The 72,089-nt window shown below is 34.6% G+C and overlaps 1 protein-coding gene across 1 annotated transcript; it reads left to right on the top strand.

The window, feature by feature from the left end:
* The first annotated feature begins 18,076 nt into the window (after positions 1 to 18,076).
* Positions 18,077 to 68,690, top strand: LOC145695191 (INO80 complex subunit C). Its single transcript, XM_081772162.1, has 5 exons — positions 18,077 to 18,276; positions 32,391 to 32,525; positions 40,787 to 40,886; positions 51,926 to 51,993; positions 68,247 to 68,690. The coding sequence occupies exons 1-5, from the start codon at positions 18,250 to 18,252 to the stop codon at positions 68,376 to 68,378; spliced, it is 462 nt and encodes a 153-aa protein (XP_081628288.1). The 5' UTR covers positions 18,077 to 18,249; the 3' UTR covers positions 68,379 to 68,690.
* The last annotated feature ends 3,399 nt before the right edge of the window (positions 68,691 to 72,089 follow it).

Genomic DNA, 72,089 nt, shown 5'->3' with positions numbered 1-72,089 from the left:
TGAAGCTCAACTAATCGTGTAAGCTTTTTCCAGGCCAGGTTACTAGAGTAACTCAAAATGAAATGCAACTCTTGAAGATTACACAAGGTGTAATACGACACAAATTCGCTGGAAGCAGAGGCGAATCTAGAAGGTTAAAACTGGAAGAGGGGCAACTAAAGCCCAGATTATGATAGATATATTGTGAGTTTACTATAAACTTTCAAAAGTGTGTAAGTAATGGCTTCAATAATTTCTGTCACTCAAAAAACTGGGGGCTTAGACCTCTCCGGCCCCTGGTTAGATACGTCTCTGGCTGAAAAACCTGTTGCATTAAAATTATTATAAGTCCTATAAATGTAGGTAGCATCTTTTTACTGCGACGTGAAAAGATGTTGGTACCTTGCCTTGCTATGTAGTAACTAGTGCCGATAACCTAATGCATTCAGTCTGCTGCATACTAACTTACAAAACGTAAATTCGGGCAGTTCTGAACGTAACAATACATAAAATACTGTTAATATATACAAACGAACGACTCATATGCCTATAACGAATGGATGAAATCACTATGATTCGTGCTCCTATCCTTTCCTTTAGTCAGGAACGGATCCATTCTGAATGTTTGGGGAGGCAGTCTCTCGAAGTCAATAGGTTTTATTTTACGTTTATAATACAAAGGTGAAAATTCTTAGGATTGGTTTTATTTTTAAAATAAAAAAATATTCAATTCTGGGGGCGATCGCCCCCTGGATCCGCCCCTGCCTTTAGTGATCCATTATTGCACTCTATAGATCACTATATGAGCTCCTCCGTGGCTAAGCGGTTAGCGTACGCACCTTTGGAGTGGAAGACCCGGGTTCGATTCCTGGAGAGAGCTCATGTGGTTCGGATTCCACGTTAATCAGTAGGTTCCGTCTCATATAGCCTCGCTGCTAAAAGGGACATTAAATTCAAAATCAACTCAACTGTATAGATCACTTTGAAAATCAGTGCCAAGTTCTGAAAGTTATGAAAATACTTCTGCACACTACTTTTCATACTTGCGTACAGCGAAATATCTATAATTTCGCGATATAAAGATTATTGCCGCTTAGGGCTGTAATTCCAATATATTTTACTATTATTTCGCCAGCTTGTCGTTTCATGTCTTCTTCTTATGCATCCACTGTTACCAGACTCAATTTCTCGTCGAATTCCAAACAGTACGTGAAAGGGTAGTACTAGAGTTCTATCCGCATACAAGATACTGTATCACTTATGCTGTGAAGTCTTATTAAAATAGTTAAGTGTAATGGCTGTAAAACAGGGTCCCGATTACAAATGGGGCTCTGAAACAAGATCACAATTACAAGCGGAGTTAGGAAACGAGGGCTCCATTATAAGCGGGGCTGGGCAACAAAGATCCCATTGCAGGCGGTTTGGAAAACAGGGCCCTATTACTTGCTTCATGAGAGCTTAATACATAATAGTACAGAACACCGTTGTTGTATGTGCGTTTTATCTTGCTTGCTTTTTCATATTATTTGGAAATAACTACAGCCATTTTTCTTTAAATTTTTTTGGGGCCCCCAAGCTTATACGTAAATCTGGCACTGAAGGTGACATCCTATACATCAAAAGCAATAGGTATTACTTTCGATTGAAATGTAATAGGTTCTAGGACTCTGTTTAATTCTGCAATGAACAATGATTTTAAGATAGATACTTATAGTAATATAATGATGACAAAAGTTGTGACAATTGAATTAAAGTTTAACACACATATACACAATCGTGCTATTGAAACGCCAGTGTTTGTATGTGCTGCACTGAAAAAAAAAAAAAGTATATTTTAAAAAGCCGACTAAATAATGGACAGATGGCCAGTATTGTCTATTGTCTCATTTCAGAAAGAGAGGGAGGGGAATAGTGCTTTGTGTAGGCGCGATAGCTTCTTATAAAAGGGTTGCAACTTGCAATTGTTTACAGCAATGTACCAATTACCACATGTCTTATCCGTGTGGCATTAAACAGGTTTGAAAAAACCCTTATTACAGCATTGTTGAGTTGATCTCTGTTGCGTTCAGAAGTCTCGGTGGTCGGTGCTTGTTCAGCTAATATGTCGACAAAACTTATCAGCGATCTCTTCTCAGGCTCAGTGTCTTCCATGTGTTCAAAGAAACGCGATTTTCAATCCGTTGACGTTAGTGATAATTCTTCTTCAATAGAGAAAAAGACAAAAATACAAATACATGTGACAACCAGGATTCTCAATTTGAAGTGTTCGATTACGAAGAAAGTGAAAATGAACTAGATCAGCGTTTCCCAACCGGTGTGCCGCGGCACACTGGTGTGCCGCGAATGGACCGCCAGTGTGCCGCGAGGAAATCGAAACAAAATTATTAATTCTATAGCAACCAAATTGCAAGACATAGGGAAAAAAATGTATATTTTTGTAATTCACATTACTATTAATTTCTAGCATGGAAAAAATACTGTAATTGTAATATATTATTCTACATCAATTACTGTGTAGCAGACAGTATTTCGGCTCGTACACATTTCCACGGTTAGCTGCTATGTTACGCTTCAATTGAGAGTCATACTAACACCGCAAAATGGAAGCATTTGTACGGTACGCGTCAAATGAACGTTCGTAGAACACTCATTTGCACATGAATGGCAGAACAACACTTTGTTCAACAGCTGTATTTTGACTTCGACGCATCGCAAGCTGTGTGATTGCAATAATATGCACCGGTTTTGGTTAAAACAGCAACGTTAAAAGTACAAGACATTTGTTTGTTCGTTCGTTATTTAGTGATCTTCGTTCTTAGTGAAAGGTTGGAGACAGGTTTCGAAAAAAAAGCGTATTTTTAAAAATCTGAGTCCTATATTTTATTGCAATTGTTTCCTATTTTAAAATTAGAATAAAAAATAAGCATAATGAATTAGCATAGGGAAAAACCAGTGATAGAACTTTCATCTCTGTGAGAAGGAAATCAGTAATCACATAAAAAAATTACCAACGTATTTTATATTTGCAAATAATAATAATAATAATAATAATAATAATAATAATAATAATAATAATAATAATAATAATAATAATATCTATGAGTGCCGCGAAAATTCAAGTTACACCCGTAGTGTGCCGCAAGTTGAAAAAGGTTGGGAAACGCTGAACTAGATGCTGGAGAGAGCGAAGATGACAGTATTGCTTCTGAATATACTGATTTATACTTTTTGTCTCTTGCTTTCTTGTAATAAATCCCTCAAAGATAAAAATGTTTGCAGTAGCCTATTTTATCCTTGGTTTACTTTACCTACTTGTTGTGTATTTTATGTTATTAACGAAAAGTAGAGTATTATCTGTTAGTCTGTGTTGTTGGAACCTTCTTTCATTTCTATGCATTCATGTACATTCTTGGAGGGAGAGGAGTTAAAGCTATCTTGAACTTCATCGACTACACAGTACACACCCTTATTATTGCTTAAAAAAAAAAAAAAAAAAAAAAACTGGAAGTAAAGGTAGTGTGTCTGCCACGTGGAATTCTGTAGGTCGATCCTATAGCCCATCCTAAGTCCTGCATTTCTCCAGTCCCACCAGGCGAATGCTGGAATTGTACCTTCTATAAGGCCACGACAGCTGTTTTCCACATCCTTGTTTCTCCCCAATTTCGGTCTGAGCCTTAGCTAACTAAAGAAAATTGAAACTTAATTATTGTGAAAAAATATTTACATTGCCCAGTTCTCATTTTCATTGTCCGCCCACCCAGGAACTAGGTCCGCCTCTTTCCGCCCACCCCATGAAGCGTTCCTGGCGCCGTCCCTGAAACTGGAAGTGATTAAAATTAACCGTTTCTAATTTCGACATAGAACAAAAACGGCAACAGATAGCAGGAAGTAGTATTTTGCAATTGACTCAAAAGGTGACAAGTGACGACGACGAGCGACGAATGTAAATGACTCAATGTGTCGCAAGGCAACATCATCACAGTTACGATGTCTGTGTTGAAATGTTATGGCAGTTATATTTTCCAGGATTTCGCTAAAGATAATGTGGCGTATTGAGTAAGCTCTTGGGGCTGTGAACGTCACCAGCAATTCAGATTTTCAAGCAGCAAGCAGCAATTTAGAAGATTATTATTATTATTATTATTATTATTATTATTATTATTATTATTATTATTATTATTATTATTATTATTATTATTATTATTATTCGTGATTATAAAACAAGTATCTTCTCAGATCCAGATGACAAATACGATACATTCATCTCCCAGTTGTGCTGATTTTGTAACCAAAACTCTAAATAAGCCAAAGTGTATTACGCACCGATTTACGTTAGCATTCTCACTTGGCTCAGAAATAAATGTCCTATTCTAAATTTGAATCCTTCTTATTCCTACAAATACTGCTACTTTACAAGTAAAGGTTTTCTCCCAAGAATCGGGGATCCGGAAACTGAGCATATATTTAGATAGAGGAGGGCCACGAAAGAATACTGGTGAAATATGCCGGGCCGACAGCAAAGGGTAAATCCAATATGGCGGCTCGAAGGTCATGTCAATCGACTTTTGCAAGCAACCTCTCATCCACTTCCCATTGGCAGATTAACTTAATGTTTTGCAGATTGATATAGGTATGAACACTGCACATCTATTGGTTTGAAATATAGCGGTTGTTGACGCATTGAACCCAATACGGCCGATCAAAATGTCAATGTGTCAACGACTCGTGTCTGGAAAACGAATTGTACTATGGAAATACGTACAGTATCACTAGACGTGTACGAAAAGCATTAAACTAATCAAAATATCGCCATCTGAAAACCAATATGGCCGAACAAAATCCTGAACCAGCAGCCCGTACTACAAAAACGAAATTTGGTGTAAAGGTCCATTACCTCTAGTAGCTGAGGAAAATAATACAAATGGACACAATTTCTACACTGTGTATCCAATATAGCCGCAAAATAAACATATAAAATATACACTGTGAACAGTTCAGGTGGTTTCGCATGAAAATAACCTACAATTCACTGGAACAGATTTTGCAGATGAAATGCCAGTAAGTTAAAAATGTTGTCAGTGCCTGTGTTATCTGTTTGAAGTGTTACACACAAACATATACTGTTCATTTGGGAAGATCTAGAATGCACTAGCCACACACGTCCTAGAATATGCGTCTTAAAGTTTGCAAACCATATCATATATAACAAATATCGCCCTTGCCAACACTGGCACCGTGGCTACACAGGTAACATCGTGGTTTACGATGCAAGGGTCCTATGTTCATAATAGGACATATAATTATGTGAGTAATGAAAAATATATTTTTGATTTGCGCGGGTTCGAACATAGGACCCTTGGATCATAAACCGCGATGTTACCTGTGTAGCCACGGTGCCAGTTTTGGCAAGGGCGATAAGAGGCGGGCCTAAAACCACTTTAAGAAAAGAGACCATGGTTGACAAAATTTGGACACACTCGAAAACTTTTGAATACTTGACTAATAAAGCTTTATAATAGTTCGACAATAACCGAAGTGTACACTCGAAATTTCGATAACGCCAGAAGTTTTAAGAATACCAGAAATTTTGTTAATATTCGAAGTTTTGAGTATACCCGATATTTCTGTAATAATCAAATTTTCAAAATTACCCGAAATTTTGATAATATTCGAACTTTCGATAATAGTAAAAATTTCGATAATATTCGAATTTTCGACAATAGCCAAAACTTCGATAATATTAGAACTTTCGATACACCCGAAACCTCGATAATTTCAAATACTTGAACAGTTTCGAGTAACCAATGAGAACTGGGTAAATTTTCACTCCCGAAGTTCGCTAGGTTCTCATCCATATTAAACACCCACAGGCGTGCTCACCAAAAATTTTCTGGGGGAGGGACAATACCTTTCACTCAACATTGTGACCTGAATTTAAAGAAAGCTGATGGCACTGCACCCCTCCCGAAATTTTCAAAATGTCACATGACATGAATTAAAGTGTTGCAATTTGGGATAAATCCTATCAATAATGGGTAACAGGTTCTATCCCAGCTGCACGAAAAATCCTATTTATGGTACTGTTGACAAAATTTATTAAAATTAGTAGGGTTTCCAGAGCAATGATATTGACTTGTATGTTTCGAGACACCACAATGAATTTAAGTTCAGTGACTGAGCATACTATTCAAGTTCATACCTGAGCTCCCTCGTGGCTAAGCGGTTAGCGTTCTTCAAAAAGCGCAAAAGTCCAGCTGCTGATTCTGAAGATGTGTTGGCATTCTCTTCAGTCTTCATCTCTTCCAACGTATATATAACTTCTTTATAATGTTCAATAACTCCCATTATTTGACTGAGTCTACAAATCCATCTAGTGGGACACAAGGATTTAATGTTTACAACGTTTGAGACGGAACCACCGGCATTAGCCTCGTTCAGAGCAGAAAATCTTGACCTCACTGGAAGTGACTGCGGAAACTACTCCTAGTTCATACACTCACTGCAAAGAGTTTCTCAGTATTTCCTACCCACTATAAGCACCCTTAATCACAAGATTAGTACAGTGAGTTCCACAATGTGCGTGAAAGGAAAGAGACTGCTGTTAGCATATGGTGGATTGAACACCAATGTCTGCACCATTTATATTTCGAGCGCGATCGTAAGTTTGTCCTCTGAGTTGAACAATGGGATGCTGGAGTCTTACTATCACATATAGAATAACTGAAACTATAAACTCACCAGTAGTTTTTGATATATTGTAGAACTCAAGAAAACTTTCAGGAGGACAGAGATCTTCATCAATCTACCTGCTTCACAAATACTTAATTGTTCTTCACATTCACATCACGGGAACCATCACACATGATAGAGAACAGAGAAGGGTTTTGAGATTTGATTTTGTTACATACCTATGTGAAAAACAATTTCTTGGCCCATGATTCCCAAAATTTTGTTCCGGATTTTACCATCTACGAAAGTACATATCTTCATGTTTAAATATCCATCTATTCAATTGTGGAAAATCTTCAGAATGACGGCTCTTCAACTGAAAGAAATTCACGGACCTGGAATCATGACCTCTAAATGCGAGTCCCTGGCTCGCAAGATAGCGTATACTTGAAATTAATTTTGCCAGGCATTTCCTGGCTTTCAATTGATCATCTGAAATTTGTGTTTAGTTGGCTTTCTGTCGGATTTTTTCACTGCATGTAGCGAATTCTGAAGTTTCGTGTATACTGAATTTCTCTTTAGCCTTATTCCAGTTGCAAAATCCTACAGTAGTAGAAACAATGTCCGTGTTTTTAGTATGAACTTGTTCTTTATTGTTTTCCAAGAAGTCCATACAGTAAAAACAAAAAAATGCCATTACTTTTGTTTGGATCGACGTGCAGCTAGGGAAATGTTTGGACTCAGGTTGACACAAATTTCAGTATTCGACCTTTCGGAGACTGTTGTGAAAAATTTGTTTGTAACACTACAAGCTGATTGAATTTCGAAAAGTTCAAGAGATGGAGACAATCTGGACCACTTGCTAACATGGAGATTAAATGGTTTCTCCTATAAACACTGATGGCAATGGTGAAATGGTACGGAGATTCGAATTTCCATTGTTAGTTTCAGGTTGTAATCCATCAGCTGAACTATCATTTGAGTTAATTTTTGGTTCTTTCTTCAATAATGGCCTTGCTTTGGTCCACAGTGCTGTCTTCTTTTCGTTTTCTTATGACAAATTCATCCAGTTCAATCACAAAACACAAGCAATAGATAAAAAATTTCAGATCAACGTTATATTCTCGGTAACACATGGCCACCAGGCTCTATTTAGGTAAGTACTATTCTGTGCTCGAGTATAGGGCGGCAGAATTTTGGATTTCTTTTAAGATTCACAATAAAGTAATATTTAAAACTAGCAACCCGCAGAGTTCTGCGCAAGCGAGAGAAAATATGTTAATGTGTTTAATTCGCTTTAATTACAGTACTTACTAATTAGCTAGCTTACTTGATTACTTTTAAAAAGTCATCTTATGATTACTTTAAAATAATGATTACTTTTAAAAACACTAATATCTGTCGTTTTTGATTATTTTTAAAATCTCGTCCCCTCCCTCCCTGGAATATAACCTTGAAGTTGAACTAGATTAAAACTGTCACTATTCATCTCAGCCACTCCAAAACTATGAATTCAACTCTAATATTGCTCGTTTTCGATTAATTTAAAAATACCCCCCATGTTATTCTTACGGAAACATTTTTCCTTCCATATCTCAGCTCAGGTGTGACCTAGGGACGTGGAACAGACCATTTGGATAATTTATCTGAGAGCTTGAAAACATATTAAAATTTTATGTTTCTATCTATTATGGTTCTTGAGTTGAAAAGCGCTACAGACAGACAGACAGCTTAAGAATTAATAGAATGCATTTTCTCCGAACAGTAAACTAAAACCTACATGAATAAATTACATGCCAGTATTGAGAGAATGTGTCCCCAATGGATGAGTGGTTAAGCTCGTTGCCTTGTAATCAAGGGGTCCCGGGTTCGATTACTGATGGGGACACAAGTGTTTCGGATCCCAAGTTAAGCTGTATGTCATCATCATCCCATGGAAGGCAATGGAAAACTACCATGGGTTCATCTTGCCCAGGGACCTTCGGGTCAAACATCTACCTTCGGGCGGAACACCAAATCATAATCATTATTAAGAGAATTAGGAAATTTAAAATTACGTTGTAACTTTGTAACTTGTCATACCTAAACTGCTACTCAACAAGAGCTGGTATGTTCGCAAAATCACGGCTTGTTTCCTTGTTTGAAATATAAGCTTGTGCGGCAGGGGCCGGCAAATTATTTAAAGCACAGGGAGAGGGACATATAATACGGGCCTGATGGGGACAGCTATCTAATCAACGTTACTGTTGGAGGAAACACGCTGCAAAATAAGTCCTCCAAAGACACTGCTGTACGTGTGCACAGCCCAGTTGACGAGGTTGAACAGTACGTTAGAGAGAACATGCAAAGAGATCTGCACATCCCCACACGAAGAAAAAGGTCTCTTTAGACAGGAATTCGAAATATTTTTCCTTTAGAAACAATTTGTAAGTCTTTCACTAATCGGTAGCTGTACAAAATAAAAAGACACACTAAGAACTTCGTTTTCAATTAGAATCTACTATTTTCATAAAGGTACATTTCTAACCTTTTCGCTGCAATTGAACGTGTCCACGCTTTATGGTAATTTTTTATATACAGTCTCGCTACCTCGTATTATATTGTAATTGTTACAGAATTTTCTTTAAAGAAATTGTAGTTCTTTACCTTATCCAGGAATCATTAATTGACAATCGACGTTCCCATTTCAGTAATTCATCATTTTTGTTGAAATATTTGAGAAAGAATCTCATTTTACAATTTTCTGGGGGGGGGGACAATTCTCTCCTGGAAGATTTCTTGGGGACGCGTATCCCTCACCCCCGCCCCCGGCGGGCACACCCGTTCAACATCCAATTTCGCTCTTGAATCTGTGGCCCAAGATTTTTATTTCACAATGAAACGTTCGCGGCTCCTGTACCAGATGTCACAAGCAGTCTTTGGGTTTTCGTCCACCAAGTGGTGGAACGGGTAACTATGTGGTGAGCCGTTTCGCTCGGCCAAGAGGTTCAGGTTCAGGTTCAAGGTTCAGGTTCAAGGTATTTTCCTTCCTTCTCTTCGGAAGTTTGGATCCTGGAAAAAAAGAAAAAAAAAGTAAGTACTTTTTTTTTGTTTTTTTCATTTAACGTTTTCCATTTTCTTTTTCCACCAAAATTCAAGAAGTTCTTTGGTTTTTTCCATTTCTTTCTCACTTAGTTCCCTTCCATTTACATTAAAGCCTAGCCTCCAAACTAATTTAACCAAATTTCCTTCCTCTTTCATTTCATCAATCCATTTCCATTTTCCCTGATTTTTTGGGTTTCTTCACATTTTAACAATATGTGTTCTAATGTTTCATCTTCTTTAAAACATAATTGACATTTTTCATTCACTTCTTTAAATTTTTTCAGTCTTACCCCTGTTTCAAGGCTCACTGACCTGGCTTTGAAAAGTAAAATGCTTCCTAAATCATTGTTCATGTAATTTATTTTCTCATAACTCTTTTTATGTGTGTATATTCCTTTTAAACTGCTCTTCTTAACAACTTCTTCATACCACTTTTCCTGCGCTTTCTCTTTAAATGTTTTTTCTGTGATTTTTTCCCAATTTTTATAATTTTCTTCTCTATGCCAGCGGGTAGTTTGATCATACTTTCTTTCTAATTTCCTAACTCTCCTAAACCATTTCGTGTTCTCCCCTTTTCTCATATGTTTAGTGGCCTCATGCACCACTTTTACTAATCTTGTTTCTTCCATAAATTTTAATCTTCCAAGATATTTTACTTTACTCACACCTTCTCTTTTTTCAAAATCACTCCATCCCATTTCTCCTGTTATTGTTACATTTGCACTTAATTTATTTGCTCCTAGGGCAAACCTTCCTATTTGATTTTGTGCTTGTTGTAAAATATTCCTGGTTTTTTCCGTTAAAGTTATTACTTCATTTGCATATGTTAGCGCCGGTACTGCTACTTGTTTCCATAATATTCTTGATACCTCATATCTATTGTATGACCACATTGCTTTATTTTTTATAATTGCTGCATATTTTTGTACTTTATTTTTTAGTTTTTTTTCATGTTCAACTAAGTATTGTTCTCCTTCCTCAAGTGTGATTCCTAAAAATTCTATTTTTCCAGTCCTGCTTATTTCTATGTTTCCTGCTTGTATATTTTTATCCTCTATGTCTCCACTAAAAACCATGAACTTGCTTTTTTCTTCATTTATTTTTAGACCAATTTCTTCTCCTTTCCTAACTACTGTTTCTAACATTTCCTCAATGTCTTCAATATTATTACTCATCAATGCTACCTCGTCTGCAAATAGAATGCCAGGGATTTTTCTTACTTTTTGTTTTCCTTGCAATCTTAATTCTACCCCTCTGTTTTGATCAATGCTTCTTCCACTTCGTGTATGTATATCAGGAATAGAACTGGTGATAGAGGACATCCTTGTTTCAAACCTTTATTACTTTCTATCCATTTTGATTTTACGTTTCCCATTTCATATCTGTATTTGTTGTTCTTATATAATTCCTTAAGGAGCATAATAAATTTCTTTGATATTCCTATGTTTTCCATTACTTCCCATAATATCTTTCTCTTGACTGTATCATACGCCTTTTCAATATCTATAAATGCTACTATGAAATCTTCTTTTCTTTCTCTGCATATTTCTATCAGTTGTGTTATAATGTAGATGTTATCTGTTGTTCTTCTATCTGTTCTGAATCCATTTTGTAACTCACTTAAAATTTTGTTTTTCTCTAGCCAGTTCATTAATCTATCTCTTAGAATAATTGCAAAAAACTTATATACGCAGCTGGTAATCGCTATTGGTCTATAATTTTTTATATCATGTTTATCTCTACCTTTTCCTTTATATATTAACTTAATCTTCGTTTGCTTCCAACTTGGAGGAATGGTTCTTGACTCAAGTATATTATTCATAATATTCTTTAAACTTTCCAAATATTTATTATCTAAGTTTATTAACATCTCATTTGACACCTCATCTGTTCCTGTTGCTTTTCCTCTTCTTAGCTTTTTCCTAGCCTTCTCTATTTCCATATTTTCAATATCATTAGTTAAGTCCTGACTTTCTTCTTCTGCACTCTCATTACTCATTTTTGCTAATTTATTTGTTTCATTTTTCGGTTCTTCACAATTTTGCTTCATCGCCCAATCTGTTAAGTACGCCTCAATTTCCGTCCTGTCCTTCATTATTTGTCCCTTTTCATTTCTAAGAATAATTTCTTTTTCTGTTTCGTTTTGCTTTTGTCTAACATATCTCCAGAATCTTTTCCCTGCTTCTCTCCCTCCTGACTTAATTTCCTCTGCTATTTCTTCATTGAAATTTCTAATTTCTTTCATTTTAGCTATGTGTGCATCTTTCTTGCTGTTTATATATTCGTTCCATGCTTGAATTACTTCTTCTTTCCCGATTTCTCCTTTCTTGAATTTCTTTAGTATTAGTCTATGGGTTCGGCTTTTTTCTTTTCTTATATTAATTTTGTTTCTGTTTCTTTGGTCCAATTGAACTTTCTACTTTCTCTATAACCTTTCTTCCCTTCTTTCGCATTTGTGACTTCAGCTGCAGCACTTTTAATTTTTGTTACTAAAGATTCATAGCTTAGTTCATTTGTGTAATCTTTTTCTAATTTCTCTTTATATTTCTTTATATCTTCTTCTTTTTCCAGTCTTCTAATAGTAGGTTTGTTTTGATCTCTTTTATTTATTTTTTTTGGGTAATTTCTCTTGCCCTCTTGATCAAATAGCTCCATTTTTATTAATCTATGATAACTTCCTACACTGTAAATTCCCTCTTCATCAACATCAAATTCTTTAACCATTTTCCTGCTTTTTTCACTAACAAGAAAGTAATCAATAGTAGTAGCCATCTCTCTTTTGAAGTATGTCTTCTTAACTGGTGTTTGTCTTATGTTCACTATTTCTAAATTAAAATCCTCTACTAGTGAGTATAAAAGTTGCCCATTTTTGTTTACTTCTCCTTCCGTTTCTATCAAATGCGCATTTAAATCTCCTCCTATTATGTAATCTACATTTTCTTTTCTTATTTCATTTAAATCTTCATTTACACAATTATATATTTCCGTGTTCCACTCTAGATTTTTTTCAGGTCTCCAATATATTACACCTACATATAATTCCTTTTCCCCCAGCTTTACCTTTATCCATAAGTGATCCTTTACATCTTTGGTTTTGCATCTTAATTTGTTTTCTATGACACTTATATTTTTATTTATTAGAACTCCAACTCCTCCTCCTTTAATTTCTCCAGTTTTTCTATTTCTCCCTTCCCACATGTACTTAGTATCTTCCAAAGGTGGAGCAATTTCATCCCTCATGTTTGTTGCTGTAATTAGCATTATGTTTATATTCAGTTCCTCCATATTTTCGATAATTTCCTTCCATTTTTCTGTTTGATTTCCCCCTTCCTGAATATTTAAACAACCTATTTTTATATTTACAGAATTATTTTTATTTACTTTTTCATTTCTGGCAACCTTACTCCATCTTGCTTTCCCTTCCAGTCAATAATTCCGTTCCATAATTCTTATTTCAAGGATTTTTTCACATTCTTCCAAGATTTGTTGTCCTAAGAAACACCCTCCCCTCCAGTTAAGGTGTATTCCATCATTTGCTGCTTCATATTTGGTTAGTCTTCTATTTGCATCTACATAAACCGTTTCTAACTGTTTACAGACCCAATTTATGCCATCATTTAGCTTTTCTATAGTATCTTCATAAACATCATTTCTATATATTAATCCATTTACGACCCATTTACTTTCAGGATATAGTTCCTTACCTTTTTCTAGGAACTCCCACATTTCTTGGATCAGATGCTTTCCGTTTCTTTTCCCTATATTATTTGTTCCTACATGCACTACAATTATTTTTGGATTTTTATATTCTTTTTTATTTTTCTCCATCATTTTCTCTAATTCATTTATCCTAATTCCTGGGAAAACCTGGGTCTTTACTCCATATTTTTCGCAGAATTTCGCTGCACCTTTCAACATTGAATCTCCTATTACCAATACATCTTCTTCCTGTAAGATATTTTTAATATTTCGATTTTGTTGCTTACTTTCTATATTTGCATTTGATCTTTTTCCTCTTTTTACTATTTTCCAATACTTTTCTTCTTGTTCACTTATTGCCTGTTCTTTCTGATTTTGTGCAACTTGCTGTTTTTCTTCCCTGGTTTTTTCTTCTTTTCCCTGCTCTTTTACTTCATTTTCTCCTTTTTCCCCAATTGTCTCTATGTATGTTATTTCTTCAAGATTATTCTATCTGGTGTTGAATCTTTTACCTGTTTCTTTTCCAGATATGCTCTCTCTCTGTTGTCTCCTTTCACTTACATTTTCACATACTTCGGAGCTTCTTCCTTCTGTGGCTTCTTGGAAATTTTGTTCCTTGTTGCTTGGCTTGGGCACCTCCATTGCTGGATTCTTCATTTCTGTTTTGTCTTGTTTCTTATCCTCTACCGTCTCTGAATTCTTATCTTCTAAGTTCATACCTGTATTTGTTTGACTGGTTTCATCTCCGCACGTGCATCTCTTTTTTTGTATCACTTTCTTCAGTTGGTCTATTTCTGTTTGAAGTTGCTGTATTACAGTTAATAGGTTTTGTACGTCTTCCGCTTTACTATATTTCCCCTTTTTTAAGTCAATCCATTCCCGTTTGCAGTTTTCACAGCTCCAAAAGCCTTCTATTTCATTTTCGTCTATTTTTCGTTTTACTTTCTTCATTTTTATGTCTCTACTTTCTGTTTCCTCAGCTGTTATTCCTATACAAAGTAGGTGAAACCAATTACCACACAGATCACAAGCAACCATTTTCTCTCTACTGTCCTTTCCTTTGTATTTACATTTTTGAAAGCAAAAGGTGTTTTTACTTTTATCCATATTTATATTTAAATTTATACTTAAAGTATAATAACTCTTTTCCCAATTTCTGTTATTCAGAAACAAACATGCACTATTTATCTACTAAAGTACTAAGTATCTAAGATATATTATTAGTTATATCAGAAAGTATTCACCACACCCGATCCACATGCCCAGCAGTGATGCCAACCTGTAGGAAAAATCCCATTTGTGGGATTTTTTACAATGATTTCTTGAAATGGGATAAAGGGAATTTTCGTAAAAATTGGCAGAATTTATGGAATTTTTTCATATTGACATTAAAAAAATTGTTTATGGGCGAGTAGATAAATGGGTCTTCAATAAAGGTGAAAATAATACTAATACTCAAAATTTTGTTACTAATACTCAAAATGCATGTTAGTAACATTAATTGTACTTTCATATTTAAAAATAATAAAAGAAAAACAGAATTAATGGTAGAAGGTGAAACGAGATCAGTATCGGACTGAACAGGTTGGCGGGGCGGAGACCTCCGCCTGCGCCCATCCTCTTATGACTCCCCTTTGTCACAATAAAATAGGCTTAGTTGTATTGAGCTCAAGACAGTTTTAGCTAAAATTTCCATTATCGTCTTTGTAATAAATATCATATAACAGAGTTATTGCATGTTTGCGTAGATTATTTAAAGGCTATAAGCTGTTAAGTCGCCATGCTCTCTTCGTTGCGGGTGCTAGCACTGCCAGATATTCCAGGTGATATATAACAACTTGGTCTGATCCAGTATTATCACAAGTGGCCTTCCGCCTTATGCAGAGTCGTTTCGAAGTATGATTAGAGTCATACTAAACAACTGACTACTGCAGGAGAATTATGTTAGTTGAACTCTTTAGTATAGCACTAATCACGTTTCAAAACGACTCTGCATAAGGCCCCTTGGGTCTCCTGATGGCTCATCTCTCGTTGCGTTATTTGACTGTGATAATGTTATAGTGTTAGCGTCGAGACTTAAGAAACTTCTTTTTTGCTCGACTATAAATAAAATGATGGATGAAAGTTTGAACAGCAGCATAATAGTCAAGAAAACAAAGAAATGTTCGGGAGCGCAGAATAGGACGAGAAAGCAAAAGGAAAACAGCCATATTTGTCGTTGGTATTATACCAGGGAAATTCCATTTTTTCAAATGCAGAAGAACCAGTTAATAAAGAGAAGGAGAGTATCAAGATGAAGCGCAGGGTCCTGTGTCTGATAAAATAAATTTCGTAGACACAGTGAATTTTGATTCAGTTATAGTTCATCAAACGGAGATTCCAGTTTCTATTCTTGATTCAGCTACTAATCCTACCATTTTGCCAAAGAAATCGAACCCCTCTTCCAATGACAAAGATGTGAGCGGTTCGATTTCTTCTGCTTCTGCGACAGAAGGTTCTGAAATCGGAACAGAGGATCAACTTGATTGCTCCTCTGTGCGTTCAACAGATGATGACACTGAGAATGCTGTGCGCCAATTAGGACTACCTATTGCACCTGACAGAAACGAAAGTATTGCCTGTAAACCTGCGTTTCTTGAAAATCATCCTATACAGCCTGTCAGTGACAAGGATCAGTGGCGTGTCTAGAAGATAAAAACTGAAGGGGTAGCCCAGACTGACTAGACTAGCACAGCCAGAACCCAGACTGTGAGTATAAGTTTACTATAAACTTTCAAAAATATATAAATAGTAACTTAAATTACTTTTGTCACTCAAAAAGCTGGGGGGGCCTACTGACAAGAATACAAAATTTCCATTTGATCATATACTTCTACTATCGTCAGTGGCATATTTACGATTTTGTTTCGGGGGGCTTTGCTAACTTTATTCCTGGAAATGTGAAAATTCTGAAAGATATTTAATTTACTTTAAAATAGTAAATACAATTTCGAGAGAGAGCTTAAGCCTGGATGCCCTTTAAATACGCCACTGGCTATCGTGTTCTTCCAAATGGAGATTTAGTTCAACGTAGTTTGTTGTCCTATAGTACTGAAATCAAAAGTGCATATTGTAGTGTTTGTCCAATGGCATTAATAGTCCTTTGTGAAAAACATAACATTCAACCGCCATACAGAAACACTAAGTAACCACAAGTTATGAAAATTCCGTTTTCGTTCTCACATCCGATAACGCGGTGACGACATCAGTTCGCTTCTGAATTCCAACTTCTTAACTGAACCCTCTACAGAATTTGTGACACCGCTTTTACAGGTGTTGAGGAGAGGTTTATTTCAAGTGAACCTGTTTGGACCCAAAGAGATTTAAAGAAATAATAAAAAAGTTGATTATCAGATAGAGCCCTGAAAACATTAGCAGAAAATACTGAAGTACGTAAAGAAACCCTGTCACGCGAACTCAATCAATTTATGACTCATTACAAAGATTACTTCAAGAATCTACAGGATGCTTCTACTAATGACTTCGATGTGCTTCAGTGCCCAGCTGGCTCCGGAAATGAAAAAGAATGGGGTGAAAACAAAATGGAAGATCAGGATAAGCTAAATCCAGGCTTGTATACACTGTGCGTTTACACTCTCAAATGACCTGATTTTAAGTGACAGCACTTATAGGAATTTATATTGTGCGTACAAAGATGATATGGCTCTTCCAATTAAATCTGTAACGTGCGAATGCTTATTTTCTAAGTTGAAGATCATTAAATCAAAACTGAGGTCCCTTTTGGGGCAAAGTCGACTGGAAAATTTAATGCTCCTTAATACTGAATATGTCCAGAATTTTCCTGCAGATTATGATATTATTGAAAGCGAAATAGCAAAAATCTCAAGAAATTTAAACCATTACTCATGCTGTGAAATTAATATAGTCATACAATTGTACTTAATGGTATTTTTTCATTCTGTTTGTGCTGGAATAGGTAGGCTACTAATAATTTATCTATCATACACTCACATTTTTGTTGGTTGTAATTATAATATTATTTTGTGCTATGCAACATTTACGATATTTCGTTCTAGTCGTTTTGTGTGTAAATGTGTATGTTTAATGCTATGAACAAACTAAAAAATAATTTTAATACATAAATTTTTCCATGAGGCGCCCCTCTTAAGTTTTCATCTCCGCCTAACTCTGACAGATCCTTACCGACACTGCGTCTAACTTCCAAATTGTTCCATACGAAATGACTAAAGAATGAAAGACACAAAAGTAGGGATGACCAGATCCGGATATTTTTGGATCCGGATATCCGGATCCACTTGCGACAAAAGCGTGATGGAAATACTAAACTCATAACAAATTTATTTATTTTCATTAGCATTTTCAATCGTCTCTTTCAATTAAGGAAAATATGTGTTTATAAGCTGTTTGATAAACGTAGAGAACCGGAATGTTTGGATAATTGACTATTATATTGGATAAAATGACTTATACACATTAACTCCATTATTCATGTGTTCAAAGTTGTAAAAATGTTAATATTAGTATATCGGGAAATTCAAGAGCAAAATGGGAATTTTTATCTCTCGAGATCGGATTTTATAACTTTTCTGGTTGGCATCACTGATACATGTACAGCGCGTGTCGTCATTCTTTTGTTTCAGTTCAATGTTGTGTTTCTTGGGCTTTGAGGAAATATGTTTAGTGTTTCTAGAGATGTCGATGAAACTATCCTTCTCATTAAATGAAGAATACAATTGTTACAAGGAACTTGACGTAATTGTCCATCTAAATAATTAGGATAGATCAAATTAATTAAGAATGGTAAAAAAGAAGAGGCCAAATACAGTAAGTTAATATTGCAATTATGCCTTTTATTTCTCTGGAAAAAGGTATATGAGCTTTATTTATTAACAATGGAAATTGCAAAGGCATTACTCGAGCAGACGGTTCTAACAAATTTTCACACATTTATTGTATTTTCCGTTTTCTTTTTGGAGAACATACACTAAATGAGGAGCTAGTGGATAAACCACGAACCAACTTATGCTAGGTGGCCACTAAAAAGCACGAATGCTATCTAACCGAGTCAGAGCAGCGGCGCAGTAGGCTGGCGCGAGGGAGTACCCCGTAGTGCGCAGGCGCGTGAGCGACGTGGGGCATACGCATAAACGAGGATAGTGGGAAACTACATAATATATCCGCAATAATTCTTACCTTCAAAATTGCTCCACTGCTTTCCCGGGTACAAATGGCCCGCTACGAAAAGAAATTCGTCTGTTCTGAATTTTTACTTCTTTTCCACGCTTCGCACGGTTACGTTTCAACATACTATGGCCCTGCAAAAACTGTATGATATGTCACTCTTTAGCACACAATTCTGGGGAAGGTTCTAGAATACAGGTCCCCTTATATAGATTATTACTGTAGCTAGGTTGGTTCCTAAAGTTTAATATTTAATTTACATAGTATTGCCGAACGAGCGTTAGCGACTGAAGGCTTGTTAGAGCCCCGCAGGACACGTTGTTTCCTGTCTTTACTATAGCTAAATGTAAAGGGGGACCTGTGTTCTAGAACCTTGCCCAATTCTGTGTAATAAAATCGTATGTTTGTATTAGATCCATCGCAAACTTCTATTGCTAACATGAACAGAACGTTCCCGCCGTTTATTTCCACCTTCGCATTCATATATTCTTTCGCTTCAGTGAATAGTTCACTTAGAATACGTTCACTACCATTGAAAATGTAGTTCAATATGATATCCAATGGCAGATATTACTTATATTCACACTCTTCTTCTTTTACGGAAAGTGTTTCACATCGTATTTTACCTATAAATTTTGTTTTCGGTGGAACCGTCTGCTCGAGTGAACCCATTGCAAAAAGCACATTCGCTAGAAAGAGGATGGTATAGAGTTAGTGTTCATTAGTTGTAGGTCAGTTTAAGTTAGGCTAGGTTAGGTATCGGTTCATATGAATGTTCTGCTTGAAGTGCACTTTTGCCGGTTAGTGTCATAGGGTAGGTTAGAGTACGTTTCTAAAGTAGTGTAGGGTAAGTTCGATAATGCATCTCACACACCACAAAAAACGACCATTACACAATGCTATTAATTACACGGAAAATCATCAACACATCCTTCCTTGTCATTTTTTCGATTTCTTCGTGCGGCATAATTTTGGATTTGGGGGTGGGGCAGAATTTTTTGGTTAAAATTCGTAATTTCTCGCTTTATTTTATGTATTTATTTATTTATGTTGAGATCAGATTAGGTTAGGCTAGCTTAGTACCGTACTTACCTTCACTTAGTAATTATTTTTCCGGAACATCAACTCATTTCTCCTATAAGAGTTTTTTTTTTTTTTTTTTTTTTTTTTCCTGATTTTGGCCTCCCAAATGCGAAGATATCCTTTTCGTATTTTTGACTCCTCTCTCCGGTACCTAACCAGGATTTGCCAACGTGGGCCCAGCCCGAAAAAAACCCGCCTGGGTTTTTGAGGTATTTGTTAATATATTATTGGTACAGAATCACTAAGGTGATCACATTGAAAGTGATTTTTATCAGATCTTGGATTTTCCTTGAGCGAATTAGATTCTTTCATGTTAAAGTATATAGCAACATTCAGCATTACACCTATATGAAGTTCTGAATGCACTGAATGAATAACTGGGTCCCTGGTTCGATCCCATCTCGCGCCGTGTTGACTTTGTGGTGGACAAACACCGTGCTGGTGGATTTTCTCGGGTTCTCCCGTTTACTTTCACTTTCTTCATTCCACCATTTCACTCATCTCTCATCATCACCGTATCCTGTAGCCTGACCGGCATAACTGTCGGACGTAAAACTTAAAGATTTCATTTTCATCTTACTGAATGAATAAAAAGCCTATCTTAGCTTGAGATAATTATAGAACAAATTAATGTATGGATTGTGTTTATAGCCTATTTGAAGTAAAATATGCAATTTTATATTTTAGAAAATATTTTCTGTGAATAGTGTGGTGGCTGACTCGTCGACGCCGGAGGACGTTATTCCTCATACATTTTACGATTTTAAGGTCATAGGTGCCTGTACCACCAGTAAATATGTAAATACATTAGTATTATTTCATACATTTGATGGTAACACAAGTATTTTTCAGTAAAATATTGTTTTCCAACAACAGTAGAGTAGTTTCGTCATTAGTTGCCACTCTTCGAATAAACATTCTGTAGAATCAACACCAGCAATAGCCTAAAAATTCTTCTCAAACTTAAGAAGCTTAATGCTCGGAGGTCCGAAGACTATGAGACGCTACTATTTCAAGTGCTGAATTGTCGATGTACAGTGAAGAAAGCTGCATTTTCGGGAAGAAACTTGTCATGAAAGAAGTGTTCGGGAAATTCCCGCAATTGAACGCACAAAATATCGGAAATGAATACTTAAAAAAAAAAGACTATTTTAAGCTGGAAAATATTAAATTTCATTTAAAACATCTTCACACTTTTACTTTATAAAATATTAATTATCTCTTTGTTAATTGTTTTAAATTCATTTTCGGGAAAGAACCGTCTTGCTAGTGCTAGGGAAATTCCCGTAATTGAACGCGCAAAGTATCGGAAGTGAACTTCAACAACAAAACCATTTATTTTACTCTGTAAAATATTTGCTATATAAGACATTTTTAAACATTTGTTTTATGATACATGAATGATATCTTTGTTTTAAATTAATATATTTGGTATACGGCGAACGTTACTAAGGCTCTTGGGATGACTCGATCTACATTTGTTCGTATGTCTGCCAGTACCACACACACATTACGGGGTAAAAGTTTCGTTCTTTTAAGTTGAAATTTTCAGGGTACAAGCACGAGACACACTAAATTTCCTGTATAGATTTTGGCGGCAAACCAACGTGAAATTTCAAAATGGCGTCATTTTTTTTTTTTTTTTTTCAAATTAGCGGGTATCCACGCTACGAGGCGCAATTTTGTATCTTTTAAATAGAAATATTCAGAGTAGAAGCATAAGATACTCTAAATCAGTGTTATTCAACCTTTCTTTCTCGCGTACCCCTAGACACAGTTCGTCATCCAACTGTGTACCCCTGAAGGTGTTTAAAAGAAATTAAATCAAAATGAACTTATTAAACTTAATACACATGTTCTGTTGATTCTGTTGATCATTCAATACATTTTCCAACTATGAGCATTCAATATATATTGGAAATATGCTTATTTTAAGATTATGTACCCCCAGAAACATCTTCGCGTACCCCACGTTGAATAGCACTGCTCTAAATTAGCTATATATATATATATATATATATATATTGGCGGCGATCCAACGTAAAATTTAAAAATGGCAGCCATTTTTCAACTACAGGGTATCCACGCTATTAGGTGCAATTTTTGGAATTTTAAGTTTAAATTTTGAAGGTAGAAGGAAGAGACATTCTAAATTTGCTGTGTAGATTTTCTTGGCGATCCAATGTAAAATTTCAAAATGGCGGCCATTTTTTCAAAACAGTAGTGAACAGAATATTGTTGCAAGTTGCAACAATGACAATCTTAAAATATAAATCACATTTTAACACTTTTGCCCCAAAGACATTGAAATATTTCGGAAAAGACCAATTAAACCCGACAATACCAATTAAACTCGAAAATATCCATATGGGCCCAGGTGGGTTGGATTTCTTTTTAAAAATCCCCGGGTTTTTTGAAACCCTGCACTTAACCTAATCGGGACAACCAAAAGTAGTGAACAATGAATTATTTATTGATACAAATGTGGAAGATGCAAATTTACAACATGAAAAAGAAAATGAATTTTTCTGTAAATTTTAAAACTATATGGATCCATATTGTAAATTGGCACCTCACAGAATATATATCCTCCGAAAAGTAGATTAATTTTCAAAACAATTTAAATGAAAAACAAACTAATAACTTAACAACCGTAAGTGAGTGTAACATTGAAAGAAAATATTTCACAAATCACATTTATGTCTACAGGATATGCCTATGTTGTAATCGAGTGGCCTGGCCAGTATGTTGCACAGTCCCGTAGGTTGTGTTGCGAATTTTAGGATTCAAAAGCATTGAAGCCTTTAATAATTAGCTAAAAATAAATTTTGAGACAAACTGTACCAGTCAGCGGCTCCAATGGCAGCAATAATGCTCAAAAATATGTAGTCACTACTTCATAGAAACTTCATAGTCTTACGCTGCTATAATTTATATTATAATCAGGGGATATCATGTAACTATGTCACGAGGTCGTGAATGTTCAATAAAGTGTGTTGTCAATAAGAAAAAAGGTTGGGAATCACTGTTGTAATCTACCCTAGTGACCATTACCTGAAAGGAAACAAACTTAGTTCAATAAGGATTGAAATACAATCTTATTTGCTAAGTGAATACATAACTGAAATACCACATGCATACGGCGACCAAACAATAATTTATTGTATTACGCATTTAATTACACAGTTACTCAAAACAATAATAATTTATTTTATATCTCTAGTTAAAAGTTGTGGACTGTATATATTTGTATAATTGCTGGAATTAATAAGTATTAGAATTAAGAAAATACAACACACAAACACTGAAGTTCCCGCACACGAGGCTTTTGGAGGAAAGCACAACACAACACTGACAAAAACATGCGGGAGGCGGCCTAACGGTAATTTTGAAAAGAAAGACAAGAGACCGCCAGATTAAGAGGCTACAAATAGAAACAATATTGACCTGCAGATACATCTCTACGGCAAAACTAACACTACATAAAACGTATATTTTGTTCCAAGTTTTGGAAATGCTGACAATAGGCTCAAACACTGAAAGAAAAACATAAGTCTCCTTTTTATGAAACAGAGGGCAGAATGGCCCGAACACCACGTATTAACGGAAAACTGCAGATTCACCGATTTCCATAATTGGTTGGATGGATCAGAAGCAGTGAGGCTACATGCATGGATCGGCAACTTCAGTGGAATCCAAACAGCATGAGCTCCTACTGGGAATTTAACTCTAGTCTCCCGCGCCGGACTTCATTGTCCATATTTCTAATAATATGAAAAAGAAATTCACACATTTTCTTCCTTGCATTCTTTGGTAAACATATGATATGCGAAGTAATTAACAAAATATCTTCTTTTGCAAAGCTTAAATGTATTTAAATTCTAGGAATTATCATTTTTTTTAAAAATCAATTAAGAATAGCAATATCATATCTGGAATCTAACTCCAAATCTGTATTTGTTGACAACATTAAAAAATCTGTATGATGATGGCCTCCTAAGTTCGGCAATAAATGTATTCCTATCTATGTTAGTCATTTCCATCGAATGTAAAATAACTTGTTTGGTATTTAGATGTGATGTGTTCTATATATATATAAATACTTATTAAGCAAAATTAGTTCATAACGTAGTGCACAATTATTTATTTTAATGTTGTCACAGAAATAATAATAAGAACTTATCATTAAATATATCTGTAACATAAGTAGACCAATCAGTTTACAAAGATTAGGAACAAATGAACTGGTTAAGGAATTATAAAGGAAAATGAAAGATAGCTAGAAGAGGAACCGTTGGAATACAAAAGAACTGCAAAATTAGTGAAAAGAATGCCATCATGTGTGCCGTCTTTTATAACCTAGTTTTTTTTTTTTTTTTCTCAAAATAATTATTGTTGTCTTAAAAACGCGTATTCACAAATGTTCGGATTTATATGATGTTCTCCAATTCTTCTTCATGCGGATTGTAAAGTAGTCTTGGTTTAGAAGTATTTTGCGGTAGGTGGCGTTATTGCATCTTTACTGATAAGACATTCTCGCTGTAATTGTGTCGACATGTGGAAAACACGTACCAACCTGTGGTAGGTTATCACTAGAAGCTAGTATTGCATTTAGTGCGCTTGATTGGTAGGCTCTTTTACAGTTTAGCTTCCCATTCAGCAGCGAGACTATGTAAGACTTAGACCTGCAGCTTAATCCTAACCTAATGAGGTCTTACTGGGGATCGAACTCAGGCCTCCCGCACCGTGCCATTTATCGTACCTAGCCTTGTAAGTAAGGATACCAGCTGGAGTGTTCGTTATAAAGTTGATCCAGATTGTTGTACAAGGAGAAAATTTTTCATTATTAGTTCAATAGCCCCATGGTTAAAGTGAACGAGTAAAGGCTATCACAATTAATTTGCTGACTTCCGAAGTCGTATAGACGGATTTTATTTCAGTGTTGGTTGATTGGAGTTTAACCTCCATTTCAGCTACGGGTCTGTATGACATGGACGCATAGCTTGACATGAGATCCAAACTGTATGAGCTCGTGCCGAGAATCGATCGCAAATATCCATGTTAATGGTGCGCATATGGACGAGAGCGCCTCGAGGAAGCTCAAGGATATGTGATGTTTTGGTGAAGTGCGTATAAAACTTAGAGTGTGCAGTACTTCATTTATGGAGGATTACATGGTAGTAATGAGTAAGTTATCTGTTACTTCGGGTCAGCTTTTCAACGCCTGTTAATGAGACACGAAAAATAACACAACTTTCAGCCTAAGAAGAAACCATCATCATTAAGAAATAATTAAAAAAAAAAAATCTTCCTTTATTAGCATATCCATCTTCGCTAACGCGCTTGCTCCCAATAGATGAGGATTAGATGCAATACTACCGTGTATAGATTTTTGCATTTGTATGTTTCATTTTCTACAATGAAAGTTTGTTCTTATAGTTGAAAGTAGTGCTATTAATCGTGTCTATGTTAAGATACCAACTAGGATGTGCGTTGTAAAGTTGATCCCCGTTGTTTGCCTTGCTTGCACAAGGAGATAATTTTTCATTACTGTTTATTTAGACTCCTGGTTAGAGAATGAGTGAAGGCAGGTGTGTAAGACAGCTAGTTAGATTAATGACGAAGTCGCAGAAACGGGTTTTATTTGAAGGCGTTTGATTCTTGAGCTGTTGACCATCAAATTTGAGTTCTGGATTCTTAACAGGGTGGAAAAAAATCATGATTTTTTTCAAAAAAATCATTTTTGTTGATTTTTTTGATTTAAATCGATTTTTTTGATTTAAATCAAATCTTTTTCTTCGTATGATACAAGTCGCGAACTGAAGAGAAAACATTAGGAATTAGTATTAAATGTTAATTATGTCATTTAAGTGAAAGTATTGGGTTTTAATTTTGAATTAAATCCCAATCCTTAACCTATTTCAATCCCAAACAATGTTTCTTAAGCATTAAGGAAAAAGTACAGCAATGTATATCAACATGACACTTTTCTTTTCACGAAAGTTACTGATATTTGGCAGGGGCATATTTTTAAACAATTGGAACTAGCTAGCGGCACGAAATACATATAAAGTACATAAATTTCGCCTAAAATTAACTAACTCACTCTATGACCTATGGAACCCGGAGGTTCAATGCCATGTTCACAAAAGCTCTCCTGACTTCTATCCTTAGTCAACTGAATCCAGTTTCTATTTTGTATTCTTATTTCTCCGAGATCCATCTTAATATTGCCCTCCCATGTGCGACTAGGTCTTCCTAATGGTCGTTTTCCGATTGGACTTCCAGTTAAAACTTTGAAAGCGTTCCTACTTTCTTCCATTCTCGCTACAGTCCTGCCCACCTGAACCTCCAAGATTTAATGACCCTAACAATGTTTGGTGAATGGTATAAATTATGCAGTTTCTCATCATGAAGTTTTCGTCATTTCTCATTTCCGTTCCTTTTAGTTCCGAATATTCGCTTCAGGATTTTATTCTCAAATACTTTCAGTCTGCGTTCTTCCCTCAGCGTAAGCGACCATGTTTCACAACCATACAGCACAACAGGCATAATTATCGTTTTATATATTTTAAAGCTTCAAATTCCTCGACACAATTCGCGATGATAAAAGATTTTGAACTGAATAATAACACGAATTCCCTGCAGGAATTCCAAAATAAAAAATCAAGATGCTCAGTTCCAGAAGAAGAAACACTTGTGATTGTTAAAAATATGCTTTATGTGACGTCAAGAACAGTTCAAATGCGAGTTGTCCGTGCATTTAAGACATCTATACATAGCAAGCACGTTTTTATACTTTTCTGTTGGCTATTTTATTTCCTCTTACAATTTTTCCTGCACAGGCGCGGCAAATTTTCTGCGATCACATCGCAGATCGCGGCATGTTCTGCAATGGGGTCAAGCATTCACTTTATCAAAAGTATTATTCGATATTTTAACGCATCCAAAATTTGTCGTATTACGATCCCGAGGAACTTCCAGTGTGCGAATTAGATAATCTATATTGGGGGGGATTAAAATTAGGCCAAAGGACATAGTCTGAAGGTTATATATATATATATATATATATATATATATATATATATATATATATATGTGTGTGTGTGTGTGTGTGTGTGTGTGACATCTGATTAATTTAATAAATCTACCGACAATAACTATGCACATATATATTGTCTGACATACACATATCCCACTAAACCTTTCTGAACGTGTTTTAATGTAGTACTCACTCTTGTCCCCGTAGCTCTCTAAGGTTTATTTAGTTAATAATTCGGCTCGAGCGATAGCCATGATCACAAGCATATGTTAATTTTTCCACTCATATTGAAAGCTTCCACTTTGCATTAATACATACAGGTTGCGAAAAGAAATCTACTTCAGTCTTGTGAAAACCACTAAAATTATCAGTTAAACCGGACATTTTATTATTATTATTATTATTATTATTATTATTTTAAGAAAATCTAGATATTAGCCTATCAAATAAGAAATGGATTGTTGCTGGTCCCGATTTCTCACATCAAGGTCAAAGCGAAGGCCAAATATTTAAAATATCTCAATTCAAATTTCGAGCTTGTGCTTCTACTTCCCGCTAAAGCTGTGCTCATCACGACTTTTTTTCTCCAAATATCGATTCCGTGATGGGCACAGAAAGTCAACACTTAAAAATTACTTTACTGTTAGGTTGAAGATGAGTTGATTCACTATGGGCTACGTTATTCAAATAAAGTAAAACATTACACTGAAGTTTTTCAGACAACATTAATTGCGTGGACAGCAAACTGTACAGCGAAAAGATGGAAAAATGAAGAGTTAACTTTAAAAAACCCGCTCCAGTTGAAATGCTTATACAGACACGAACAATGACACGGAGAACCAGTCGTATTAACAAATGCTGAAGCAAATCTTGAATTATTCGCTTATTCACCTAAAAATAATCTTCATTAACATGTCTGCTCACTAGGAGCGTATCCCCCAGCGTGTACGTTAACACATACTTACGAGAGAATACCTATATCTCATATTTTGAGTACATGTTCAAAAGTTCATTTCTGTAAACTGTAAAAGTCAGTGATTACTATGCTAATTATCACAAATTAAATGCAACTTTTGAGTTGCATACACACAAACTACTAGGGAATGAAGACCATGTGCTAACAAAGAGTACACTGGAAAATGAAATAACATGTTATAACAAAAATTAAAATAAGATGATAATCGATACAAATATAGAGGATGAATATGACATATCCGAACTTCGCCAAGTATGGTAGAAGAAGCTATTTGTTTACTTCTTCTTGGCCAACCGCTAAGAACATTTATAAATCTATATGTGGCTTTGTTATACGCAATTAGTACCGGTACATTCAAATTCACAAACGATGACGAACTGAAGGATACGAAGGTACAGTTGCAAGTAACAACCGTAGTCATAATAATATAGTTCTACTAAACAACGTTGAAAATAGTGGGTAATTAGGTGGTAAGTAGAAATGACCAAAACTGAACAGTTTACATCGATCATTTCGAAATACAGCTAGAAGATTAAATTTACAAGAAATAACAAAAATCAGTGAAATTTGGAGTTATACTAAGCATAGTTTGAGGGGGAAAGCGATCATCCCCGGTGGGGATACTTCAGCTGACTTCTTTGGGGGGGAACAAAATGTGATTGAGGGGGAAAATCCCCCTCATCCCCCCCCGGTAATTCGCACCCTGGGAACTTCTATGTATTTAGTACATAAATTTCGCCCAAAATTTTAAAATCTAATTTTTTTTTTTTTGTTTCGGAGAGGGGATCGAACCCTCTAAATACGCCCCTATTATCTGGAAACAAACAAATAGACATGAACACAAAAGAGCTTTCATCTTAAATGTCCATGGTGATTTCCCCGTTGGAACAGAAATTTTACAACCCTGTGTTACAAAGAGAAGAAAGCAGGGTTCACCCGTAACCCGTTCAAACGGGATTTTCCCTGATAGTTCCCACATGATACTCGTTTCATGCTGGGCTTACATACATTTGAGTCTCACTGTATTATGATTATTATCTTCCATAATCGTAATAACAGAAGAGAAACGGGATTTTACTTACTTTCACTTTAAATTAATTCATTTCGGAATTTGATTTTAATCAACGATTTTTATTTAAAAAATCAAGTGATTTAAATCTTGATTAAAATCGTGATTTAAATCAGACTGATTTAAATCAATCCACCCTGATTCTTAATAACTCCAAATTGAATCGCCATGAAAGATTTACACATCATGAACAATTTTTATAAAGGAAGTTTGGCTACGTGCATATAATACGAAGTACTCACCAACTACTTCTATAAAAAAATAGTTGCGTAAGTATCGCAGGATTCTGAAACTTGGATAGGGCACACACTAGTTCCTAAATAAAGTCTTGACCCGATTGTGGTAGGTCCCATAGTTTTGGAGCTATGGACCTTTAAAGTTCGTTTTTTCATGTTTTCGGCAACCTATAACTTCGAAAGGAAGTATTTGTGCACCCAGGTTGGTCTAGATACTCTTGTCTTATCTTGGTGTCAGGAATCACCTCCCAAACGTTGTCGGTGTTGTTTTGAAACATCCTGTATATTAAACTGGTGAGAGTATATCACCACCGATCGAAACTATATCTGAAATAGCGGTAGACCTTGTTGAACTTAGTGAACATGTGAAATATTTTGTTGTTTAGTGTTTTTTTTCCTGAGTTTTTAGGCATCCGGGGTGAGGTTTAGACATAGTCAAACAGAAAAATCCACAACTTGGATGACAAATAACTCGGGAGCCAAAGGTTAGCACATCCTAATATTTTAGGTGCCGACTTACCTCGTCAGACTTTATCACTATCCCAATTTCGAGCAGCGTATAATGAGTTTCGTTGATCGCGTACGATAGAAATAAATTATCCTTGTGATCGACTTTTTTTTTTTTTTAGAAAAATGAAATGAAAAACGAAAATTGAAAGAATGAAGTGTTAGTTTGTGGACACTTACGACAAAACAAATGCAGTAGAATATTTATTGAATGAGTCGCGTTATTCATAAGAAGATGAGCCATGTTTATAGTATATGTGCACTATTCAGGAAAGTTTTCAGTAATATCAAGGGTTATTCAAGACTTCCTCAGCGGGTCTTTGATTGTGGTTTTGTGAAAGTTAAGAAAATAAAAGTGCAACTTTTATTACAGGTAATATAAAAATATTTGTACATATTTTTATTACCAGAATAATCGTTTTTGCTTTGATGCTGCTATACAGCAACGATGACATATAGTGTGGTGGGTTTGGTGAAGATGTTTTATGAAAAGCCGATGAGGAAGATGGCAGTTCCTATTGAAAATTCGGCAAATACGAAATGACAGACGCATACCAAGATTAGTCTCGGTGAATATGCTATAGTTATGGTTAGAGATTAGCGTCCCTTTTGAGCACCGGACCATCTATATGAGATGTGGACTTACAGTTTAAAGTGAAATCCAAACCAAGTAAGTGTTCAATTGTCAATACTCTCCAGTTGGGAATCAAACACTTCTACATTTGAGGTCGGTGCTTTGCGTTTCATATCATATTGACTGTACCACTACTGATTTGTGCTTCGATAACCTGGTAAAAATAACAGTTCATGTGGGTATGAAAGAGTGGATCGCTCCTGACCTATGCTGCTAGTCAGGAAACAGACTGGATAGTGTAGTAGCCAACAGCGATACATAAACCGGAGTTGTGGTTTCGATTCGCGGTCCAGTCGTACAGTTTCCACTCTGATATTTTATTGAATGCTAAAAGTAACAAGTAACAGTGTCATATGAAAGAGTTTGGTTTGTATGCCGTGATATATTCTCAATATTGATACCAGAAGTGGTAGTAGAGTTCTATTACCTCCTGTTTTAGTAGAGATATTAGACTATATTCATGGGACGCTTAATTCAGTGGTTCCCAGTTTTTTTTTACCTACGACACATTTTACTGAACAACCACGACGCCGCGATGTACTTCTCTTATTTTTTATTAACAGTAATATAAATGATAGTAATTGAAGCCTATAAGTTTCTATAAACTAGTGACTCTATGTAATACTGGTATTGTTGATGCTGCTGGAGACGTTGATTGGTACTATCTGTTAAAATTAATTTTAACTAATTGTTAAATACATCATGATTTTTAAAACAAACCCTCTAAATCTAAAAATCGGTTCTTTCTTCTATTATATAATAGATTAATTTACCCAATAATTACTTATTTCACGTAGGAGAAGAAATATCTGAAGATACCAATGTAGATCACTGGTAGCTATACTATGTTCTCATCTAGACCAATTTTACAGCGCTTATAGGAACTAGAAACAAAATGTGATCAAGAGAGTCAACAGCATAGTAACACAAACCAGTTATCCACGCATTAGGAAACTAACGAATTATAAATGTATATAAGAACTGTGAAATGTGTGAGTGGAGCCATCGGTCGCCTGGTATATTCAAGCGCTCTAATGCATTAGGCTGGCAATTACATCATCAGTCTGTCGCCCTTCTAATATAATAATTTACGTCAAACACTGTTTTCACGTTAACGTAAGTTTAAGATTAGCTACAATAGCATCTTCACAAACTTCATGTTAGAAATTTAGCACAGTTTCTAGATTTTCGTATCAGAATATTTTTCCAAAGTAAAGGGTCAAGTACAAGAGATTTACTTTATCATGTTACTAGATTCTTGTTCTCATCGTTTTTAGTGCACACGAAATAGTGGAGAGGTGAAATTTTAAAACGCAACGGTGAGTTGGTCAGATTTGCTGAAGAAAGTGTTAGGAAACACTGAAACGTACAGTTAATAGTATAGTACATTAAATATCAGACGCAGTAAATAAAAGAGTGCATTTACAAATTACTTCAATAAGTTTTAGCACATGTACACTAATCGAATCTAAACTAAAACAGTTGTACTAGTTTTTACATTTGTGTTCACGATTCTTCATAAATCTTACGTATGTTGAGCTAAAGTACGCGTTCCCTAATTGTAGTGGAAGTACCACAGCTACATTTTGCATTGGACGCTTTATTTAACGAAACACCTTATTTATTCACATCTAGTTAGCCGTCATAATAGAACAGTATAGGCATTTAGGTAGCGACTTAAGATCTGTTTCTCGGTTTAAATCCTTCTCAGGATACAGATGTTATGTATTGCTTCGTAGTCTCGTATTGATTCCTCGTAGTCTTCCTTAGCCTAAAGGGCTAGACACCTGGTATACAAAGAGTGAAAAATGCACAACTGGTCTGAAATTCTAACCCACCCTCCAGCCTACTATGCCGATGTGTTAAGTACTACTTTACTCAGACCAGTCTCTGTATAGCTCAGCCACTTAGACGACATGGGCTGTGCCACAATTTCTACTATCCTTGGACATCACAGTGTGTATATTACAAAACACACAGTGGTGATTAAATTTTTGTTATATTTAAAATTTGATACATTGAGGAAATGATCAGTTTTATATCACACCATTTCTTCTAGGTCCAAATTCATCTATTTTGCGTTTAGTAGGGCAAACGAAGTTAAATTGTACCTCGTACACTTGTGTTTCGATGATAAATTTATTAACCGTATGAATTACTACAGAACGAAACAGCAGTTAGAATTTAACTTTTACATGTTGTCATTACAGCCTTTAGGAGAAGGTGACAGCGCTCCTAGTAGCGTTGGAGGGTCGGGAGTTCCCAGTCCTGCGTCCACAGCTGCTCCCGAAGGAGAGGAAAGTCGCGAAGAAAAAAGGCCAGTTTTCAAAGATCCAGCTTTTCAGGTAATTTTGCATATACACGCTGTATACTTTGTCTTCGTTTTTCTGTTTGTTATTTAATGAGCTTTCCAGTGTTTGTTATGCCTATGTATAAGAATGTCATGAGCCGTATTCTCCAGATGAATACATTCTTGGCACCATAACTACAGTATAAATTTAAAATCAATGACTCGTATATATTTTGTAAAAACTACACAATTCTGATCTCTTGATTAGCAGGAGCGAGCAGTAGTGTACGTCAAGGAAATGTTTTATTTATTGATTGATTGATTTGTATATTGGCTGATAATGTGTATGAAGTGGAGTACATGTTATAAAATAAAAATAGTACTCACCTAATTGTATTCCTAGCAAAACAAGAGCTTTTCGATATTTCGAATACATAAAAGCGAGTTTTTATTTATTTATATATTTTTCGAAGATTATAAAGGACACTTACGTATCCGAAATACCAGAAAGCTTTTCAGCTTCTGGGAATACAATTAGGAAAGTACTGTTTCTATCTTGATCGATTTGTATTTACTTCCTTCGTCAGCAGTACTAAAGTGGGTCCTGAACCACTGTAGCGCGTTCGATAATCTCCCACCAGTAGTCAAATCCTGAACCTCGTATATCAAAAGGAACCTGCACAAGACCCTGGACTAGTGGTGAGAGCTAAAAATATTTTCAGCCTTTCCCAACCTTTTCTATACTGCGGCCTCCTTTGGAGTTTACAAATACATGTAAAGGACCCCTTGAGTCCTATTCTATTTCAAATCAACCAATAATGAAAAATTCATGATCTCAGATTTTGGTATTTTTTTTTGTATATTGAGAGACATGTTTGAGAATAGTTATTTCCCAAAATAAAACTTTTCCAGCCCTTATAGTTAATTAGTAATTAATTACGCAAGTAGCTTCAAGGTCACGACTCACATGGCTGTTTTTGCATTTTATTGTTTATTTCAATAACCATAAGTGCTATGAAGCTATTAAAAAATTACATCCGCACGTTATTTTGCCTGTAGATTTCAAATCTGCAATCAAAACTAATGAATATTGCATAGATGTAGGGTTATAGCCGCATTTAGGTCCCAAGTTCAGGCCCCGGAATGAGCAAGTGGTGAAAGTTGTACATGTGTGAAATTTTAGCACAAGGTGAAGAAATATCTATATTTTGTGTGAACCAAATTTGGTTTTGGGTATTTGAACCTAAGGGCCAAAATAAAACTTCTAGTATGTAGTAAAATTTTCAGTAGTAATGAATCTGCAAGGGATTAATCCATTCTTCAAATGGCCATTTCAGGTTAATGAACCACGGAAATCACCCAGAAGAGCCTTGGAAGGTGATCGCGTAATCAGTGACCATTTGAAATATGACAGTGTGGCTGTACATGAATTCTTAGCAGTGTTCTTGGCAAACTTAAAAACGGAGCTACCATTTCTTAAACATGTCATGTATTTCAGTGATGGCTCTGGGGCTGAATATAAAAATTGTAAAAATTTCAAGAACATTCGTATGCACAAATCAGATTTTGGTCTTACATGTTAGTGGCATTTCTTTGCCACTTCACATGGTAAAAATGTTTGCGATGGCATAGGTGGAACGACAAAGCGATTAGTTACTCGTGCGAGTTTACAGAGTACAACTGCAAACTAAATATTAAATGTACAGCAATTTCATAAAGGGGCTTCATATATATTTGTATCAAATGAAGATGTTCCGCAGCATCGCACGACTCAAGAAAATAGGTTTATCCCTGTGAAAACAATACCTGGAACAAGGAATAACCATGCTTTCATTCCTGATAGTGAAATAAGTTTAAAAACTCGACTAATTTCCTCTACATCAATGGGAAAGCTACATAGAGTTTGAGTAGATACAAAAGCACAAACACAAGACATCAGAAGTAAAAGTCTTGGATCCAGGAAAATTTATAGCGTGTGTCTATCACTGCAAATGGTGGATTGGGATGGTACTGGAATATTCTGAGGGATATCAGGACTACAACACAAAGTTCTTACACCCTGCAGGGCCCGAATCTACTTTTTACTGGTCTCGAACCGACGATATCGTATGGATGCCAGCTGGTCACATTCTTATTGATGCAATAGATCACATTTCTATCACGGCTAGTGGAAGACCACATAGTGTGTCACATGAGACTGTTAATAAAATTAACGATTTATTCAAGAATTTCAGTAAACATTGATACATTGCACAATACTGATTTTAGTAGATAAGGCAACTGTTATTTTTTGCTATAATTGCAGGCAGGAGTACCCAAAGAAAATTTTCTAGGGAAGACCATTCCATGGTTGCTATATTGCGTCTGGTATTTAATATATGTGGTTTGCAATATTACATACACATTTTCGTGAGCCAGGGGGGACCCTGCCCCCCTTCGGGTGCCCATGATTGTAGGCTACTCTGTGGAATAGTTGTAATAAGTATCAAATAGCCTATATCATTATTTCAGAAACTCGTTAAGAGGCAAAAGATACATTCAGATTTTTGGGGCCTTAGGGTCAAATACCCAAAACCAAATTTGGTTCACACAAAATACAGGTATTTCTTCACCTTGTGCTAAAATTTCACACATGTACAACTTTCACCACTTGCTCATTCTGGGGCCTGAACTTGGGACTTAAATGCTGCTATAACTCTACCCTATACAATATTCATTAGTTTTGATTGCAGATTTGAAATCTACAGGCAAAATTACATGGGGATGAAAACATTTAGTTTCGTAGCTCTTATGGTTATTGAAATAAACAATAAAATGCTAAAACAGCTGTGTTTGAGTCGTGACCTTGAAGCTAATTGCGTAATTAATTACTATAATCCGCGTCACCCGAATTGGTGTGTGGCATCAGCCAAAAAGCTTGCAGTGCGTTGTTACTAAACCTTCAGGGAGGAATCTAATCATTCATAATTGTCTACAAACACGAACGAAATCACTTATGAATGATTAGATTCCTCCGTGAGGAGTTAGTAACATCGCACTGCGAGCTTATTGGCTGATGCCACACGCCAATTCAAGTGACAAGGACTATAGTTATCTATGAGGGCTGGAAAAGTTTTATTTTGGGAAATAACTATTCTCAAATATGTCTTTCAATGTACAAAAAATTATCAAACTCTGAGACCATGAAATTTTAAAATGCTTATACTTTGGTCGATTTGAGATAGAATGGCCCCTTTGCAATATATACGGTTAGTGTTTATATTTTTCCCTTTCTCTTTGCAGTGGGAGCCGCGGTGGCTCAGTGGTAGAGCGTTCACCTCTGGTGCTTGGGGTTTTGGGTTCGATCCCAGCCCCCGCCAAGTGACCGTGTGCGTGGGTTTTCTCGGAGTTTTCCCGTTTCCTCTCACTTTCTTCATTCAACCAGTTCATTCATCACTCATCATCACCGTCTCCTTTAGCCTAACTGGCATAAACGTGGGACGTAAAACGCTAAGATTTCATTTTATTTTTTCTCTTCGCAGTGGTATAATCATGTTGCCAGTAGTATAATGTCTATTCCGTAATCGGGTGGTCCTGGGTTACAAACTTCGGGCCGGACATCTTGACTAAGATGTTGCAAATATATAGCGTGAGGCAGCTAAAAGTATCACCTAAAATAGCGAAGAAACACTAGCAATGTAAGGTTTGGGAGAAACAATAATAGCAGTAGGGGCTCGTAAAATGGAGGTCTGGATGGTTCGAAAGAGAGCGACAAATGGGGCATCTGGAGCAAAGTTATATTTTGTTAAATGGAACGATATACATTAACATGCATAATATAAAAGAGCACACGCAGAGAAACAACGCCGTTGGTCCCATGTGTGTACTGCACATAGGAATGAAGATATGGCCATGTGAATAGGTGTAAATAAAATAACAAGTGGCCTACTTGACCGTCAGTACCACGTCATGTAAGACGTCTCAGGTGCCTGACAGAACTGTCTTGATGCAGAGCAAGTTTTGATTGCAGAGCCACATGATCGTGTTAGTTTGCAGGCAGTGGTTCTGGTAAGAGCGAAGAGTATGGTGTTTACGAACATAGGAAAAGCGGACATGATCCTGCTTTATGAGAAATGCTGAAAGAATGCCTCAGAAGCTTACCGTGTGTACGCAGAGAGATATCCCGGTCATTCCCCAGATTTGACACCGCTAGACTTTTTCCTGTGGGGAACGCTGAAGGACATTGTCTACCGGGATGTGTCAACAACACCAGAGGATATGCAACACCGCATTACTGCCGCCTGTAGGGACATTCCATCTGCGATGCTACATTCTGTGCAACAATCTTTGCGTGGGCGCCTCGATGCCTGTATCGCAGGTGACGGCCATTATTTTGAACGTACACTTCGACAGATTTTCGTTTATTACACAGTGGTTCTGCCACATACTGTAATGGCCATTGTAATAATGCTGTAACACTGTCACATAAATGGTGTTGACGATGTTTCCTTTATTTTTTCTTCCCTGTTATCACGCCCTTTCTTCATCTTGTCCGATTTGTTCTGACAGCTCATACATACATGACGTGGTACTGACGGTCAAGTACGCCACTTGTTTTGTTTACACCTATTTACATGGCCATATCTTCGTTCCTATGTGCAGCACACACATGGGACCAACGGCGTTGTGTTTCTCTGCGTGTGCTCTTTTATATTAGGCATGTTAATATTTATCGTACCATTTAACAAAATTTAACTTTCCTCCAGATGCCCCATTTGTCGCTCTCTTTCGAACCACCCCATACCTCCATTTCACGAGCCCCTACTGCTATTATTGTTTCTCCCAAACCTTCGATTCTTCTTTTGATGGTATTGTTAGATAATAAAGTTGAAGATAACTCGTTTAATAATTTTTCCTCAAACATTAGGCGTGTCATCGCTTTGGCATCTGGAAGAACCAACTCTTCACCAATTGTGTGATATAGTCCTTTTCTCGCAGTTAATAAAGCTACTTCATAAGAAGCCAACACTGCCTTTTCGTTATTTTGTCCAGAGGAAATGTCCTTAAGTATCATTTTCGAAGCACCAAGTCCTGTCAGCTTATTTCTAAAATACACAACCGGTTTTTTAAACAGCTCAGAATGTTTACTTTCGACATGTCTTTCGCCACAAACAACACACTGCGGTTTTTGAACACCGTTTGCCCCAACTATAGTAAATCCCATCTCTAAATATTTATCACAATATTTGCGTAATTTCTTTTGAATTCGCGCAGTTTCCTTGTTTCCTTCTATAGTGTCGCTAGTTTCGCTTCTTCCGCAAATCTGATTTTAGCTACCGATCTATTATGTGGAATTCACACACACATACGCATAAACTCCCGATAAACACGATGCTTTAGCATCAGGAGTACACTACTGTTCACTAACGTCTACTATCAAGTGTAGTTGTATTCTGGAATATGACCCTTGAAGACCTGCATTAGGAACTAGATAAAGAAATAGTCAGGTTCAGGCCTCTCTGCCCAGATGCTAAGGAACCACAGGATAAGTTCAATGCACCTAATTTGTTAAAAATATTGGCGGGGTTGTACAAGCCGCATCTCACTCGCCAGATTTTCTTTCACCACCTACCTCATGCAGCAATTCAGTAAAAGCATTTGTAAATAATCTGGAGGAAACAGCACTTTTCGTACTTGTAACAACAAAAGCTATGGAAAGGATTCAGGGGGAAGGGGGGGAAATGTATGTATCACAGAAAATAGCTTAGGTCAAGCGTGTTTAACAAATAAAAGAATGTCGAGGAAGGAATGAGAAATTCCCTTTTTCCTTTTCGAGTCACCTATATGTCAAAGAAGATTTTCGTTTGAAGATATTTTACAAACACGTACATCAGTCTCTATACGCTATTTGGCTGTCAAAAAAAAAAAAAAAAAAAAAAAGTATAGGCAATTTCTTCTAGAATCAATCACAGGAATCCATTTTTTATCTGCACAGACTCTATCGTGACAACTTCCAGCAAATTAATAAAGCATTTTCTGCTTAATAGTTGAGTTTCTTTCATTCTACAGAAATAATTAATATGGAAATTTCTAATAAAAAGTCCTATGAAAATTCTGTTACCAACTTGAGTATGCCAATATTTAGAAAGTTTGCCGAAATATAGTCATGCATATTTAATAGTAAATGAAATTATAATTAACAATAAGTGTCCATTAGATAATCTTATTTTTTTGACTTTCTCTCATATGTACTCTCGTTTCAGTATTGTCCAAAAGTTATCTATAAAAGTATTTCCGGTACATTAACTGGGATGTTATCTTGTATACTGTTTGATAGTTCTGAATGCTAGTGTTGAATGTCAATGTTGGTAAAGTATAAATTTCCAGATCAGTCCAGAAGACGTATCGTCCAGAACAATAGCTGGCCGTGATAAGAGGAATCCATTGCCAACCTAGTTGTTCGAATAATGTCTGTTAATAGTATAGGTAGATATGTAATGAAAAGTTCATTTACACGTTTTGGACTGATGGCTAATTATGTACCGACTGTAAGCTTTAAGTTCTTTTTACTTACATATTTCAAGTTACACGGTGCTGCTGGCACGCCACGTGTATAAGAACCATTTGGGAAAGTAAGGTAGTTTTCATCGTTCAGTATGAAATCACAACCAGCGATTTTTTTGATCAGGCGCTCTGATCATTTCACTCTTATTAATGTTATTGGCTTGATTATACGATGAAATCGCTTTCTTCTTACGATACTGAATGGTTGTTTTAATGGTTAGCATCGTATCCATAGAGTTTCAGACACATCAATTTTTTTTTTTTTTTTTTATTGCCGTACTGATACATACTGTCTCACTGTTTTCCATCAGTGACTTCGATTGGTTAAGTGTTTTCTTGATGTTAATACAGCCTTCGTGTTTGAGCCATGTTGTATGCTTTCTCAGAACTTTCTCATTCTGATAACGTTGGAAAATATTGTAAATGATGCATTTTAAAACTCTTTCGCTGCAAAATATTTGTGCAGTGAAATATTTGTCCCAGTCGATGTGCTCTGCATAGGACTTGTACATCAAGATCATAATCGGTAGCTCTTGCAAACCATTTTATTCTGAACTACACTGTAAATCTACGTTGACAGTACCAACTGTGAAACAACCTATATACATATATTCTTTCCTCTTGGACGAGCAGCCTTTTCCAAAAAGTACAGCTGCTCTGTTTTTCAGCCATTTTTTTTTCAGTCCATTTTCGTTCGTTTGAAGGGCATTTATTTTGGCGCTGACCTTTTATAAAAGTTGTATTTTGTCTTTGTTTTATTTTTCTAATTAGTTTTATACTCGTATTTTTCCCATCAAAACTGCTGTTATTTATATTTTTTCCTTTAGTCTTATTAGTGTTTTCATTATATATATAAAATGTATATTAATGCTATTTATGTATAAAATATATATATTTTAAAAAAATAATACATTATTGAGATATAGATACAAAGTAAGATTTTCTTTTCATTGTTTAATGCCAATAATGGTTTCTAATAGACTATTTATAAATTTTATTGTTAAGTAACGTTGGAAAACTAAATATTACCTGTCTCATTTCCACACCAACACCAAGTAGTATCTCTCATTAACTTTTATATTGCTGTGCCGGTCATAATTTTGTGTGTATTCTCAATCCAAGCCGTTGTATAATATAAATTTGTTTTCATTCTGGAAAGTTCTATTAGCTTCTGGCAGTATAACAAAGATAGTCAAGGTAACTCACAAAAAAATCCAACCAAGGCTTTCACAGACTTATTGATTGCACTCTTTTTTTGTGTAATTGTCGAGAAGTTTTCTGTAAAAACCGAAACCACAAGGAAACAGTCTAGTGTTACGAGAAATATATATGGGTGAAAAGTGTCCCCATCTTAGTGTTTCGTGCGATGCAAATGACTTTGACGTTTCCAAGGTTAAGAAACAATAATTTCCTGCAATTTGAGCTTAATGTAACTTTCATTACAGGATCATATTCTAATCCTGAAAGGTGAGGTCATAGATAAAACACAAAAAATAGTCAATAAGGACAGATAAGAACATATATTTGTAATTTTTAAATTTAAACCAACAAATTTCAGATGTCTTGAAACATGGTGAGAGAGAGAGAGGAGATTTTGTTCCCGCTAAGGATTTTTTCCCCGTTGCCCTTATGATGTCGTTGCTTACCTCAAGGAATACAATTACAAAGTCGGTGTTAGTGCTTATTGTCGATATTATTTAGAACCAAAATTGATATTCTTGTAAAATTCACTGGCATAATTGAAAGTTATTTTCATATTTTGTTTTCTTGTAGCACACTAGTAGGACTAGCAATAAAAAGAGAGCATGGAAATCCTTGAAGCAAATTCTTTCTCAAGAAAAATCGTTACCATGGAGCGAAGACTTCGTTCATTGTAAGTAGTGCTTCACTTTATATTTTTCTATGCTTGTTAAAATATAGCGTCTCTTTTCAACACCAAAATTATATGGAATATGCGGGTAGGGCTTGAGAAAGTACCAGCTCGCCGTGCTGACTACAAATACGAGTCTGGTACCTAGATTTTTTAAACGTAAAACCTAATTATAAGAAATCCGTTAAAAACTTCAAAGTTTCAAATTTATCTTCAACCTTAGCATGAATGTCCCATGATTAGAGGAATTCGATGCATTCAGAAAAATGGACAGTTGGTATGTCAGTGCTCAAACTATAAGACATGGATATAAAACACACACTGTTGATTTGTAAAACTTCACTCGTATTACCTTCAATAGCTGATATTTTTGAGGGATAGCCTTATAATATTATTATAACTATATAATATATAACTGTAATTTAAGCCTAAAACATGTAGGCCTACATATCAAATTTGATTTTTTTTTCTGTGGCACCTGGTTTTCAGAACTGGCGCCTTGGTCAGAAGAAAATATTTCGAGTCCTGCATATTGAACGTGGATCTATATCTTTATATGTTGGATTCCAACTACATGAGTGCCAATTAGATTGGGATTGACTTAGAGTTTAGTGTCCCACTCAGCACTGAGGCTTATCGTGGGGTCCGAACCACATGAGCTTCCTTAATCGAACCCCCGAGCCTCCCGCACCGAAGGCTCATACGCTAACCGTACAGCCACCGGAGAATTCTGCCCCACTGGAGTTTCTCAGACAGTTTAGCCATGAAGGAACCCTAGTTAATTCATTATTTCAGTTTGGTCCTAGACTTTGCAAATTTTGTTATAATGAACTGTCATGTCAAGAAGAGAATTAACTCGTTAACTCGTATTAAATGTTCAAAACAATTTTCAGTCGTACGAATTTCAGAAAACCTAGTTTTATAAGGAGGATGAAGATATAATAGTGTAGGTTTAAGAAGAAAATGGAAATCTGACTTCAGAAAAAAATGTCAGTGTTGCCAGGTCAAAAAGTCAGTTTGCTTAAGTTCAATGCAGAAGAAACTAAACATAATAAAATATCATTGCTGATTGTTGTAAACTTATATAATATTAAACCTTTTGTATGACACTTTTAAGTTTTACGTCCAAGCTTATACCCTGTAGGTCAAAGGTGACGGATAACTAATGAAAGTAATTAACTATGGAAGAATTGTTGGAGTGATAATGTGGGAGGAAACAAGAGAACCCTGACAACACCCATCGAGATGATTATGTCCATCAGACAAACTCACATGGTCTGGGATCGAGTCAGGGACTCCTCGCACTAGAGGTTAACGCTCTACCACTGAGCTACAATCACTTCCATATCCAAATTCAGTGTTGAGTTTTGATTTAATAAAATAATAAAATGATTCGTAAGAACTTTGTTTCTATCTGTAAATTTGAACTGTACAGAATTTTAGTTATGCTGAACGTATGTATACTTTCAAATGAATAGCTCAATGGATCATATACTTTTTAAAATCAAAGCCCCTGGCATTTTGTTCTACTTTTGCTAGCCACCTTGTATAAAGTTTAAATTTGAATCTAAGACTTGTTTTCAGATACTATATACGTGTATAAGGTAGTTTCTCAACTTCTTATTTTTTAAACCCTAAGCTACTCTTTCTTTTTGTATTATTTTAATGTGGTACCTTCTCCTTGAAAGTTACAAACTCTGTCATGCTGTCATTAGTCTAATTCCGTATGTGCCTTTGATGCACTTAATCTTTAATACGTCTTCGACGTGAGGGATCCAGGTTCGATTTGTCGTGGAACTCATGTAGTTCGGATTCTATATTAAACTGTAGATCCATGTCTCATATACTCTTGGTGCTGAAAATGGAGCTTAAACTCTAAAACAATAACTACAATTGAAATATATTGTACAAAATTATCTTCAGGATAAGTATAAAATAGATCTCATTCTCTGTAAGCCTATGCAAATTTTCCAAAGTCCTGAGTAGATGCATATTTCAAACAAGCAATGCTTAATTTATATACGTATATTTGTGGAGTACCTAATAATCCATAAAATGCGCTTGTATAATTGTTAATGCTTTTTCTGTTGTGTATTTGCATGTATTTATTTCAAAAGACATAAATAAAACTTCAGCCTCGTATGTTTCACGTAATTATCTTTGAACTAGTCGCCTAAATTGGAATCAGGGTTCAAAACAAATCACAATTTTTTAAAAGAAAACTCTATTTATTTGATAATTTATTTAAATCTATTATTTTTATTTAAATCACTTGTATTTAATTTTTTTAAAAATGAAATACAATTTATAAATATTTATTTTAGTAAGTGAAGTTAGAATGAAAATAAAATCGAGAGTTTCTTGATATTTATGTTACATTTTGTCCAAGCTGTTTCTCACACTTATAGGAGTGAATTATTATTCTCCCAACATATAAGAGTGGACGGCCACAATGATCCACAAAGTTCACTTCACAATAATTGGACGAAAGAAGGATAATTATGATAATCGTAGTACGTATTTGTTTCTAAGTTTCATAGTCAATAAGAAACCAAAGTAAAATATGCACGTGTAGAATATACTACAATATTTCAAACTGCAAACATTTTGCATTGCGTTGCACAGCCAATATTATCCGTTTTGATTTTTTTTTTTTTTTTTAATTGAACACAACTTTTCTTTTCTCCTTTCATCGTAACTCTCATAATGAATATCAGTATCTTTTCCTTTAAAGTTGTAAAAGTATTCAAAACTTGGGTATCAGCACTCAGTATGACAACAATAATATCTTTCAGTAGTAAGAAGTTTCTAATCAAGAATACATTTTTCTTTTCGAATGTATTTTTCGTTTTTCTTCCTATTTACAGTATTAACAACCAGCTGAAATGCTCGTTCTTATCACGGGAAGAAAAAGTTTATGGGAAATGTATGAAAGGTATATTTCTACCATGTTTTCCGCTCTTTTAGGATGCATATTTAAATCGAAATGAAAAGACAGAAACCCAATTCGACCCAAGTGTTATCTATCTTCAGAAAATCTTTTTCAAACGGTGTGGACATTAGTTTGCGAAACAAAACACACGTCCCTTCTTAGAATACGTATTTGAATGCAAGTGCAGAGCTAATGATAAACATTAAGGTCAACCCAAATTATGTTCAAAAGTTTATTTTAAACGGTTCAATCGTGTCCTTACTTTCGCTGTTTTGTGAATGAAAAATAAGGAATTAAAATATTACAGAAGTGTTTCACCTTTAGAGGCAGAATTTGCGAAAACCTTGGGACACGTCTCAACTTATTTTCTATAAGGATTGTATATACCTAGTTCCATCTGCCTAACTTAAAGGGCCCGTGAGATACATATTTTTGTTATAAATTTTGAACCCTTCCCCTTAGGATATGCATTTTTGTCCAAAGATAAAAACCCAGAGCGAGTCAATTGCTATGTTCAATAATTCATTCCAAAGGGTTTACATGTTTTTCCTGTGATGATGAATCAGACAATATCGATGTTGTTTTATATATTGAAAATAACATAGGGAGAAATTTCTCCCCCCCCCCCTTATAAGCGGAATTTTCTAAAATACTGATACATGTGGCCATTAATTTATATAAGGAGGATATGTGCGAAGTTTTTCGAACATGAGAGGCTGTGGAGATACTCTATTCTTTGGAATACAGTTTATAACCCTTTTCCATCCTCTTTAGGATACACATTTTAATGAAAATGACACGATTAAAAAAAAAAATGGATCTGAGGGCTATGTTCAAAAATTCATTTCAAACGGTTTAGCTGTTTATTTGTGATGAAACAAACATCGTAGACTGGATATAGAGGAAAACTATAGAAATTTCTCCTCTCCACCTTAAAAGCGGAAGTTTCGGAAACACTGATAGAGTATTCAGTTATTTCTAAGGAGGAATTTATATACCAAGTTTTATTTTCCTAATTTGCGCATTCTCTTAGACACTAATTTTACTCTAAATGTTGATCCTCCTCCTCCCCCGTTAGGATACGTATTTTAATCAAAGTAACAACATAAAATCCTAGTTTGAGGTAGGTACTAATTATGTTCAAAAATTCATTTCAAACAAATCAGCTTATTATATACATATATAAACTAAACGTTTCAATTGCTGTAAAAAGGCTATGGTATGTATTATCACGATATAGGAAGCTATTAAATCAGTACATTGTCAAAAATGTTGGCCGGTGATTGCAATCTATGATAGAAAAACCATATACATTGTTTAAACTTGCATTATTAAGATCCTTCCATCATACGGATTGAGATGCTAGTTTTATGCTTACATTTTATTCGTGTCGTAGAATAGTCTGAAATGTACCATTTCATTTCTGTTTTAAACAGAGTAAATTTGATTTAAATCATAGATTTTTTAAAAAAATTAGATTTAAATCACAATCCTAATTAGATCGCAAAAATTCTTAGCGTTTTGTAAATCAGCGTATGTTAACTATACTACAATAATTACACACAGTTTTAAACAGTTAAATAAAATATTGTACTCTTAAACAACACAACATTCATTCAGTCACTTAGTAACATGTCCATGTCCGTCTGCCAACACCAACGTCATACATTGTTCCCTAGGGGAGTTTTGATGCCGCGCCTGAAGAACTGCTGTGGTTTTGAGATGAAGACACCAGTGATCCAAGTTTCGACAACAGCTTCAGCTGGAAATACTTCTCCCTAAATGTAATTAGAAAACAAACAAACAAACAAACAAAAAAAAAAGTAGGCACAAGTTCAGTGTGATAGCAAGGGTGCGACACATTTCCTTAGCTGAGTTCCACAATAACTTTTTCAATCTGTTTAGCTGAATGTGAACGTGCATTATCATATGGTACATGTGCACCCAATTTTTGCACCTTAAACATGGAATGTAAATAATGGTTGAGTGGTCACAACTCATAATTTGTACCAATACTCACATTCTTTGACGAACATTGTCGTGAAGAAGCTCACTAAGCGACCTTCTTTAAAGTTTAACGGTCGTAATTCCCTTGTAGTGTTATTAATGACAATAGCTCCATATAGAGCACAAATTGTTTTTGCCGCTCGGTTAAACTGGAAAAGCAGAATGTGGCAGAAGTGTTGAACTCTGTTCACTTTGTACTTGGGTTTGTTACATCTTGTTTCGACTGCAAGCAAAATGAACAAAATGTATGCAGAATTAGAATAGAGTGTATTTTCACCAACACGGAACAACGAACTAAAGCAAGAATAAACGAATAGGAAGAATCCTTAGCACTGCATTGTTGTCAATCCATCATTCCGAACTTATTTACCGATCCAATATAATTTTGAACTTGTGTCATCAGGATAAGAGCTTATTTGCATTTCACAAAATAAAGTTCAATGGCATCGGGATAAGTAACTCAGTGGTAGGGTATTCCTTTTAGTGTTAAGGTTCCTGCATGGACCTCTGATATGTAAGTTTGTGGTGGACATGATTGCAACTGGATTCTTTTCACCTTATCATTTGTCACCTGTTTTATCAACATTCGCAAGCATTTAGGAATTTCCTTCAGCTTTTAGGGATTTACTGCAACTCTACCCAGTATTTGTCGAATGTGAAATAATTAACACAAATTGTAGCACCACACTGTCACAAGGATGAATTTCGGGCTGAGAATATATGAATTATCGCGATACTACAACAATATATTGATAACATTGATAGGAGAGAGATATAGAGTATGGTAATAGTAAAGCGAAGAGTAATACTAAATAGTGTATTTAAAACAGGATTTATTGGCCAATTCTATAGCTAAAATATTAGAAAGTGAAGGGCTAAGTAAGTTTGACGTTTTACAGTTGTGTTCTATACACTAATGGAAATGAATGATGATAAAATTATTGATAAAACGGAGGAAACTAAAGTATTTCAATGATACTCAACCACAAAGGTCAATGAAATCGAATTCGCTCAGAGATAAATTCTTTAGCACTGGACTATACTCAACATTATTAACACTGCAGTGATCGAGTGATTTAGTCCGACAATAGTCCTCCATTTAAAATATATTAAATTTTTATATAGTTAACGTTTATTGTGTATGAATTCCATATCAATGGATTATTTAACTACTTTTAAATGAAATAGGTTCTATTAAGGTAACAAAAAATAATAAATTGTAATAACAACAGAATTTATTGAAAGGGTAAAAAATCCGTCTGAAGGACTATTGTCCTCCACACGATCACCCCAGTGTTAAAAAGAAGTTAGTTTGTAAATAAAATATCAAGAGCTTGATACGTTAACAAAAAATTGGTTATTTACAAATATATCCTCCCGTGGGAAAACTAAAGATTCTCTAGACGTATCGGAACAAAAAGCTAGTTCCTTTTTCAGTGGTAAGATAACAAGGATAAATATGGATGAGAGAAATATGATATAGAAAAAGGAGTACATACCACCAAATAAATATAAGTTTGAGATGAATACTAAAGAGCACGAACAGAGCACAGTCAGCGAAAGAAAGAAAGGCCTTAGTTTAAAAGAATCGCGGTGTTTATGTTACGTTACTCCTGCCAGATCCAAAATACATATTTATCTGGTGACATGTATTCCTTTTTCCATACCATATATCTCTCATCTATTTTTATCCTTATTACCTTACCATTGAAGACGGAATTAGCTTGTTTCCATTCGTCTGGAGAATATTTAGTTTTCCCACGTGAGGATGTATTGGTAAATAACCAATTTTTTGTTAATTTGAATCATTCTCTTATGTGCCCACATAATTTTAAAACCTAATGCAGTGAGAAAAAGTTAGCTATTAAATAAAACTGATATGAATTTTCCTGTATATTTATCTAGTGATATTTCCCTTCATCTGTTACGATGTACCTTGAAAAAACTTATGCCAAAAAGTTACATATCTAATAAGTCAATGTTAAATGCACAGCAATTATAACATCTTCATAAGAAAACAAAATATAGTCACAGTCGCGGAAATTCACGTAAATAATTTGTCCGCAACAAGAACACAAAAGTACTGTAAATAAATTAACTAATTAATTAAGAGATGAACAACCATAAGCAGTTGCTGTCCAGTAAGTACTCACAGAGTTATATTTTGTTCCCTTGTTATGATTTTATAAATTTTGTGCGTTTATCGTTGCTCTTGATATAAATTTTCCATCATACATTGTGACAGATTAAGGAAAGAGTAGAGTTTCTTGAAATCACATCACAGAATAAATATACAGACAGAGCTCCTTCGTGGCTAAGCTGTTAGCATACGTGCCTTTGGCGTGGGAGATCCGGGTTCGATTACCGGCACGAGTTCATGTGGTTCGGATTCCACATTAATTAGTAGGTCCCGTCTCATATAGCCTCGCTGCTGAAAGGGACATTAAAATCAACTCAACTCAAATATATAGACATAATCATATCAGTTTTATTACTAAGTTATTAATAATCTGTCTGACATTTTCTTTACTACATTTTAGTGTAGTTTATATCAAAAGCAAATCTTAAGTTTGAGAGAGAAATAAAATATCCATAGTGTTCCTTCGCTTTTTCTCTCCATTTAAAATCCAGAACAAAAAACAAGTTCTTTGGAAGGGATAACATTATACAATCATCTTCCTAACATGAATGTAGCTACCTTTAGGCGAATGTGTAGGATGAGAACATTCATGCTTTGGAATTAAGCGTGTTTGAGTGGCTACCACTGGAAAGTCCTTATACTGTCTGTTATGGGTTTATTATTTACTATCATTGCAAGTGGTATGCTTCGCGTAAAGAGTGTGTCATCGTTAGGAAAAATATGCCAGTCAACACTGTATTTCTTTCTTTTTTTTTTCAGATTAGATTAGATTTATTAATCATTGTGCGGATCATACTACATATACGTTCGTACAAAATGTATAGAGCTTAATATATAAAATAAATACAATACTTTGAACAATTACAATGCTCTTCTTTAATAACTTGTCAGGACGTGGACAAATAACCTCGCTGCTTACGTCCCCATTAAACCTTAACCAATCAATCAATTTAACAACTTGTGAACGTATATATATATATATATATATATATATATATATATATATATATATATATATATACAGAGTGTAACGGGAGGTAATGCAAATACTGCGGTACGTGATTGTACGTAACTAGTACATGAAAAAAAGTTCATATAAACATAAATCGCTAAACGCTTAGTTTTCGAGTAAATTGGGGGGAAACGAATAACAACGAAAAACACCACGTACGTATTCACCGATTCATTACTAGTAGTACCATTAATGAAAGTACATGTTTTGGCGAATGTCCAGTGGTATGTCCTCAAACGCAAGTGGTAATGTCCCCAGAAACTGAAGGAAAATTTGTCCATTCTGGTTATTGTCTTGGACGATTGGGCCAAAGAGTATGTCACTCACCACGTCATACAACACATTAACCGAGAATCTGTGCTGGAAATATATGGACATTTTGCCATGCGGGTTGGAAATGAAATGAAATGAAATCTTTGTTTTACGTCCCACGGTTATGCCGGTTAGGCTAAAGGAGACGGTGATGATGAGTAATGAATGAAATGGTGGAATGAAGAAAGTGGGAGGAAACGGGAGAACCCCGAGAAAACCCACGCACACGGTGTTTGTCTACCACAAAGTTCACTTGGCGGGGTCTGGGATCGAACCAGGGACCCCAAGCACCAGAGGTGAACGCTCTACCACTGAGCCACCGCGGCCCCCCCATGCGGGTTGGCATCACACCAATAATGCCAATTGTGACTATTACAACGTCGTATTTATGCCATCTCACGTAAAAGAAGCATCGTCTGTGAACATGATGAACGGGATTAAGTGCTCATGTTGCTTTACACATGTACAAAAGGCCACACGTTTCTCTTCCGTCACCATTATGAAGGCTTTGTTCAATCCGGAAATAGATGCAAGCCTTCCTCCGGTAATGTTCTCGACACTGCCATATGAGACCCGACCTCGAGCCGACGTGCTATACGCTTGGTACTTTTGTAGGGCCAGTCGTCCTAGACAATATTTTGAATGGGCAGATTTTCCTTCAGTTTTTGGAGACACTACCACCTGCGTTTGAGAACATACCACTGGACATTCGTCAAAACATGTACTTTTATTAATGGTACTACTAGTAATAAATCGGTGAATACGTACGTGGTGTTTTTTGTTGTTACTCCTTTTCCCCAATTTACTCGAAGACTATGCATTTCGTGATATATGTTCATATGAACTTTTTTCATGTACAAGTCACATACAGTCACCTACCGCAGTATTTGCATTACCTTCCGTTACACCCTGTATATATATATATATTTGTGTTTACCATCTGATATACATACAATAGGGATTTGATCATTTTTCGAAGTTTCACAATGAGGTGTTAAGGCATTCATCTACTGTATAAAATGTGCTATTTAATAGCATTTTGTGCTCTGAGTTGACAAAGAAGCTTTTTCATAAGTACTTTTTATGTACCCTTTTTTATAAAGTATCTTATTATACAGTTTTACACTCACATGTGATTTTCCGTATGTAGAAATTTAATGATACACAGTAGATAAGTTATCTTTTCTACGCGTAAGATAGTTTTGAGTATCACTATCTCTGCTAATATTATCCAAATGATCCTAAATAGTTTTGAGAAGTTCAAACATGTACTATGAAGTAACTGTCATTATATTCAATGATTCAAATAGTTTTCTGCAGCTGGTGCTACATATACAGTACGTAAATAATTTATTTTTTTTTTCAGCAAAATAAAAGCTGTAAAATATTATTGGCAACAAGCGACATACTTTTTTTTTCTTTCTTCAAAGCTACTTATGAGAATTTACCCTCAAACATTTTATTTTGTTCAGCCCGATGTAATCTGTTGACTTATATGTGTCAATGTGTTCTTTTGGACAACAATATTTTTAGTAAATCAGAGATTAGACTGAGTTGATGATAATTTTAGACGTTATCTCATTAAGCACATTATGTATTGTCGTCTTACTAGTGTTATAATGAAGATCTTAATGAAAGTGTATTTCATCATCAGTTTCACCTCAATAAGTGGAGTGGTTCTCTCGTACAGCTTTTTTTTTTTTTTTTTTTTTTTTTTTTAAGATTTACGAATTAATTGGCGTTTCTCCCTTTTCTTAAACTACGCATGATTTATCATTTTATTCATTTCAGTAAGTTCTATTGGTTGGTATATGTCTCATCTTTCCACAATTTTACTGGTGTTAAACGCAAATAATAATAATAATAATAATAATAATAATAATAATAATAATAATAATAATAATTAGAATAATTAGAATTTAAAAAAAAAATACGTGAAACAAATTTGAAATGAAGAGGGTAAAATGAAGCATTTTACATCCATTATTATCTTCAGTGAAGGTTTTGTTATTGGCCACATGTGACTGGTTTACGCATACGTGGTTGAAGAAGAAACTTCTGAGTAGTCATAAGGAAAGAACGATCTCAATTACAACTATATAGTTGAAAATACACAAAGAAACAAAACTGATAAGCTCTTTCGCGTTCATCAAACTGCGAGAGGAAAAGTATTTAAAAAAAATAAATAGAATATAGTAAGACAAACAAATAATAATAATAATAAAAGAAAAACAAAAAATAAGCATGATAAGATAAAGAAGATAAACGAAAAATATGTCTTAGATGAAGAATGTTTTACTCAAACCTAGCAGATTTTCTTTTGTTTGAGTTTTAGAGTTACATATCAGTAGCTAATTTGGTTCTAGTTTAGAAAAAATTAAATCTTTTTGGTAAAATTTAGTAGTTTATTGCATTACCAAGTTCGTTAGTACTATATGCTTCCATTATTACAGAAGAATTTTGCAAACATGTAAAAATATACATAAATTGCATCTGCTTAATATTCTTCGAATGCATTATTATTATTATTATTATTATTATTATTATTATTATTATTATTATTATTATTATTATTATTTAATTCAGATATCTTAGTTATAAAAAAAATCTTATCTCCAATTTTTGCGTATTTCTTTCAGATAGCATTATAGATGCACCACCTTCGTTCAAACCTGCTAAAAAGTATTCAGATATATCTGGCTTACCGGTAAGTTCGTAGTTTCATTTTCAAAAGAACAAAGGACGTTATCAGAATTTCGTCCTTATTTGTTTAAAGACACGAAACGAAATTTTATAAAATACATTGATTAGTATTATATTGATTTTATTTAAATGCAAAATAATAGTTGGTTTGTCTTTATTACCGTATACATTTTTTTAAACTCATACTTTAGGCTCAAAATGCTTACATAAATTTTTAGTAATGTATAGTTGTTTGTCCTACAGTGTTCTCAATTTAAAAAAAAATTGTTTTTTTGTTTTTTATTTTTTTATTTATTTTTTTGTAATAGAGATTTTGGCAATTCACGATGATACTAAGAAGCGCGCTATAGTTGAGGAATATTGATTGACATGTACAATGAATATTTTTATAATGAAATCTTAAGTACTTATCTCTTCTATACGTGATATTCCAATGCTAATCCTTAATCTGTTTGCTCACGCATGTTTCATAATTCACAATTGTTTATACATTCTTTTGAAAGAATTACATATATTTTTTGAACCACAGAAAAAGTAACTGGCACCCTGTCTCCGATCTACTAGCTTAGCGGGATAGAACGTGTCGTTTGGTAGATAAGTCAAACGATACAAGACTCTTATTCAGATTATTAAAAGCATGTTGAGATGGAGAAGTTCCGTATTTCCATTAAACTTCCGTCTTAAATGTACAATTTGTATCCATTTTGTAATATCACTTACTTTCTCTTACGATTAATTCCCTAATACGTTAATACTGGCAGTTCAACCATGATGTACTAGGGACACACTAATTGTTTAGTAAGTAATAATACTCTGACTAAATTGTATCATCAACTGTGTCGTCTTCCCCCGAGTGTTACTTCGAGTATTCCATAAACCATTTTCGCCAGACCATGTCACCTCTTTCGTAGCATAGTTACATCGGTTATATCTCCTCGTTGACAGCTTTTGGTTCTTTATGTTTCAAGACTGAATATCAATCTTTCTTTTTTTTCTTTTTTCTTTTTCTTTTTTTTTTCTCTTGTACATCATTTGAAAAGTCATCCTCAGCAAAGTACGCTAACTGAATATGAGGCTGCGTTTTGCTAATAACACTTATAAAATTAAGTACAATCCTTAACAGCGTCGGTAGGATTTTGAAGTTGCCTTTAGTTGCATAGAGCTTGAGCAGGTCCCGTAAACCACAATATGAATCTTTCCATGACCACTGGCAGTAAAAATTTATGTATAATAATCATTCTTTGTAGTTCATATAATTGGTATCGATTTTTGAAATGTTGTGAAGCTCCATCTGAAATATACATGTATCAAATGAGTACATATAATATTAGTATGAGAATTAATGTAAACTACAGTTTTTCAATGACTAGTAATGCATGAACGGAGTCAATAACAGAAGCCCTTGCATATAACAGCAAAACTCTGGACAATACCTTAGATGTAGGGCATACGTGCAAACACTGGAAATTTGGTAGTTATGCTAATGATGTGATTGGATTTTATTTTGAATCTCAGGTGGCGAATTACATTGTCAGTTGTTGCACATAAACAGCTGAAGTTTAGAGTCCACCATTAATGGTTTCATGGGCTGCATAACAAAAATAAGAGGAATGTCAAAACTTCCTAAAATTTTGAGTCACATCAATAAAGGAAGTTATCGTACAAAGGAATTATACAAAGGAAGTTATCGTACGGACAGGGTGGAAGATGGAAACAGTTTTCTTATGTCTGCAAAATGTTCACGCTGTCTTAGACCAAAATTCAAATTAATAGAATATTGCAATTGTTATCGTAATAGAATAACCAAAATATTACCAATTTTTGTAATTTGCTTTGAAAGAAAATCTCTTGAAATACATATCCTCAAAATTTGGATATGAATAAAACTGGAGTTTTGCTGTAATGTTTAAAATGGCGGTTGTTTTTATTTTAAAAAATTAGATAGACCCGTTTCTTTTTAATATAGATAAGCAGAGAGTTCTCTAAAACATGTATGATTATAATGCCTTTCTACCAGAACTTGTTCCACTTTTCTCTCTTCAATTGTTGTTTATATTAATAAAAACAGTTTCTGTGTGGGGGGTGCACACCCGTTAGGGGCTGACTCTTTCCCTCTTGTACTTCCCCTTTCCTGCTTTTCGCAAATATTTCGGGGTTACTTTTGTATGACTGAGAGGATTTACATATTGCGGGCCAGAATTTCTGAAGTTCAAGGGACATCCGTTTGCATAACTTTATAAACTTTCATACCAGTTCAACATAAGAGTACACAAACCCTTTTTTTTTTCCAAGGGTGTAAAATAATTTTAATTTCTTGCCTCTGATGATAATTTATCCAAAATGATGATAATTTATCAGATACCAATAATTTTGAACGCCGAAAAGGACGTCTTTTCTCTGGTGTCGGGTGAAGTTTTGAAGATCAGTTGTTTTTCTTTATCTCAAATATATTTTATTAATTTTACAATCATAACTTGCCACGTTGACCTCACATATGCACTGGTTTCTTAAGTATTATTATGCAAGACAGGGTAAGAGCAACTAAACTTATGTCTGGACTACGCGAAATTAACATGCTCAGTGGAATTCAGAGTCAACATATGTGACTGGGTGAGGAACCGAACCGTGGACATCAAGCTTACCGTGCCGATTCGGTAATCACTGTGCTGTGCAGTCCGATCGTGGCTATGCGTAGTCATCCTCCCAGTTAATTACATTCGTAGTTAATATCCAAATTATGATTGATTATGGCCAAGTGATTCTGTCCAGAAAAATAATTAAACGCCTCAATCCATCAAGTTACTATTTACTTTAAGGGTCATTCCACATCAGTTCAACCAAGGCTTTTAACCCACTATCTCAGATTTGGATGAAATTTGGTACAGTTATAAAACTTTTTATGCTGATTGCAAGTATGTAAATTTTATTGCAATAGCATTAGCGGTTCAGAAGTTATTGCATTTCAAAAATGAGAAGAATATCCATTTTTAACCCTCTACCGGCCGAATTATTTAACAGTGCTCAAGAAATTCCTTTTTGTGTATATAGGATATAATTTTGTCCCTGGAAACTAAAAAATAATAACTTTGGAAAAAATGAATGCATACTTTGCAGAAATAGCTGTGTGTATTGAAAACCACATTGGACGGTAAGGTTACAGTACAGACGGACAAGTTTCATAAATTTTCATTTATGCTTGAAAAAGTACGAATTTTATATGCTGAAACAACAAAATATAGAAATACAGAGACTCAGGACAACACTTCTTTGTACATTTGTAGAAGGAATATATTCCAAAAATGTTCCGGGAAGATATTCCAGGAACATTTTCTAGGATATATATTTCAGAAACGCTTTCCAGAAATGCTTCGCCAAATAGACTTCTTGTTCATGACGCAGCACACTGAGCTGCTCTATTTCCTTGGTTGCTGAGTTGATGTTCTTGACTGCTGGGTTGATGTTTCTAGTTGCTAGGTTGATAGTCTTGCTACTAGAATGATGTTCATTGATGCTGGGATGTTCCTGGTTTGTGAATTGATGTTTCAGAAGGACCGAGATCATTACTTTCGCTATAGGAATCTGCAATAATAAGTAACAACTAGTTATACTTTTCATTCGAATAGAAAATGTATGAATTTGTTCATAGAAAACACACTTCAGTTTTGGAAGAAGCATACCACAGACAACTACATTATAACAGATTCCTAATTTTCAATTGTTGCTAATAGGCAACCCGATCGCTGAGTCTTTATCATATTATGTAAGCGAAAGCAATTCATATATGTTAGCCTAGAGCAGAGATGTTTAATCGTATGATAAATAAGGTATCGGAAGATCAAAAAAGTTTTACCCAATCAATTTAGATCTGATAAGGGTAATGAGAGTGATAAAATATAATAAAATGCCAGAAATGTATTACTGCAGCTCGAATACACTGCGATATCGGATGTGTGAATACATTTTAAAACATAAAGCAAGTAACATAAATATGAATATTTGAAGAGATCTTTACAAAAATGTCAGGAGGGAGTTACATCCGAATAAATTAAGTTAGAGAAAGGAGGTATGTAGTAAAATAGAGAAGACAATTATTCAATTATTGTAAAGGACAATAAACAGCAAAGAATCGTACCTAAACTCGTATATTTCTTCGGACTGTAATCAGAGTCAACGTCACTATTATCTTTTCAAAGATCGGAATCATCACTTTCTACAGGTAATGGTTTTTCTTTCTACTTCCCAAAAATATATTTAGGATCCATGTCACAGTCCTGCAAGAAAGACAGTTCTAGACTGTACGAAATCAATCGATGCACACAAAAAATATTATCTCTGTATACAATGTATTTAAAAAGAATTAGAAAATAACATTGCATTTTTGCTTTGCCTTTCTAAACAGTAACCATGTATTTTGATGTCTAAAATAAAAAAGTATTAATATTTTTTTTTAAGTAATGCTTAAATTTCAATGAAACTAAATCCACGCGAACAACTAATATGTTGTAATAAATCTATTTTCCCAAACGTTTGCCTTACTATTACGAAAAGCTGAATATTTAGCATAATGAATTCTGTAAATTATTGGTAACTCCATACATAACTATATACATATTTATTCAAAAAATATTGAAACAAGTCACAAACAGTTGATGTGATTGTCAAAACACATACTTCAATTGAGTTTTCTTGGGCTAAGATCTTTCTCTTTAACATCAAGACCTGGTAACATTGGATTTTCTGTGCAAACTGAAGTGAAAAGATGAACACACCCTGCAACAGCGAAGGAAAACCTAATCTTAACGTTCAGTGTGACTTTCAAATCACAAACCACATTTCAATCAGTTTCTCAAATACTATTTATTTTATCAAAGTACAAATTACAAATTGGTGTTCTTTAGATACATACCTGCAACACCAAATTTTCTTTCCTTCCGCCATTCGTTTATAACATCAATACAACGCAAGTGAAAATCACAGTACTGCTGATCGCTATGCACGGTGTAGGCTCTCCAACAAATGACACTTCACATGCGTCAATACTTCATTAGTAGTCCAGTAGAGGCGCTGATTCTTAAAAGCAAGTCCGTACGCTCAAGAATTCACGAAGAATCGGAGCAAATCCACCCTTAACATCACATGCATTGTTATGACGTAGTTTGTGACTTCAAATACACAGTGGCCGGTACAGGGTTAACAGTCGGGACATGATATTTCCCCTTTCTGTAAGAACACTTAAAAAATCACAGTTCGGTTCCTATTAGTGCCAGAAATATGATTCTTTTTATATTCAGATTGTCTTGAAGTTGTTTACTAAGAAAAAAATGAAAACTTTCCGTAGAGTTCATAGAAAATTAATAAGGTCATTTGAAAGGTAAGATTTTGAGAAGAAAAAATAACTACAGGGTGTCCAATATACAATGCAACCCGGAGTTTGGGATAGTAGAACTTTTGAACCTGAAGCGATACGCAAATAATGGTTATACCAAAATGAAGTTTTATTCATGCACATATTTTTAAACTAATATCCTAAGGGGAAGGAGGAGATTCGAATATAAAAACAATAGAGTATCTCACGAGCTCCTTAAGTTAGTATACACAGTAGGGTATAAGTTCCATATTAAAAAATGAACTGATATTCAAGCGTTTTCGAAAATTTCTCTTCTAAAGGAAACGATTTCCTTATTATTTCCCTCTCTCGTTTTTCATGGATTATTAGTCGTGTCGTCTAAATATTAAAATGTATATACTCTATAAGGGGTTCGAAGTTTATGCCAAAAATAAAGTATTTCACGAACCCCCCTTTTTTTTAGCACTTGGGTTGACCTGGGATTTTAAACTAGGAAGCAACGATTGAAGTACAATAGGAACCACACAGTGTTGCCAGATGTAGCCGAAGGTGTAATTTTTTTTTTCTTCAAAACATATAAATTGACTCATAACTCATACGTATGAATGTTCTGTCGTTAATTTTCAGTTTGTTTAGTTGGAGTAGCTTGTAAACTATGGGTCAAAAAAAAAATTTTTCGTTTCCATTGATAACTAATCGGATGAGGCCTCTGTAAGGAGGAACTAGGGAAATCGTAGTTTTCATAAATTAACACTCTGAATTGGTAACATTCCTGATGTTTCAGTGCATCAAAAGGTGTGTTAAGGATCTGTCTACATTATGCAATTCCTGAAAACAACGAAAAACAAACTTTGAAATTACCATGATAAAACTTTTACATGAATGCACCCTGCAACACTTGTGAAATAAACTTTTTCCAATAACTTCCATACGATTTAACATATCCACCCCAAAATTGGTACAAGTACTCTTCGGTATCCTGGAAATACGCCTGTGAACATTACCACTTCTCCCAAGCAACTCAGTTGTCAGGATTGCTTGTCATAGCGTTAAGACGTATCTGTGCCACATTTTACAGTAAGCTTATTACATCTATTTTCACTATATAAAAATTGTGATGGGCCATCCATGCACGGAGGAGAAAGAGGGAGTTTCGAAAATTTATAATTAAGGGGAAAAAATACAATAATCTGAACAATAAATGCTCATTAGAATTTTGAGTGTTAATTAGAATACCTACCAAAGAAGCAAATATATTAATCTTGACAGTATTATAGGCCTACATGTTAGGATTAGGATTTAGATTTCTGGGCTTTCAGCATCTAAGGCCATTTAGCCTTTCACGTTTGAGAGATGACGTCCGTCGGCGAGCACACTATCCTGGGAAAGGGAAGGAAGAAAGGAAGCGGCCTGGGACCTATAAGTTAGGTACGTTTCCCAAATTGAGGTAACTATTGTTAGAGACTTTGGAGATAGCTGGTATGTTCTGCCAGTAGCAGTTGTTATATCCACTTTACATAAGGTGTGAGTTAACGGAACACAACAGGAATTATTTTCAGCCCAATAGAATGAGAGAGATGAACCGTGGGAATGTATGAATTTTACTGATCCATCGCCTTCATCACTATTCACTGACTAAAATCTTCATCCAGACTTTTACGCTTTGCTCCAATCTTGAATGGACCAGTTTTTTAAAACAATGCATTGCACGTGTCCCCGGGTGGCACGAACAACGCATTTCTTCTTTGCGCACAAAGAAAAACATGGTACTCATCATGTTTTCTTCACAGATATGAAACATAAGACTAAATATACTTATTTGGTCAGACAATGGTCTCTAAAGGCTTGCTTTTGTCACAACCCGTTTAATAGTCCCACCAATTCCAAGGCATGGAAACTTTCCATTGCTCGTTTTATATATATATATATATATATATATATATATATATATATATAACATACCATGGAAATCATTTGCGTGGAAGTAAAGATTTAAGAAGGCTTTGCAGTTTTTATATTGGGCTCCACACACAACAGTGAAATATTCCACTTTTATTATGTGAGGAAAATTTTGTTTTAAATCAGACATTACTAGATTCTGTGTTTGAAAGACCGTTGGTACGTCATGTTCCATATCATCTGAAAGAATAGAGTAACTTTTGTGTTGAATAGTCATAATTAGTTGGGGGAATCTCATTGGGATACAATAGTTTTCTTAATTCTAACATTAACAATATATACTACATTAGAACAAAAGCAGTACTTATAAAAATGTTGGGAAATATCTTAAATCGATAGAAGTTATCGGAAAAAGCTTATTTCGCAATCAGTTGGCAACACTGACTGGGATATCTCATCAGTGCTAGGAGGGCCTATCACAATTTTTGTATAGTGAAAATATATGTAATAAGTTTACTGCTAAATGTGGCACAGATACGTCTAACACTATGTCAGGCAACCCTGAAATTGGTTGGCAATCCTGATAACTGAATTGCTTGGGAGGAGAGGTAAAGCTCACAGATGTGTTTCTAGAATACCAAAGAGTACTTATACCAATTTTGGGGTGGATATGTTAAATCGTATGGAAGTTATTGGAAAAAGTTTATTTCACAAACAGTTGGCAACACTGACTGGGATATTTCTTCAGTGCTTAAATGGTCAATCACAATTTTAATATATGTGAAACTAGATGTAATAAGCTTTCAAACAAAAACAAATTCATTGAATCCCATGATGGGAATTTTCATTTTTTTTCATGGTAAACAACTTCAAGACAATCTAAATTTAAAAAATCATGTTTGTAGCATTAATAAAAACCGAACTATGATTTTTAAGTGTTCTTACAAAAAGGGGAAATATCATGTCGCGACTGTTAAAAATGGATTTTCTTCTCATTTTTGAAATGCAATAACTTCTGAACCGCTAATGCTATTGCAATAAAATTTACATACTTGCAATCAACATAAAAATTTTATAACTATCAAATTTCATCCAAATCTGCAATAGAGGGTTAAATTTCGTCAAAATTTTGGTTGAATTGACGTGGAATGACCCTTAAATAAAATAAAATTGGAATAAAATTAATTGTTAACGAAAATTTATGAAACGACTAATACGACGATATACAACTAATAAATTCTTAAAAAAGCAAAATATTCAAGACATTTCTTTAACTTTAACCGGTTTAAAATATTCATCAGGCTGTTAAGTGAATAAATGAAATTACAATTACAATAGTGATTATCTTTGTGCCGGTTACTTATATTCGTTTAATTAAAGAAAAAAGTTTTTTTTTTTCATTCTGATGTAGGCTTAGTAAACAAAATCTCACTTCCTGAGCACAATGAATTTAAAATATAATAATTCTCATGAAATAAGATTCTTTGCTCGTGCACTCTGAAAAGGTAACAAGACAGTGACTAAAACCATACAAAAGGAAAATTCATGATAAACATTCATTCACATTTCAGCATCTTGCAGAAAATGTAGGCTGTAACAATTAAAAGTTTCTGTACAGCTCGAAAATATTATATAATAATAATAATAATAAAACCTGAATGTCTGTTTGTACTTTGTATACATCCACACCGTTAGCTTGGCATACTTCTAGGTAGTTATATCGAAGAGACCGTAGGCTATTCAATTTTTTTATGCGTATCCTAAGGGGAAGGAAGAGATTCGAATATAAAAACAATAGAGTATCTCACGAGCTCCTTAAGTTAGACAGATGAAACTTAGTATACACAATAGGGTATAAGTTCCATATTAAAAAATGAACTGGTATTCAAGCGTTTTCGCAAATTTCTCTTCTACAGGAAACGATTTCCTTATTATTTACCTCTCTCGTTTTTCATGGATTATTAGTCGTGTCGTGTAAATATTAAAATGCATTTACTCTATAAGGGGTTCGAAGTTTATGCCAAAAATAGAGTATTTCACGAGCCCCCCTTTTTTTTAGCACTTGGGTTGACCTGGGATTTTACCATTGCAGTTTGATTCAAATGCATATTGTACGGAGTGAAAGATTCATTAAGAAATGTGCAAGAGACCGCATCGGTTGAAACGAATTTTAGAAAATGGTTGCAGTTGGGTCAAACTTTATTTTTTTTTAATCAATTCATTTCGATTCCTTTAATGAAAGAAAGAGAATTCAAATATTTTCCACTAACATATTCCTGTGCAATACCCGGCATCTCATCTAGTTTATCATAAAATAGATGTATTTCACATTTTCTGTACTTTTCAATTATGATTATTGACAACATTAAAAGGTCACCCATCATTCGAAGCAAACCAAGTGAGGGGGAGGGGAGGGGGAAGAGTTAATGTTTTACACTTCGTTGGTCTCGACAGATAGAGAAGGTGATGTAGTCATCCCATACTCCAGCTGCTTTTACCCCCCAAGTTTCTACAAGTATCCCTCGGCAGAAGTTTGGTAAACCTCTGAGCCTCATTTGAAGGAGGGTTAAACAAGGGAATAATTCAAATGGAACCTGGACTTTTTTTTACCGTCCACTTTCCCCTGTTGTTGCCACTTATTTTGGTTGTACTAAAGAGTAGACTCTACTTGCCTCTTTCGTCTTTCAATTCTCTCTATACTTTTCTTAATGCTGTTAGGTGGAAGATTATTATTATTATTATTAATCGTACCTATGAATATACATCATACCTTTTCCTATACTACTTTTTTCTTTAACTCATTTGTTAACTTATTTTAATTTTAACATCTAACACAACCCGGTTTGTTTAGTTAGTAAGTTAGGTATATATTTTACAAACACTGTCACCGCAGCTCTACTTAAGTAACTTTATTTCAATTAGTCGCTCCGGCCGAGCCTTCGACTCACTTTATCATCAAAGAGTGACGCATTAAAAATAAGTGCGAGCTGAAAGAATACATTAAATATTGTTATTATTATTCATGAACAAAATGAGAGTGGTTGTAGTAACTAAATCATATCTATACAAAATATATACAGTTAGGTTATTAAGTAGCTAAACGTGTGATCACACAAATATTAATGTTTAAATCTCAATATAAATACGGCACTTTTGTTATTTTGAAATAGTTAAATTGAAACAACATTGTAATTAAATCATTACAATAGTTGTAAATCCTCAAATTGTTTGGTTATCCGATAATGCATATAGCGACATCTATTAGTGTGATTTTCTTATTACGGTTAGGGCGACCCCCAGACCGAGATGTTTGCCGTTTATATTAGGATATGTATTTATTATTAATTCTGTTTAATCAGTGTTTTTAGTTGTTGTTAAACTCTTCATATTATCCAGTGCCTTACGTTAGTATAGAAGTATCATAGCATAATATTTGAAACAAATTTCTAAATTCATCCACATAGTATATAACATATTATAATTAATAAATTAAGTGTTAAAATGAAATACTGAGGAAGTTCCGCATGGGTCCATCTAGTGATGTGAGGCGGAAAATTTTCCGCTATATTTTTCCGGAAAATTTTCCGTTCTAAAAAAATATCAGTAATCAAGTAACAATTCCTCAGCAATCATGAAATTGATTGAATTCATGTATAGAAATGTTAAAAACTGAAAGATCGTTTAAAGAATCTGAAAATTTTCATGGCTCAAACAATTTTCAGTACTATGTAGGAACAAGATAAACAATTGTTCATGAATCGAAATATTTCCTGCCTTATATGGAAAAATTGAAGAATTTTTTATGAGTCGGAAAATTTTCATCATTTCGAAGCAAGAAGTAAAACAACTGTTTTCTGAATCGGAAAGTTTTATTGCTCTGTAGAAACAAGTGAGAGGAATTTTCATAGATCGGAAAATTTTCATCACGATGTAGAAACAAGTGGAAAACACTTTTCATAGGCCTGACAAATTTGGATATTATGTATAGTGATGTCAGGTGGAAAATTTTCCACTATATTTAACTGCATATAGAGCTACAAAATTGAATTTCAATAGAGGAAAGTTAGTCAGCAACAAATTATAATTTTCCAATTAGCTTTCGGGAACATGAAAATTTTGTATTTCAAGTTGGGAAATAAACTTTTACCACAGTTTTTCTCTCTATCTATAGAAGAAAATTTTTCACCTCACATCAACGATGTAGGAATAAGTGGACTATTCTTTTACGAATCGGAAAATTTTCCGTTTCAAAATTTTCCGGAAAATTTTCATCACTGTACAGGACAGACCATTTTTCGATTCATGGAAAATTGTTCCACTTGTTCCTACATAGTACTGAAAATTATCTAAGCCATGGACATTTTCAGACTCTGTAAACGATCTTTCACATTCTAACATTTCTATATATGAATTCAATCAATTTTATGAATACTGACGAATTGTTTCTTAATCACTGATATTTGTTAAGAACGGAAAAATTTCCGGAAAAATATAGAAGAAAATTCTCCACCTCACATGACGGCTAAACAACGATGTAGGAATAAGTGGAGTATATTTTTACGAATCGGAAAATTTTCCGTTTCAAAATTTCCCGGAAAATTTTCATCACTGTAGAGGACACAATTTTTCTATTCATGAAAAATTTTTCCGCTTGTTCCTACATAATACTGAAAATTGTCTAAGCCATGAAAGTTTTCAGATTCTTTAAACGATCTTTCACATTTCTATATATGAATTCGATCAATTTTATGAATACTGACGAATTGTTAGTTAATCACTGATATTTGTTAAGAACAGAAAAATTTCCGGAAAAATATAGAAGAAAATTTTCCAACTCTCATCTCAACTAAACAACGATGTAGGAATAAGTGGAATATATTTTTGTGAATCGGAAAATTTTCCGGAAAATTTTCATCACTGTACAGGACAGACAACTTTTCGATTAATGAAAAATTGTTCCACTAGTTCCTACATCGTACTGAAAATTGTCTAAGCCATGAAAATTTTCAGATTCTTTAAACGATCTTTCACTTTTTAACATTTCTATATATGAATTCAATCAATTTTATGAATACTGACGAATTGTTACTTAATCACTGATAACGGAAAATTTTCCGGAAAAATATAGAAGAAAATTTTCCACCTCACATCTCAACTAGACAACGATATAGGAATAAGTGGAGTATGTTTTTATGAATCGGAAAATTTTCCGGAAAATTTTCATTGTACAGGACAGACAATTTTTCGATTCATGAAAAAAATTGTTCCCCTAGTTCCTACATCGTACTGAAAATTGTCTGAGCCATGAAAATTTTCAGATCCTTTAAACGATCTTTCACTCTTTAACGTTTTTATATATGAATTCAATCAATTTTACGAATACTTACGAATTGTTACTTAACCACTGATATTTGTTAAGAACGGAAAATTTTCCGGAAAAATATAGAAGAAAAATTTCCACTTCACATCTTAACTAGACAACGATGCAGGAATAAGTGGAGTATGTTTTTATGAATCGGAAAATTTTCATTGTACAGGACAAACAATTTTTCGATTCATGGAAAATTGTTCCACTAGTTCCTACATCGTACTGAAAATTGTCTGAGCCATGAAAATTTTCAGATCCTTTAAACGATCTTTCACTCTTTAACGTTTCTATATATGAATGCAATCAATTTTACGAATACTTACGAATTGTTACTTAACCACTGATATTTGTTAAGAACGGAAAATTTTCCGAAAAAATATAGAAGAAAATTTTCCACCTCACATCTCGACTAAACAACGATGTAGGCATAAGTGGAGTATGCTTTTATGAATCGGAAAATTTTCCGGGAAAATTTTCCAGAAAATTTTCCGTTTCAAAATTTTCCGGAAAATTTTCATCACTGGGTCCATCACTATGACCCAGAGACTAGAGCCTAGTCAAAGCAACGAAACCAAACATACTTACCAAGTCCAAAGAAGGGGAAATATTTAATGAACATTCCTACTAATACTAACTATATAACTATTCTAACTTCATATCTGTACTGTATAAGCAGATGTTAGGATATAGTCCTATATATGTTTATGCTAAGCCTAATTTTAATAATACAATTGAAAATAGCTACGTCAACTCTAAAACAAGTAAGAATTTAGTTAGATCAGAAAACATTAATTACAGAAACAAATCAGTCAAATGAGTTTAGGTAAATTTCAGTTTCTTGGATTTGTCACTTAAAAATGTTCAAAATTCTTTTCAGTTTGTTAAGGAATACAATACGACGTTTCTCAAACCTTCGAAGTCGGTGTCTTCACAAGTACAGTTCAGAATTCTGAATGTTACAGGAATTTCTTCGTATCATACTACATATTCATTGTCATCGATATTAACATCCAAAGTCCATAAATACATACCTTACTAAAACGTTCTTACCATTGATTTGTTTTGATATGATAAAACTGGAATACTTTGACCTACTCGATTGATACGTAGTCCACTTGGGAAAGATAACCATAGAGATACTCTGACAATAAGTATGTAGAAGCTTAGAATATTTCATGCAAGACGACAATTAAACGGAACAATTGAACAATTAAAAACAAAATCATATATCATACTATAAAGACAGATACAATAGTAGTAACTATTTTCAGTTCTCTAAATTGTTAATATACTCAGCATTACAAATATATAATAGAAGAGCTAGTTGTGAATTAAACGATACCTCATATTAAATTCCATTTTGCGAACTTGTATGTTCCAGTAACAATCCAGCGAATGGTATTTCCTAAATATTTCGGATATTTTATCGCATACTTTTCCTTAGTGGGCTCAGACTATTATTTCAGTTTGTATATGAGTTTCTCACATATTTTTGTTGCTTTAACTATCGATGAAAATATTTTACTCAAAGAGGTATTGATTGTAAGATAATACTACGTACGAATCTGAAAACTTCACACTGAATGCAATATCATGACACTTAGAAATTGTTGTACTTGCGTATGCTCCAATTACCATATTTAAGAAAGAGTAAAAATAGTATAATATTGTTGCCTTGGAGATGTAAGCAAAAGAAGTGACACTTGGTTATGTACTGTAGAAATAAAGGTAGAGGACGCTTGTTTGTTGTTGCATATAGAACTTCAATGAGACTATGTATTTTATCTAACGGAAATCAACCCTAAACCACTCTGTCTTTTTATTTTGGTAAACCTTACATCATAGTCCGTATGAAATGCCTCATTCTGTTGCACTAATTGTAACAGATACTAGACTCATAGTAACGCCCATACTTAAATAATTCGTGATTTCACTGTATTTCCGTATATATAACCGAGATTTGAATACGGTAATTACTATTACAGTAGGAATCGAACCACTGTCGTGTTTGAATCTAAAGCGGTTTCGTCTTAGCAAGAGTTGAACCTTCGAGACAACGCACATTTATAAGTGAGACAGTAGGTTACGTGGAAACCCATTTACATTTATGTCGCAGATTCGAAATAGATGCTTTGTACAGTCGACGGGAAATACACTTTCAGTTATCAGTAATTTTTTTTTATCTTGATGTTCGGTAGTCGTTCTAATATAATGTTCTAGCATGTTAGTCACATCTACATATAAGCGTAAGGTACGAACTGTGTATGTTCTATCAGGCCTCGGATACAGGATCTGTGTACAGAATACACACGAACTTGCCAGTCCACTCCTATTCGGAGAAGATAATACTACAGCATTCTACATTACTATAGTAGACTGTCACTAATCCGGCAAATATCACAAGATACTTTATAGAAGGAAGAACGCTTTATATAACGCAAACTACTATGTACGGCGCTCAGAGACTGCACTAACATATCCCCCTCCATTCCCGTGGGATATTTGGTGGGCCGAAATATCTCGTGGCCGAATTATAATGTCAACTTAGTGTATTATTATTACTATTATTATTCGATAAACCTATGTTAACAAGGTCCGGCTTATATGGAGGAGCTTGAAACAAATACACGTCTTCAACCTGTGAATCACCAGTGTTAATACATATGAGCATGCGGTCAAGCAGTGAGTTTATAACCTGTGCTTATATTTTCTATATAGAGCGGATTACCTGCTTTAATTTTAGTTGGTAGTCATGCATGTCACGCGGTTTCATTGAGTTCCCAGTTATTCTCCGAATGATTGAGTAAAGGGACCTTTCTAAAACCGCCCTCTAAATTTGTTTCCCACTACTGTTGGTGATTGCAATCTTCCTTCGTTTCTCCAGACTTATCGTATAACTATACTAGCTGGAATGCCTGTTCTTCATTCGGGAAGAATAAGGTTTATAAAAATATTTAAAAGTAAAGAAATGAGTGAAAACAATAAATAAGAGAGAGCAACGCTTTCGGTATTGTCCTAGTCAATATAAGTGAAATAACGAGCAACGCATTTAATTGTCCCTGTCAATTCTCGGGCCAGCCGACATGTCCTTTGTAGTCTAAACTTGGGCTTAAATGTTATCAGGACTGTGACCAATCAGCCTAGAGATCCCAAAAACTATGTACGACAGTAATATCGGTCATTTTTTATATGTTATTTTTCACCCCGTCCCTTCGTAACGATGGGGCTAAATTGGACTTGAGTGCGCTTAAAGTGTCACTATTCGTCTGAACAATTCTGAATTCTATGAATTTGATACTAATACCTGTCGTCCCGGGTGTTTATCTTTTCCTTTGTGCATACATTTTAATCTCCTCCTGCAAATTCCCCTCCGAGCCGAAAATCGAAAAGACGCCTTCATACGCGCTTAGATCTGGTGAATACAAGATATGATGCGTTTAGGTGACTCCTTTCTATGTGATAGATAGATAGATAGATAGATATAATTATTTTTATTATTATGAAAAAATAAAGTTGTAAATGAAAGGGACAAACAAATCCTGAATAATTTGTAACATTTTCTTATACCGAACCTTGTATTTAACATGCTTATCTATTGTTGAGTACAGCAATCTAATGTAATAATTCTGTTTTTTAATTTCAGGCCAAATATACTGATCCACAAACAAAGCTTTATTATGCAATGACGGAAGAGTTCAGCACAGTAAGGACTTTACCAAGCGATATTGTGGCAGGATACCTTGCGCTGCGAAGAGCGAATAATCCTGTGGGTTGAACAGTAGCCACTCTCTAGTAGACATTGTTGTATTTATTACTGCAAAGTACCTGAGTGAGGTTTAGCAAGTGAGGAAACTACAGAACTCTCATGTTTTAATGTGAGAATCGTTAAATCTCCTATGGTGTCTATAAAGCTAGTTGGATTTCGCATTGAGAAAACCAATAAGTGAGCTGTACAAACTAATTGTGTGTACGTTATCGTAATGTACCGGACTTACTTTTGATAATTGTACGTCGTAATTTCCGTGTGGGATTTAAGTGTAACTTATCATCATTTTATTAAAATAAAGTTGTTAAATACAAACGTAAATTATCATTTTGTATTCTTTGTATTGTCTGTTTCTCGATTCTTAAGTACAGTGAACCTTAAGACATACCGAAGAAACCTCGCGATCGAGGTCAGTAGTGAATGGACGTAGGTATTGTAGTAGTCTTTCCAGTTTTATGAGGGGGGTGGGGTGAGAATGTTACTGTTTACAATGGGTTTATTGTTGATAGGAATGTCATTAACCTTGACGATATTGTATACAATAGATGTTTTATTCTTTTATTATATTTTATTGATTGTTTATATTATTTTCTATTGTGGACAGGAATCTCGCTTGACCCTGATTGATCACGTAGGCAAAGGTTTGTTTTGTAATTTCTAAGAAAAGCTTATGTTTGTTTGGGTGAGAGGTAGAACACAGGTGTGCGTTAAAAGTTTTTATTGTGGACAGGAATGTCGCTTAACCTTGACCATATACTTGAACAATAGATGTTTTTGGAATTTTTAAGAAAAGCTTATGTTTGTTTGGGGGAGAGGTAGAACACAGGTGTGCGTTAAAAGTTTTTTATTGTTGACAGGAATCTCGCTTGTCCTTGAATAGTCACGCAGGCACAAGTTTGTTTTGGAATTTCTAAGAAAAGCTTATGGTTGTTTTGGGGGAGAGGTAGAACACAGGTGTGCGTTAAAAGTTTTTTATTGTTGACAGGAATCTCGCTTGTCCTTGAATAGTCACGTACGCACAAGTTTGTTTTGGAATTTCTAAGAAGAGCTTATGTTTGTTTGGGGGGAGAGGAAGAACGCAGGTGTGCGTGAAAGTTTTTTATTGTTGACAGGAATGTCGCTTGCCCTTGAATAGTCACGTGCGCATGGGAAAAATTCCAAGATTTTTAATGATCACGTGATAGGTAGACTTGTATGAACTTGTTGTTGTTAGGACGCCATTTTGTTGTGACGTAAACGCTTAAATACAGAGTTTCAGGAGAGTGTTTTATGTATTACGCTATGGCTTCCGTACGCAAGTTAGTTTTTAGCGAACTCGACGACGAGGAGACACTATCATCGCCTCCTGCGGGAACTAAGAAGTTAAAGACCGACAACAGGTCGGATTCCCCGGACTCTATTGAAGTAGTCTACATATCATCTTCGGATGATGAAATTTATTCATCATCTTCGGATGAAGAAGGCGAATTGGAGGAACCAGAGACACCATCTCCAACGGTGTCGCCAACGCCACCTGCATCACTATCGCTGTTAAGCCGATCCACTTCCAGATTTTGGAGTTTAAACTGTTCATGTTCCAGTCAAAAAGTGGATCGTGATTGTGTAATTGATGCAATTCTTAATTGAGACACTGATAGAATATTAACTTGTGGTGGATGCGCAGAAGCATTGGCTAATCAAATGGGGCATGACTGTTTGTTTTTGAGTCCAGAGGACCTAGAAGATCGGGCTTTGAAATCTCTGCTGGACGTTGAAGTAGAGGACCTATTTTATATATATGCGAGAACGCATATTATTGGGATATTTACACAAGAACTCTTTTATGAAGCCTTTTTTGACTTAATTGAAGAAAAGGACCCTAATTTTTTGAGCAAGTTAGTTAAAATTTTTGAAAGCAAAGACAAAAAGAAAGGCTTTGCAAAGTGATTGTGTGTGTATGTAAATAGTGAAAATACTGTATGCAAATTGAAGTGACAGTGTTTGAAAAACATGTATTCTCATATCAGTGGTGGTGGTGGTGATTATATTTGTGTATCTTGTAGTGACAATAATATTAGTGAACTGTGTATTTTAAAAACTATAAATGTATACTTACGTTTAAATATTATTTCCTGTGAACAATGCACGTTGAATCTTCAACACCGGTGTTTGCTTCTTCATATACTGGAACTTTTGCTGTACAGCATTTCTCCAATGAAATAACTCTTATTGATTTGTTTGAAGTGTTTGAAGAACATCATAGTGAAATCTCAAGTATAAGCTTTATACGAAAAACGCGAGAATGTTTAAACAACATGGAATTTGTAGGACAAATAATTCCGTTTTTGTTGAATCGTAAACATGAAATTTCACCATGTGTTAATGAATACATTATCGACATACAAGGTTTTAAGATTTCAAATAATGAATTTATTATTCGTGAATTTTGTTTAATTGCATGTGATGATACAGTGAATTTCCATTGTTTAGTAAAATCTCCGATTGAATACAATCAATTATCTTTAGGATGTCAGAAACAAGTTGATTGGTTAACATCAAACTTACATGGACTAACTTGGAACAATAAAAACGGATATACTGTATCACATATACGTAACCTTGTATGTCAATTATGTTTGCAAGATGCAACCTTTTATTGTAAAGGTGTAGAGAAATCCATTTGGATTAAGAAACTATTTTTGTTAGATAATGTTATTGATCTTGAATCAAAACAATGACAACCATTAAATGAATTATGTGCAAATGTTATGAATGAATATTGTTCTTTTCATGAACAAAATTTACAACTTGAGAAAAAATCAGGTTGTGCATATCGAAATGCCCAACAACTTAATTTTTGGTGGAAGTTTCAACGATCAACAGCATTAACTAACGTTTTCAATGATGTACCTTTTTTTTTATTTTCATGTTTGTGAAATGAAACACACGAAGTAAAATCTCAAACTTTTATTTTAAAAAAATCTTTTTTTTTATTTATATATATATTTATGTACATAATATATACAAACAATAAACTTATTATTTCAGATAAATATTTTGTTTTCTTTTTAAAAATTTATTTACGTGGTTATATACAATTTTATCATTCTTTTTTAATTTTGTCTTATGAAATAAAGTTTTTTCAAATGAATTATTGCGTACTATATGATACATGAAATATAATACGAAATATCCACACAGTACAGATTGCTCGTGTTGTTATGGTTGACTATTTACATAATAAACTTTACTATTTTTACATAAGAATGAATGAATTTCTTTTGGCACAGGCATTCGTAAACTATCAAAATAAAATCCTCCATGATTTTTGTTTATGTATAGTCCAACAGGAGTTTGCACTGTTTGTGGAATTGTATCAATGGAATAAATTCCATTCACATATGATCCAGTTTGTTTATCACTGAGAAGCACTTTTAAAATTTCATCTGTATACATGATTTTTGTTTATTTCTTTAACGGAGTAGGAACATATTTATCACTGGTATTGTTCACAAACAAAACATAGTCATACACTTTTACATATTCACTGTATAATAAAGCTTCATGCACACTGCACTTGTAATGTCCAAAGCGATGATTATAATGTGCACACTTTGACACATGAAATCCTAGAGATGTGTACCGTGGACAGTCCAAATCCTCGAGATTAATAATATCACGTTGAAGAATTTCCTGCAGAAAGTCCTGACGAGCTTTGCCGAAAGTGTAAACAGATGAAAT

This window comes from Thermobia domestica, chromosome 9 (assembly GCF_964235325.1).
Source record: "Thermobia domestica chromosome 9, izTheDome1.hap1.1, whole genome shotgun sequence".
NCBI classification, from domain to species: Eukaryota; Metazoa; Arthropoda; class Insecta; order Zygentoma; family Lepismatidae; genus Thermobia; species Thermobia domestica.
This window is presented reverse-complemented; position numbering and strand designations above follow the sequence as displayed.

Bases quoted from the DNA above. Each gene is read 5' to 3' on its own strand.
- LOC145695191 (XM_081772162.1), top strand. From the start codon at position 18,250: ATGGTAAAAAAGAAGAGGCCAAATACA. The intron at 18,277-32,390 runs GTAAGTTAATAT...TTGTCATTACAG, and splicing joins AAAAGAAGAGGCCAAATACA to CCTTTAGGAGAAGGTGACAG. The intron at 32,526-40,786 runs GTAATTTTGCAT...GTTTTCTTGTAG, and splicing joins TCAAAGATCCAGCTTTTCAG to CACACTAGTAGGACTAGCAA.